At 44.0% G+C, this 60713-nt stretch overlaps 3 protein-coding genes across 3 annotated transcripts; all 3 read left to right on the top strand.

Annotated features, from left to right (window-relative positions):
- Window positions 1-4371: 4371 nt before the first annotated feature.
- LOC119406400 (zinc finger protein 37-like) lies at window positions 4372-8708 on the top strand. The gene is made up of 3 exons (XM_037673143.2): window positions 4372-5613; window positions 7041-7054; window positions 8276-8708. The coding sequence occupies exons 1-3, from the start codon at window positions 5363-5365 to the stop codon at window positions 8662-8664; spliced, it is 654 nt and encodes a 217-aa protein (XP_037529071.1). The 5' UTR covers window positions 4372-5362; the 3' UTR covers window positions 8665-8708.
- Window positions 8709-17751: 9043 nt separating this feature from the next.
- On the top strand, window positions 17752-24868 carry LOC119371924 (uncharacterized). Its single transcript, XM_037642379.2, has 4 exons — window positions 17752-18296; window positions 18390-18569; window positions 18859-18976; window positions 23389-24868. Exons 1-4 carry the CDS (start codon window positions 18103-18105, stop codon window positions 23584-23586), a joined length of 690 nt encoding a protein of 229 aa, XP_037498307.1. The 5' UTR covers window positions 17752-18102; the 3' UTR covers window positions 23587-24868.
- Window positions 24869-35957: 11089 nt separating this feature from the next.
- On the top strand, window positions 35958-39700 carry LOC119406399 (adult enhancer factor 1-like). Its single transcript, XM_037673142.1, has 3 exons — window positions 35958-36208; window positions 37669-37682; window positions 39588-39700. The coding sequence occupies exons 1-3, from the start codon at window positions 35958-35960 to the stop codon at window positions 39698-39700; spliced, it is 378 nt and encodes a 125-aa protein (XP_037529070.1).
- The last annotated feature ends 21013 nt before the right edge of the window (window positions 39701-60713 follow it).

Raw genomic sequence — 60713 nt, 5'->3', positions numbered from 1 at the left:
TGGCATGGATTAAAATTGCTGACATGGTGCTGAATTGCACATTCGTCCATGAGGCAAACATATAGGAATAATGCCAGTGAAAAAAGTCTGTTGGTAACCTCTGCATGGACAGAACTGACATTTTGCAGCTCACCATCAATGTGCTGGTGTTGTACAGTATGCCACAAATGAATTTCTTGTAGCCCACCCACAGATTCATACTGCTTACTGTTCTGGACTTTGGCAAAGAGCATATGCATAGAAATTTTAAAGAGCGAAGTAATCCATGATTCTTTAAGCATTACATTTTGCTAATATATTGCGATACTAAAAACTGTGAAACTTTATAAGTGTAGGAAATGCAGAATACGTGGCTATAAATCTTCTTGTTGGATGTATTATCTCTTTTTCCTTGATGGTCAATACTTGTACTTATTGGGAAGGTGGGATTCACTGTACAGCACGGTAAACACATGATGAACAAACAGAATAGGACAATGCACAACTACTGTTACTATGGGACCTCCTATTGTTACATTTTCCTCCCTTCTAGCCCTACCTTTGTTTCCTTTTATTTTGTCTGAGTTGTGCTAAACACCCCGAAACATCATGGCATACCAACCCACCTAATCTGCTACTCTTGTAAACAGAAATAGGAGAGTTGAATTGGTCTGTCGACACCACTGCCTATTTGTCCTGTGCATTCTGCACTGTAGAGTGAGTAATTGACTTTCTGGTCCATCTGGATTGGTTGTAGCTAGTTTTGTTGACTCAACTTGCTGTGTCAAGATATGTTGCAATGTTGTTCATGTTACTACTGTATATGTAGATACGTGCGTTGAAGGGTGCATTTGCTGCATCATTACACTGACTCTGCTTGATGATCATGTCCAGCACGAAATTCTTCTGTCAGTGGTTTGTATGTGATGTCCATGTGCATTTCATAATGCTTTCGAGAATGTTTGCCTACAGATGTTGGTAAGCATATGATGCCATAGTGTCAATAGTGATGTTAGCCAACTCATCGCAAAGCCCATGCAGGTAAACTTTGAACCAGGTACTATGTTCTCCACCGTGTACATAGGTCTGGTAATATTTCTGCAGAAATGCTTGTCACTGCACAAGCTAATAACTGTAGCATTCATTCACTGTGTTCAAGACATGTTATAGAGCCGTTCAAGGGAAAATTGCTTGCTGGTATGCAACTATAATGTTCTATGTATGCCTTAAAAGTAACGCATGTACTGTTGTGTTATGTATGTATGGGTGTGTGGGCAGGAATCTGTGTAGATTTAAAAAAAAGAAAATTGCTGGGAGACATAAGCATTCGGGAGAGTTGTAGGTGTGCCGACGTAAGAAACACAGACTGCCTTTGAATGTTCCACGGGATGTTGTAGCTCTCACGTTTAAACCCCATTGTCTCTCTTGCAGGCACCAGTGGATGGCAGCACATGTATAACGCACCTGCCAGACAGATGGAGCAACATTTCTTGCTCTCTGGAAGCAGCAGAAGTGACCCGTGCACCCGTAATCCCGTGCACGCCAGTGACGCGTACACTTGCGCCTACTGCAACAAGTCCTACACGACACGTAGTAGCCTGAACATCCATCTCCGCATTCACACGGGCGAGAGACCATTTAAGTGCCACTTGTGCCCTCGTTCCTTTACGCAAAAGGTGACCCTTGTGCATCACGTGCGAACCCACACAGGGGAAAGGCCATTCCAGTGCCGCTATTGTCCGATGGCTTTCGTGCGCAAGTTGCAGCGGAGGTACCACGAGCTCCGCAAGCACATGAAAGGGACAACCAATGCTTCTTGAAGGGCTTGTCACATTTTCTAATGATGAGTCTTGCTGTACACGCGTTTACTTGTCTTCGCTTGCTGTGATGTCGGGCGTTGCAGAAGAGACAGGCAGTGTTTGCATACAGTTAAAGAAGTATACTGAAACAATGCACTGCGAGTGGCACCCCAAAGGTATAGAGAGAATGGGAACCACTAGTTGTATAGGAAGGTTGCGTGAAGCTTTATGGCAGCCAGTTTTGACTATTGTGTTGAGGTGATAATCTTCACCTTAAAACAGGCCGAACACACGAAGACAAAAAAGGAAAGAAAATGACGACACAAATGCTGACTATCAACTGAAGTTTTTTTTCTTCAACACAGTAACATATATCCATGAAACAGATGATTACATGATGCAACAGATGCTGTATCTAGGCTAGAAACTAGTGATGGTATGTGCAACTTCAGCAAGAACATCGCAAGTCCACATCCTAAGTGCCACCTAAATGTTAATCTCTTTTTCTAGCAGATTGAGTGAGGTCTGGCTGATCCAGCCCCTTACCCCCCTTTTTGATGTGAAACGCTTCGACAATGTTCTTGCTGAAGTTGTGCATACCGTCACTAGTTTGCAGCCTAGGTACACGTGTTGCATCATGGGATGATCTTCTTTATGGATATATGTTGTTGTTGGATAAAAATTTCAGTTAATAGCGCTCGTGTCATCAGTTTCTTTTTCGTCTTCATGTGTGTGCACTGTTTTATGATGAAGTTCTACCAACTCGCCCAAATTGTTACTTTGCTCAACGTGATAAACACTGCTTCAACCCAATTTTTTATGCCTGCAGGTTATCTTTTGCTGTAATGCTGAAGCCACAGGGCTGAGCTCAGTGAAATATGAATGTGTCACAGTAGATGGAGCTGACTGCGCATTTTAGCGACGATTACATTTTTTCACACTGCATCAAGGTTTTGTGTAATAGAAGCACTCCTGTTACAGTCATGTGTCCGCTGTTGTCACCAATGCTTTCTTCAACTCTTTGTGAAAGACTCGCATGGTAATTTGTATTCTGAGAGCTGCGTGCAAGTGTATGCAGTATATGGGTAGCTCCTCCCTAGAAATGACTCGCAATTGACAGATTACATCTGACAATTCAGCACTTCACTTGTCTGTGCCAGAGCACTGGTGATGAGATGCTGTTGAAAATCAGCATCGATGTTCATGTGTACTGATGATCTGCTGTGCTCTATGGTAGTTCATCCTGCAAACAAAATTCACATGTCTAATGTTACTAACAACTTTCTAGTGAATAAAGACCACATTTGTATAATTGGACAGTGGCCTCTGCGATTAGCTCCAGCAACGCGCTGTTGTCAGGCTGTTCCATTCACACGGGGAGAGTGTAATGAGAGAAAGCGGTGTTTCAGCCAGAAGAGCATTGCTGATTGGATGTAGACCTAGACTAAGAATGCCATCTTGCGACATGTTCAAGAGTTAACAAAAAAAAATAACACCACAGCCGAGCTAGAGGTCTTCTCTAGCCCAGCCGCGATTTCTCACGGAAGGAGCGTAAGCGGGGAATGCGATGCTATGGCCAGACGAGACAGGCGAGTGTCGCAGAGCTATTTTTAATATGGACAGATGCTATGAGCGAGGCTTGGGCTAACGTCGCCACCTCTTTCTGTGTTAAGGCATTGACAAAACTACACTTCTCTTCTTTGAAATGCGCCAAATGGGACGGCCATAGAAATGGCTCATTGCCGGAACTAATCACGGAGGCCACGATTGGACAGGGGCATCTCAGCTGCTTTTGAGATTAGCCACACAGCACTAGTAAAGTCTGATGCTGACAAGTGAACATTAATATGAAGGAAAAGCGTATGCATTCAAAAGTACTTATTATCAGTGTTTGTCCATTGAAATTCCAAATGCATCTTAGTGTACTTGCTCTGACAAAGTTGTTACGCCAGCATCATCAGTACGGAATGTTCACGCTTACATATCTACCTCGATTACTTGACTACTGATTAGCCACTCATTCCAAATTTGACTTCCTTTTAGGTTGCAGAACAGGTGTACATTGTACCGCTCTCACACACCTGCAATGTAAGATGGACAGGCTTCGGAGATTAGTTGTGGAAGAATAGAAAAAGTGGGCAAGTTGGGAAATACCATCTACATTTTTGCACTAGCAGCATGCAAGGGAGTAATGGCAAAAGAAATGGGATTAGGCAAGCTCTGGAAATGCCCTCGTTTGTGGATCCTTCATTTCCCATGAAACACCACCTCCAGCATACACATGAAATGGTAAAAGGATAAAACATCAATGAGCACGCGTGTTTCAGTGAAGCTTCAGTTGTTTTATCAAGTGACCAGTTACTTTTAGTGATCGTTCCCGAGTGTGTGACATTTTCCGCATGCATACTTTTTTGGATGTTTGTTGGGTCTGTTCCCTCTGGATCATATCTGCACTTGTGAGCCAGTGATTGCACCTTTCTGCTTGTGTCGCCTTTGTTCACTGCTATGTAATGGTCATGAAGAGGACGCCGCATTCCATACTTGCAGCCTTGTGGCAGCAACATTACGTTTTGTTTGCACTGTTGTCATGCGAGTCGGTTATAGTAGTGCGAATCGGTTGTACCAACTCGCCTGACTATATAACTATGGTTCCTTGTACGTGTGCTCCACGTGTCTAGCTTTCGACATCTACTGCTGTCTGGAGAAACTCAGGCTCCATCTTTTGCAGTTGCCCTCACTGCAGCATGCACACACAAAGAGTTGATCACGCTGAATGCTTTCCCATCAATGGAAAAAAAAATAGAGTCCTGGTCCGTATTGTTATGAGCACAACGTGTTACTGCTGTTGTTACCAACACGTAGATTGTGTGTGGCATGATGTAGTTCTGCACAATCTTCTGTTTAGTATGTGCAAGTTCTCTTCCTTTCTTCTTTCATAATCTTATTTCATTATCGTCACCTTGTTATTCCTTTGCAGCTGCACCCAGGGTTCTCCCCAGATATTTTTTAGGGGTGAACATATTGAACGGGGGGGGATATTAAGTTTAACAATTTTAAGTTTTCGAACAGCGTATTGTTTTCCACACACATCCACACTCTATTTCCGGTCGCACATTTTGGAGGCAATGCGTAGGCACTGCCTCCAAGATTCATACTTAGGAAACGGAAGCGGGGACGCTTGTGTGCTTGTGCTTGAGCGCTCACACTAGAGTTGTCAATCTCCGAAACCTTTCCAGATTTCGTTTTACATAACCAGGTGGCGGGAGGCACGGCTCGGAGGCATTTAATGCACACATTCGCTATTTATTGGTTTCTCAGTGCATTTCAAATGGGTCAATTAAAGCGGTGGGCGGTGAAGCGGTGCGGTGGGCAGCATTTCCATCGCCGCCCACCGTGGGGTGAACCCTGGCTGCACCACATACTGGCTGACCTCTCCGTCTCCCAACTCGTTTGCCTCTTTCTTCTTTTATCAAGAATATGTGATTTTAATCTGTGCAGACTCTGTCACTGCGCACCGCGGTCCTGGCCGACCACGATGCCTTCGAGACGTGCAGACCATCAAAGATCGTCTGTTGCAGTGCAACATGTGCGCCTACGTGACGTCAAACCGAACCCACATGAAGGATCACCTGAGAATACACACGGGCGAGCGTCCGCACAAGTGTAACATCTGCGGCAAAGCCTTCATGCAGAAGGGACACCTAGTCACGCACCTCCGCATCCACACCGGCGAGAGACCTTTCCAGTGCCACCTCTGCCCCACCACCTTCAGACAAAAGATAAGCCTCATGGCTCATTTGCCGACGCACACAAGAAGTGGTGGCAGGAGCACAAAGTGAGATGCACATGGCATTTTTTCAATAATGAGTGCAGGGGGCTTAATAGAGCCACCCTCATAATCAGGGCTGTTATGTCGACGGGCTCGCACACCTGCCAGTACTCAGACAGACTTGACTGACTCTTATCAAGTGTGAGTGCTAGTGGACGTGAGTGGGCGGTATCAGTGGCAAATCATGAGATAACGGCGGTGAAGCTTAAGTGTAATCCCAGGTTGATTCAGCAAATGGCACTTGGAATACCATAATCATAGGCTGTTTAAGTTGGCACTGCCATTATTCTGAAAACTTCGAGGCGAACTGTTTTCTCGCATTTTCACTTCGCTGCCTATGGCTTCCGCCTTGCCGTATGGCACACGGAAAGTCGGGGACTAGATTTCGGATTGGCCATGGTGATCTGAGTTCAACGGAATGCCTCTTCTGAAGCAAACCTTTCTTTTGATTCTGTTGTTCACTTTGCCATCGCTGGCTGCTGTTTTGTTCACTCATGCTCAATATGAGCACGGTGCACATGGTCGATGTAAAGCTTTATGTAGAAGGGACCTCAAGCCTGTGCAGTGATACTGTCAAATGTTACACTGGTTTAACAAACAACCGGTAATTGAAGGAGTGTTTAGTTCAGTGTTTGTCAGTGCCACTGCGTAGCATTGGTGCCACTTTGACAATGGGTGCTGTGCTCCAGCTCATATCAAGGGCGACTGTAAAGTTGGCTGGTTGTGGATATTCTGTTAACCAATGTGGCACGGTTTGCAGCATATGCAGCAAAAGGCACGGTTTCGAATACAAAAGTGTCAAGCAGAAGAGAAAGGTTCTTGATGTGCAGCAAAACATGGTTTGGAACTCGAGTGCTTGCTGGTTCGTAAACATTAGACGGAGCAACATTAAGTAAAGCTGGTGAGTGCTCAGGAGTGCCCTGAATATTTTTTGCAGAAACATAAAATGGAGGAACTGCACACAAAGGAGAATTTTGAAGCCATGTGGCATTGATAGATACACATTGATATATAGCTGTAACAGAGTATTGGAACATGGAAATGGTTTCTAACAAGTATGTTGAGAAAGTGTTCATGCAAGAAAAATTTAGTGTAGTGTGTAATGTATGAGATAAATTGTGGTTCGTGTCGGGTGTCTGGCTGTGCTGGATAGCCAGAAGTTTTTGCTGAGTAAGGTGGTTTCCTGTGAAAAGGTGCAACTTTGTCGTCTGATCTATACTCGCCAAAACGTGCTGAACAAAAACTCAGCATTCTTTGCATTATAAGGGATCCACATAATACTCATTTAAATTATTCCAATAACATTTGTTAACTTTAATATCAAAGTCCAACATATATTCATGTTTAGAACCATGAGAGTTGCTTAGTCACTGCTTTATAGTAGTTCGTCCAGTTGAAGCATTATTTCTTTTCTTCTGCTGCTGTGTTTGCAGACACATATCAGCAAGTGAGCTGATTTTTTATCATCATTTATTGTATGTCTATCGGTCTCTCACTCTCCTTTTTTTAAAAGTGAGAAGTGCAGCAAAATCCCCTGTTTAATGTCATATAATACATCATTTTGGCATTTTCTTTGTATGCTGTGGGTTTGTTTTCACAGTAGCCCGCATGTAAAGTATATGGCCAAATAAAAACTTTTATATTGTTAAAAGGGTGGAGTGTGTACATGTGCATGTGTTTGTCATGCTACACTACCTGCCACTTCTGTGCTGCATGCCTAAATTATCAGGAATAGATAATTGGTTTTCAAGGCTGCTGTACATATGTTTCATAAACCTTGAACATTTGAGTGAACACTGTAGTATAACTTAAGCCATGCAGTTGCGTTCAGATACAGTTTCAGATGGCACTTGCAACTGTGCCGTAACTATAATAGGGAATGCAACCAGTGTGTCAATTTCTTTCCGTTTGTATAGCAATGCATACTAGTGGTTTGCAAGGCTTTGCTTATAAACTCCATTTCCACTGTTGCAGTGACTTTTAGAAGCCAATAAATATAGTGTTTCCACCATCAAAAGATAACAGCTAGCTATTCGATGTGAAAGGAAAAGGACAGTTTATTGACTGATGCTATGAGGTAGCATGCTCAAACTGGAAAGCAGATATGAAAGCTAATAACAATGCTACAGCTGAATTAGGTTGCTTGGGTTTCTTGGTGAAACATTACCTCCAGACAAAGAGAAACTTTCTTTAGTGCACAATATGTTGAAAGTTGTTAGAATGTGCTCAGTCCTGTCGCCTTCACTTCCTTTAATATTTTGCACACTACAAATAGTTATATGTGAGAGCACATCTCAGCATAACCTCCTCCTTTTCTCTTTCCTCCACAATTTGTGAAAAATGCCTGCAGCGTTTACTCACATGCTACCAGTACTGGTTAGCATTGGCTAATGATGGCGTATCTCAACCTGTGCTGCATAATGATGGCTTAACTATTGATAATGTTGGATAGTGACACCATATGTTGGGCAAATGATGGGAAGTGGTGCCCAATGTCAACTTTATATCTGCTGTTGTATCAGAAACACAGTCTTCATTCTATTTCAATCCGGCGATGCTTTCACAGCAAGCCAAATTGGTCCTTCCTGCATTTTCTTCCTTGTCTGATGCGGTGCTACGTCTCCACAGAGTGTAGCTTTTGCGTTAAATTGGTTCATCCGTTTTGCAGAACCCACCAGGTGGCAGCACGGTGCCAATCAGCGCCCAAACAACTCATCCATCGTACAAGTGGGACAACATTTTTTGGTTGTGGAAAACAGTGGAAGTGCCCCTGAAAGTGTGAACACTGAGCTTCACACCTGTGGCTACTGCAACAAGTGCTTTGCTACGCGTGGCAACCTGAACACTCACCTCCGCATACACACTGGCGAGAGGCCATTTCAGTGCCACTTCTGCCCCCGATCCTTCACGCAGAAGGCCAACCTCGTACATCACGTGCGAACGCACACAGGGGAGAAACCATATCAGTGTCGCTTTTGTCCCATGGCCTTCGCGCGCAAGTTGCCATGCAAGTACCACGAGCTCCGCAAACACTTGAAAGTGGCTGCTACTCGTTGAGGGGCCTGCCACATGTCCGTGACATTTTCTGGCATTGAGCATTGCAATCTTTGCTCAGCAGCTGTCCACCTCTGTCGTCAATTGCTACATCTTTGTCGGATGTATCAGAAGAAGAGGCCAGTTCTTACACATATTTAAAGGGGTGCTGAAGAGGGGCGCTAAATCTGTTTACACTAATGTGTTCATTAACTTCATTAATATTATGGTGACAATTTTAGAGCTAAAAACGAGAGTTTAAGATGAAACTTGAGTTTCTTTAATTTCATACCTAAACTTCATCACTGATAAATCACTGTGACATCAGGGATTTCGGTGTATCTTTTGGCCCCGTGAAAGCACTTGAAGCATCTGTAAGTGTAGGTTTTATCTTTTAGAATACAGTGTATCTCCGCTGACAAAAATTTTGACTAGTGCAGAGGCCATCAATATCCAGTGTCACGGCGAGCTGCTGCGAGCACCTTTTAGGTTGTGAAACCATCTATCATTTTAGCATGTTTTCATTCCGGCTTACAAAGGTTCATCTCTTGGTATGAGTGGCTCTCCTGATATTGGAAAAGTGTGATGTGCTAGTACAGGTAATTAAAGGGGCCCTGCAACACCTTTCTTTGTTATATTGGAATAGTCCCATTATTGACGTATGACTCTTCACGAGCCATATGCCGCAAAAATTTTTCGAATCCGTCAAGTCTAAGTGGTGTTACCAAATTATAGAGATCACGTTCCGCAGCTTTCTCTCTCAACTCAACGCAGCGAGCGCGCGGAAAGCTGCGCGCGGCGTGAGGGGAGGAGGGGGGGCGGAGGTGCGAGGAGGCGACGTCAGCGCCGGCGGCATTTTTTTCATTTTTTTCTCTCTGGCGTCTCGGCGCAACCACGTGGTCTGTGCCGCCACTTCCGGTCGGCTTGCGTCGTTCTCGTCGTGCGGAGTCGATCGCGCTGTGTATCGCGCGTGCTTGAAAACTGCGCGTCGGTTTGGTAATGTTGGGTGTGCACCTCGAACGCCGTAGTGTTTTCATCGCTCTGCCAACCATGGAAGCAAACCTGCGCGCTCGTTTGGAACGAATGACAGCTGAGATTGGTTTCGGCCCATACTCCGATACACCGCCTCGTAAGACGGCACTGGCAGACGACCCCGAAGCGCCGCCATTACCGGACGCCAGCATTGTTATCGGAGACACGCTGCGCCCGTGCCTCGGTCGGTCGTGAGAACGTGCCGACGATGCAGTTCTCAGCTGACGAGGCAACACTCGAACGGCTGCCACTCTCAACGGCAACCGGCGATGGTCAAAAGCACAGAAATGTTCACGTTTTCGGCACTGCGCTTGGCGAAGAAAACGGAACCACGCAACTACGAGCAGACGAGCTGTCGGTGAGACCGGAAGTGCTAATATTAATGTTTGTTCGGTGTTTTTAACGCGATAACATAATATAAACATACATATTATCTACTTATTGAACTCAAAATTAACAACGAAAGTAATAATGAGGGTGTTATCGTGATTATAACATCAGCCAATGGTGGAACTGCCGACAATCGCGTCATATTTTGCGGACTAATACATCATTTGTCGAGAGAAGAGGGAGCGATTTTCAGCTGACTTTGAGAATTTATTGTAAATTCCAGGCCGTGCGCATCGCTATAATATTTGGCTCGCGTGTTCTCGGGAGCCTCGACTACCGATCGGCAGCGCTTTTTGAGCATGCTCGAAAAGTGTTGCAGGGCCCCTTTAAAGGAGACAAAACTCGACTCCTGCACATTACAAAGGTCAGCAAAACACATCTGCACTGCTAGTCGCATGGGGGAGCTTGCATAAAAATACTTGGCAGGAAGTATGGACAGCCAATAGTCTGGTATAAAACCTTTCCTTAAACCTATCTGCTTATCTCTGACTTTCCTTGGAGTTGTGCCACACAGTTTTCGGGAATATACAATGCGATGGCGCAACTGACACTGCAACCTGACTATAGGTTTTAACATTGGATGAAGGCTTTGCAGAATGAAAGAACCCCTATCACTATCACTGCAGTTAGCTTATTTGATCTTGCTGCTAACGATTTTTTCTTCAATTTGCTGTGTGAGCAAATGCGTACAAACCTCTCCCTGGAAATGTAACGAACAATTTAAATCCGAGAAACCTACAAGACAGAACTACTCAAATGGTGTTAAAAAGCTGTCTCAATGTTTATGTAAATAATTTCTCCACTGTGCTGTGTGATGATCTTTAATAGTTTGCCTTTCCGGTTACTCAATGGAATCTTTGGAATATTTGTGGTTGGTGCCATTCTGCCACAGATCAAATGTAGGTCATAAGAATTTCTTGTGAAAGTGTCACAGGATAGAAGTCACAGGACTTTCACATGACAGTAGTATTCTGCGCTCGCTTGAAAGGTTGTAGATGTGTCGGCAGAGTTCTCCAGGCTCAAAAATTCACATTAAAGAGGGATGGCTATCTTTTGATATACATCACATTGGCATGTTTACACTATATGATGAACTTTACGGATGCATGTATATTCCTTCATGTTATCAAGCTAGCTCCTCGCAACAAAGCAATAACACGTGACTCTGTAGATCAAGAGTATTGCAGTCGGTGTGTTTAAGGAATAAGTTAAGTCATCAAAACACTCGTGCCATATGTTGCAAGCCAAAGGTGCAAGTTGTGGTGTGCCGGTCTGAACATATTCCCTGCAAGGTTCAAGGTGCACTGCACTAAGGTGGCTTATTGTGGCACCTGGCCTTTAACCTAAAAGAATAATTGACAGGGGTGCAGGGTGTGCCACAGTACTTTACAATATTTGAGGGCCTAGGTGGAGCACACTGTTAGTGTACACTGAGTGCTAGTCGTAATGAGCGATACCGCAAAGGATACCACGTATGCCATGCCAATCACCCAGTGAGCACGTTTTTACCAAGACTAATGAGTTTGGCAACATTAAAGATTCTACTGCTGGGCCTATTTGTTGTTGTTGTGCTTTCTTCAGAGAATAATTTTCCCTCCCATGAGCTTAGATCTAAGTGTGCATCCATGGCTATCAGTTGCAGCGCTAGCGCTATTTTCTTTTTGCACACCTTTTTTTTTTTATATCAACCCAATATCCGACTAATGTTCGGCAAGACAACATTCTAAATTCACACTTTTATGCAAGATATATTCCTCAGGCATCTGGTTGCAGTTCATGGCACACTCAGAAGTGTGGTAGGTGTGGCTGCCTATTTTCATTTTGTCGAAAAAAATTTGCAGTTGCTTAGCTCGGCTATGCCAGGATGTACGTAGCGTTAGCAAAGGTTCAGCTGATTATTCTTAGCTTTCCAGGTTGTCTAGGATTATTAGCCTTCTTCATTTCATTCTTCGTACGCTGAACCGCTAATTGCCAGGCAACTACTTCGGGATCCGATGAGATAAGCTTCTCGGCTCTTCTGCGCCGTTGAGCAGCCTTTGCGCTCTCCTTCTCCATGGCGTTACCCACATACAAACGCCAGTCAGAGGCGCTATCAATCGGCTCCAGCGCAGTGTCAGACTGCGACTGCACAGCGAAGGCGAATAGCTGCTGGCACGCTGACGCCAATGTGTCTGCCTTATGTCTGCCATGGCTACGACGCCACTCCTCCCGAAGCGGCGAGTCGAACGACTTGTCAAACGTGACAGTGCTTTCAGCAAAGTGATCATATGCAACAGTACACTGCAAAATGAAGTTAAATGAAGACAAATTTATTATGCAGGACGTTCAATTCATCCAAACCTCGATATATCTTGCTCTTTCCTAGCCCCTAGTTGATACAAATAGCAAAAACAAGTGGTTAACAATTGTGTACATAGCTTGTCGAAGGGCTAAGGAACGAGATTGAGTCAACTTGGGCTACTGAGTATACATTTCCGAATAGACTTGCTGCTGACTGTGGAGTTTCAGCTGGGGTGCTGCGCCTACAATATATACTGTAATTGAGGTATCATGTGGCATTATGGTCGGCAGTGACCAGTGGCGGATCCAGAGGGGAGGGGGGGGCGGTAGGGGCGATCACCCCTCCCCAAAGCCTTTGTCAGCCTCCCCCCCCCTTCCTGCAGTGCCTGTCGCCCACCTCCTTTATCAAGTTGCTTTGGCTACCATTACACAAAAGGGGAAAGGAGAATCTTGTCCCCGCCCTCTACCTCTCTCCTCATCCCTACCCTACCACTCTTTCAGGTTCGTTTGAGCCACCAAACCACTCCCCCTGGCTACGCCACTGATGGCGATGCCATTTCACAAACTTATGCAGTGCTATCATGTCAGTCAAATGCAATGTGGCATTGTTTGCATTGTTCACGAGGGTGACCCAAAAAGGCATCGTGTGTAGCTAACTATGGGCTAACTATGTAGTTGGCTAGCTAACTATGTAGCTAACTATGGGCTGCATCCAAATTCCAGGCCCCTCAGATAAAAGGGAAAAACAGTGCGAGACATGACGTGAAGTTGGATGAGACAATGTCTTTTTACTACCTTTTTCCCTCCTTGTCAGTGTGAATGAACGGTTAATCTCGATGGAGTTTAATTTCATAGATCCTTCAACTTCCAATGAGGGTGGAGAAAGCAATATCTCAGGTGACGCCGCACATTAGCCTCCAATGCTGTTTCAGGTTGTGCGGAACAGAAATCAAGTCCCGTGCGTCGAAGCCACTGACACAAGGTTAAGCACTAATTCTGTGGTACCACTGAGTATTCTCCTGAAGTAATTGGATATGGTTGCTTTAAAGATGACACAAAAACAGTGACTGCTCTTAGCTTTCACTGCCTCCTGAAAATTCCAAAATAAACTTCGTTTGGACAGGCTTAACAATTTCATGGAAAGCAAAATTTACTAGCTTTTGCATAGCATTTTGCCAAAGGCTAGATGGAGCACCCAAGTGTGAACTATTACTTGGGAGTAGTTCTGAGTGATGGTCCCTCAGTGTATTAGTCCGCAAAATATGACGCGATTGTCGGCAGTTCCACCATTGGCTGATGTTATAATCACGATAACACCCTCATTATTACTTTCGTTGTTAATTTTGAGTTCAATAAGTAGATAATATGTATGTTTATATTATGTTATCGCGTTAAAAACACCGAACAAACATTAATATTAGCCCTTCCGGTCTCACCGACAGCTCGTCTGCTCGTAGTTGCGTGGTTCCGTTTTCTTCGCCATGCGCAGTGCCGAAAACGTGAATATTTCTGTGCTTTTGACCATCGCCGGTTGCCGTTGAGAGTGGCAGCCGTTCGAGTGTTGCCTCGTCAGCTGAGAACTGCATCGTCGGCACGTTCTCACGACCGACCGAGGCACGGGCGCAGCGTGTCTCCGATAACATTGCTGGCGTCCGGTAATGGCGGCGCTTCGGGGTCGTCTGCCAGTGCCGTCTTACGAGGCGGTGTATCGGAGTATGGGCCGAAACCGATCTCAGCTGTCATTCGTTCCAAACGAGCACGCAGGTTTGCTTCCATGGTTGGCAGAGCGATGAAAACACTACGGCGTTCGAGGTGCACACCCAACATTACCAAACCGACGCGCAGTTTTCAAGCACGCGCGATACACAGTGCGATCGACGAGAACGACGCAAGCCGACCGGAAGTGGCGGCACAGACCACGTGGTTGCGCCCAGACGTCAGAGAGAAAAAAATGAAGAAAAAAACTCCGCCAGCGCTCTTGGGCGGAGCCTCGCTCCTCTGCGCTCCCTCTGTCGACTCTCTGCCTATAGCTTTCCGCGCGCTCGCGGCGTTGAGTTGAGGGAGAAAGCTGCGGAACGTGATCTCTATAATTTGGTAACACCACTTAGACTTGACGGATTCGAAAAATTTTTGCGGCATATGACTCGTGAAGAGTCATGCGTCAATAATGAGACTATTCCAATATAACTAAGAAAGGTGTTGCAGGGCCCCTTTAAGATGAAAGCAGTCTTTCATATTAAGAAACCCAAGCTCTTTCGTATGGCTTTTGCACTGATTTTGTACCCATATCTGATTCCATCTGCCAAGTTGGGTTCCCTTCTAAAGCTGCATAGTCCAATAGTACAATGCCGCACCACAAAAGATAAATGCAACTATTTCAGGTTGCAGGTTCATTCACTTTGTTTTTCCGATACGATTTAACATCAGCAGCTGCTATTTAGTCCCCACTGCATACTGTTTTGTATTTTACATTAATTTCATTCCTATAGTAAAACATAGATATGTTGAGGAAGAACCTTCTTTATCTAAAAAATTCTTGGACATTCTAGGTAACTAAGATGGCGCTTGTCTACAGTATATTTTTTCAAGCATATAAATTATTTGTAAAAAATTTCAAGTGAAAAAATTGTTCAGTTTTTTTTTAATGGCTGGGTAGTTGAGCATGACCTATTAATATTTAGTGTGTTTTAATATTCAAAAACAACATTGTAGATGACACCCTTGTGGAGGGCTCTCAACTTGATTTACCTTGAAATTTTTTTAATGTGCTTCAAATGCAAAAACATAGGTATTAATTATTGCGTCTGCCTCTACTGGAATGTGGTTGTGGCAGCTAAAAGTCGAACCTATGACCATGTGTTTAGTAGCACAATTGCCACTGGACACCTGGCATGTTAGAAATTTGGGACGTAAGCCATGTGTGCATAATTAATACCCAATTCTGCATGCAACTCATCGTCTGTACTTAAGTCTGTGTACTTAACAGTCTTGTCCTTTTTTTCCCTCCCAGGTTTTACAGGCCCACAGAAGTAAGTCTACATGAGCGGACCAAATGCAACATTTATGGAGAGAATTTTAGCCTTCGGTTGTGTAGATTAACAGGAAGTTTACGTTTCCATGTAATTTGCAAGGTGCAAGTGTGATGCCGGAGAAAATGTTCTGCTGAGTACCTTTCGCGCAGGGAACAGCTGCGATTCTCAGAGTTGCTGTTTTTGAGCCGTCCACAGAACTGTCAGTAATTTATAGTGCACTCGAGGTGTGTGGTGTGTATGGAGTGCATGGAGTTGTTGGCACGTTTACCAAGGCTTGTGCAAACCTTGCATAAATTCATACCACAGAGGATACAGAACTTTGACGAAGAGCACCCACGCTGAAATGTTAAACAGCAAAGTAGTTAGTAATACTTGAGGACTACCGCAATATTAAGAGCTATGAAAATCTATTAGTGCCAGAAATGCATCATAATTAACTGTGCAGCATACTTAATGTATGCTACACAGAGGCCAGGGTGGTATGAGTGTGCGTGACACAAGCAAAGCTAACGCAACATGCTGTCGTGTTGTATTGCCTTCATACCGTGCCTGCCTTGAGTTTGCGTATGTTGTGTGGTTCTGTATGCATTATAGAAATCAGATTGGTGAAAACGTTTAGCAGAAATCTTTGCTCGAAGTATGTGAAAGACCTGTAGGCTGACATTACTGTCTAGTTGTTACCTTAAAGGGACACTAAATAGCAAAACAATTTTTCTCATTTTAGTAAAGTACTCTTTCACGATACCAAGAACACCACGCTTGCTGCGAGAAGACGCTTAGTAAGTGAGAGAACAAGCAAAAACAAAATGTGGGTGGCAACGCCACCTTGAGGTTTCCGCACCATTCGCCGTGACGTCACATGTTTTGACGGCGCCTACTAGGGACTATGTAGTTCCTAATCGGTAAAAATGAAGTACATTGTCCTCTGAGGGGGCCACAGACTTAACATACCAAGTTTGGGGTAATTTTGTTGAGCTAATGGCGCCAAAGTACGATAAATACACTTTGAAATTCGTGACGTCACGCGGGGAGATTTCAGCGCGAAATTTAAAAGTAAAACCTTGACCTTGATTTTCTCCTCTTTTAATAAAGCTATGATGGTGAAATTAACGACATTAGAGTTCTCAGAGCATAATTTATCGATCTAAACCGATTCATTCTTTCTCTTTAGTGTCCCTTTAACATGGAACTGGATGCGTTCAACATATCCGTGCTGTCCCCTTTTTGTCATAAAAGCCAATGCCTACCACATAGTATAGACCTGTCCAGACTAGCAAGTGGAATTATCTCATCTCGTACTGTAAGCTGGCCTCTGCTACAGCTATTCTTTTAGTCTCTGTCTTGTTTGCGCGATTCAACCCTCAAGATCATGAACCAACAAGCCCAACTGACAGCCCTTCTGTATTACCATCCATAAATGCCTTATTAGGTGCTGCAATCATAATGTATGTGGCGCTGTGTATTATTGTGAGGGCCTCTGGACTGCTGAAAACAAAAATCTGTCTGTCTGTAGGTCACTTGGCATGTCTCTGCATCTTGCTCCTTGATTTTGTTTCTTCTTACACTGGAAAGGCACGCACTCCGCATTAGCATCTGCTCATAATCAACCTCTTCTGCTAAGTTTCTGTTCTTGCTTTGAGTCTCTCAACTGTAATGTCTGTGCAGATGTTAAGTGTATGGAGTTCCTGTATTGTTTACCAAACGATGTGTGCAATGCTCTAAAACCGTATGCTCTAAACTTTGCGCCCCCCCCCCCCCCTTCTTGGGCGACTGGAGGGGGGGGGGGCTCCCTGCATCCCACCCCACCCCGTGCCCACGCGTATGCCTCGCACTGAATTGCACGCGCGCGTCTGCGGGCGCCATTCTCGTCCCAACGTTGTCATGTTCGTTGAGCGGCCATGGCAGTGGTGCGCCTGAGACGCCGACCGATAGCGACGAAGCTGCCAGTCATTTCGCCGACGCCAACACGAGCTTACGAGGAGAGACGCCTGTCACAAGCCAGCAAACACTTAGTGAACACTTTGCCCAAAACTCGGAAAGGAAAATGTAATGCTTGACGATAGGGTCCGATCGTTTTCAGGGCTTGGAAATGGCTGGGTTGCTGATTTTCGAAACACCCGCGCTATTCGTCCTAGGTGTCCTAGGTTCGGCGACTTAGATCTTGATTATGCCATACGCTAGGTTCAACGTTCTTACCTGATTTTTAATTTGTTTCTCCTACTCTGTTCTCATATGCGCGCCGGAAAACGCCTTCAGGAACTTGAGCGTACAGATTATTTTTCATGCATGTTTTCTGACACGTAGAGAAGCTCCATCGCGATTGGCAGTAGCAGGGACGAGAATTTTGACAGTAGTTTTCGTTTTACCTGTAGTTTTACAGATGTAGAACGCTTGAAGACGTGTTTTCTCTGTCATTAGAACAGCGTCACTACGAGGAACATCGTCCATCGTTATTCGTGTCCCATATCTTCATGTGATTATGTGAATCTTGTGCTGCCCGTCGACGGTGATGTGCATCAGATGAACCAGGCAAACGGCGAGAACCTGCACATAATCCTCCTCCGTGAAAGCTAATATTCGTCCATGTGAAGCAGCTTCAGAGTAGATCCTAGAGGACTCGTGCTCTCAAGCTCAGGTGGTGTTGACCAGCCGCGAGCTGAACAAGTGGCGCCACCTGCGACGCGGGGCGTAACAAGCCGGTCGCTTATGTGCGCGAGCGTGCGAAAGCATGGCACCTAGAAAGAACGATGCAGAATCGCGTTCAAAAAGGAGTGGAACCGTGTACTGTTGCGTTTACGGCTGCAACAACAGTCACAGAAACACCGCCGGAAAGATCCCAAAGATAACATTTTATAGATTTCCATGGAGGCCTTACGAGAAGGAGCGACGGGAGCGCTGGATCCTGGCAGTGCGACGGGCGAAGTAAACAAAACAACACGCTCATGTTCTTTTTTTTTTTTTTTTGCAAACATATGAAATTTGCTCATCGCAGTCATGAACTTTGCTTTCTTTTAGCCCCTATGGACGCCATTGGCTGCCTGTGAAGGATCAAACCCGTATATGCAGCACTCACTTCATCGGAAACGAGAGGAGTACGATAGCTAAACACCCTGCCTACATCCCAACGATTTTTCCTGCTTGCTATGGGAAAAACGATGGTGTGACACCATCAAGGAAGCCTGAAAGGTTTCAGCGGTGGGTAAGAACGTTCTGAGGCTTCATTTATAATTCTAATTATCGCTTAGATTTCTCTCCAGCTTGCTTCATTACCAATTGTCACCGTTGTCATGCTAAGCATCCACACAGTGGCACTAGTTCTATGAAAATGGGAGGAATGACCAAGGGGGAAAAAATGTGTGACAGCCACCTTTGGACGTACCCTTGCATGGCCTGTGCGGATAAGCTCACTTTGTGTGCATAGTTGAATGTGCCAGGGACGCTTACGCTGAAGTAACTCATTTCATAACATTTTTGACCATGCTAGAGTTGGGTCACCATCTGCGGGAGGGCCACCCATGAACATCGCAGCATCCGGTGAAGCTTTGCCCCAGGGGGAGTTGCGTCTTGGTAGCATTAAGAAGCACATCGCCTTTGCATCTGTGGTAAGTTCCCTGGTTTTTTTATATGGACATCAGGGGTACCTTAATTGCAGTTATTTTACGAATTATTTATGCAGCATGTAAAACTATAGAACTGCTACACAAGGCCTTGCTTGTGAGAGTTTCAACCATGATAAATGAATTCGTATGCAAAATATATGTCATAACACGTCACAGGTTCCTGTTAGACCTTCAACAATCACACTTATGAAATATAGTGACCTGTCGAGTCAGGTAGCAAGAATTATGTTAAAGGGGCACTGGCAGAAATTGCCAGGTAGTGCGAACAAAAACTATCATCATCACGAATTGGCACATGCTCTCTTAGTACTCTTCTTCCTCTCAGGCCTCTTATTCATCTTCTGCTCTGCTCCCAAAACATGTGCGCCGATTTCTCTGGCACAGGATGGAATAACTCTGATGGGTGAGAGAACGAGTGCAGAGAGAGAGAAAGAGAAAGGAACAAAGAAAGAGAAATTCATGGCGAAAAAATTTCTTGGCGAGGCGGGATTCGAACCCGCTTACCCACGATCCGAAGGCGAGCTTCCTAACCACTCGGCTATCCAGGCACGCTAGCAGAGTATAGCATAGCCTTGTATAGTATAGTATAGCAAAGTGGCGGGAAAGGGAAGTGGGGGTGGGGAGGAGGGGAGAGAGTAAAGAGTAGCATAGAATATGAAAGAGAGAAATAGAGAGGAAGGAATAGAAGAAAGGCAAAAAGAGAAAGACAGAAAGAGGGAGAATCAAAGAAGGAAGCATACCATAGGAAAAAATACAGAAAGTGAGAGAGAGAAAGAAATAAAGAGAGAGAGAAAGGGATAGAAAGATGAAGCACAAAATAGAAAAAGATAGAAAGAGCGAGAAAGACAAAAATATACGTAGAGAGAAAGAAATAGAAATAAACAGACAAAAAGACTAAAAAAAACAGATGAGAGAAAAATAATGAAACAGAGGAAGAAAGAAAGACAAACATATAAAAGTCACAGTTTCGCCGCAACGGCGAAGCAATGAATGCGATAGCAACAAATTGTAATCTAACGCGAAGAACGGAAAGCAGCTCGAAATTGCCAGTGCGTCGCTCGAGCCCAAAGGACGCACAAAAAGAACACACACAGGACGAGCGCGAACTATCATGCGTTACAGCTCGATACTTGAAGCGCATTGCTAAAACAAAGCAGGACACACGAAATGAACGAACTAAATGTCGCAGTTGTTACTTATTTCTGCTTGAACAGCGCACTCCTTTCGCAAACGCGGCCGCTGCAGCGAGCGAAAGGCCTTCGTTGCACTCCTCGCGCCATCTTGCTGACAATGAAGAAATGCTTATAAGCGCCTGCCGTCTCAGAGTCCGGCCAGCGGTAAAGGGTGTGTATATAACGCTCGCCGTTAGCTCCCTAGAGGATCGGCGTTTCGTGGCGTAGTGGCTAGCACCACGAGCTGCGGAGCGAGAGGTCCCTGGTTCGATTGTGTGCTTCGGAAGCATTTTTCTAAATTATTTTTCTTTGGGACTTTCATATATATATATATATATATATATATATATATATATATATATATACATACATACTTATACATATACGGTGCATGACGGGGACGGACAAAAACCAGCCGAAACTGTCCATATAATTGCTATCGCAATAATAAAGAGAAACGAAGAAGGCCACTCAGCTCCACACTTCCTTCAGGCTTGGCACCCTGAGTGCAAAGCTACCTTAATTTTTTTCCTGTTGAGATCTTGTAGATATATTCATGTTCACAAGAATTGATCCGGCAGAAGACTATTTCAGCTGCAAAATTTTGTGTCAGTGCCCGTTTAATGACATGAGTGAAAAACTGTCACATTTCCGATTGAATGCTGCTGCCCATGTGAGAAATTAGTGTGGGTAAAACTGTCTTGGGCCTTGAGTTCATGTCCCTATACCATTGTGCCATGTTGACCAGGCAAGTACGATTACTTCACATGCAGCAAGTGTGCAAATGTTAAGGAAGTACAAGGCTTGCTAGACCAGTACCCAGAAGTAATATACCTGACTGTACCAGAAGAGTGAGGTTTAAGCTCAGTATTTGTAAGAAATAACAAGTGTGCCTGTGTTTAAATTTCACATAGAAAGTCCAATCCATGAGAAGCTACAGAACGCAATGATACTTATGAGTGACATGAAAACAGTCGGCATGAAAACAGCCTCAAAAACTTAATTGCTTCAAGTTCTCTTCAAAGATGCACTAAACAGGGATGTCTATGCATGATGAAAACTGAAGGCATATGTTTCTGTTAAAAAGTTCCCTTTTCAATACATTGTAACCTTTTTATACGCCCCTATTTTAACACGAAAGTGTTTTATGCCGGGGTCCACCACGGCTCCACTGACGCATTTCCGTCAAGGATCTGACGTTCTAAAATATAAAGAGTAACATATGGCAAAGAAAAAACTAGAAGAAAAATTTCCGTCAGCGGGAGTCGAACTTACGACCCCTCGATCCCCAGCGCGCAGCGCGAAACGACTCCGCCACAGACGGCACGTTCTTCGACATGCGAACGGCGTGCTATTTATATACACCATTTGCCGGTGGCTGTAATCAGAGATCGCGGTACATCAGCGTGTTTTCGTTATCACCAGCGAGATGGCGCGAAGGGCTCGAACGGTGCGCGTCGCCCCACGCGTTGAGATAAGCGTGCCCCTCTACATGGTGCGGTTGCTCCTGCACGCGCGCTTATCTTGTATGTCTTGTGCTCTCACCGCAAGTTTGCGTTCAAGTTACAGAGAGAACGAAGGTCATTTCGCTCACTGCAGCGGCCGCTTTTGCGAAAGGAGCGCGCTGCTCACAAACAAATAAGTTACAACGGTGACAGTCCGGGCTCATCCTGTGTATATTTGTGCGTTCGTTTCGTGCGCCCTCCTTTGTATTCGACCGGCGCACTTTAACTGTCTAGCTGTCACAGTTGTTAGCTCGCGCTCATCCTCTGTATGTTCGTTCTGTGCGCCCTTTCTGCTTGAGCAGCGCGTTGCAAGTTTTGAGCTGCTTGCCGTTCTTCACGTGACATTACAACTTGTTGCTATAGCATTCATTCCTTCGCCCTCGGGGCGAAACAATCCACAACAAACGCTCAACTACGTCTGTGAAGACACGTTTTACTTTCGTGTTATACCGATTCCTATGACAGAGGGATCAGCCATGTTTTTGTATGATTTCCCAGTGTAAACGTTCACAGCTGGGAAGACAGAAGCTGTCCGGCGCTTTAGTCACTGTGGTTTGTACTTCTTTCCAAAATAGTATGTTCTTGAATTTATTTTTTCAATAACATGAATGAGGTTCTGTATTCCTAGACAGGCTGCTACATGTAGAACGTTTATGCTCACTGCATGAAAAGCAGATTCAGGTAAATGTCATACTGTACAACAAATTTTCTTTTTTAAATGGGCCCTGCAACACTTTTCCAAGTAATCATCGAATGGATTCATTAAAGGAGCTTATTGCCTCATGAATCGACTGCTGCAAAAATTTTTAGAATAAGTCAAGTATGAGCGGAGTTACAGGAATTCGTCGCACGCTTTAAATGCTTTCTGTCTCCTTTTGTACTAGCGAGCATGCTGAAAGCTCTGCAGGAGGGGTATGACAAGGGGGCAGGAAGCTACATCCGGTCGTCAGTGCACGTCATGACCTTGAGCACTTTCTTCTTTTTCTTTGAATGCGTGTCTTACTTTCAGCGTGATCGCGAAGCACGCAGCATGGGGATGTCGTGGCATTCCGTGGTGGCCGCGGTAACTATGCAGCCCACAATGCTCAAATCAGCCAATGGCCACGGCCGTTTATCATGTGGTCATTTGGGTTTATGACATCATTTGTCGAGAAAAGGGCAAACAAAGTTCAGAGCCAACTTTGAGAAGTAATTGTAAATTACATGCTGTTTGCTTCGCTATAATATTTGCACTCACGTGCTCTCAGGAGCCTCGACTACTGATCAGCAGCATTTTCTGACGCTGCTGAAAAAGTGTTCCAGGGCCCTTCCCTTTAAAAGCTTCCACTTGGCACGAATTTGTAGGTATCAGAACAACTTGTTGCCTTGCGTTCAGGTTCTTCTCTGTATTGCTCATACCATTGTACAGACTGGTTCAGCGCTTACAGCTTCACACAGTTGGAGCACAATCACACACAGTTGCAGTCCATCGCAGTTGGAGCACACTTGAAGTCACTAAATACTTTCAGGGCATGAAATGACATTCATGCAGCCATTATAGTGTCTGCACTTGTACTTACGTGGTGAGTGTGACTGTTTACAGTAGGGAGAATGATTTCAGCTTTGTGTCTGCACAGGTGTCTTAACTGGCTTGTTTTCTCTCCTTATGTTTAATCTCAAAACTTCATACCACAGTCCTTTGTTAGTAATGTAATAAACACTTGCTTAATATTTTCAGTTGACGCAAACAGAAGACCAAGGCAGTGGTTGTTGCAGCGTGTTCCTTTCTGTGTCATCGGGGGGCTCAGCAAGTACACAAGTGTGCCATTCAAACAACGTAGATGCAGCTGTACAGGCAGTGCCAACCAACTACGACGACAAGCACCAGATCAGAAGAGTGCAGTTGTGTGTCCCTCGGGTACAGCTGTCTCAATGAGTGCAGGAGCGCCTTCAGGGAACTTTGCGGATGTTTGTACTGATTGCTGATGTTTGTGCTTTCATCCATCAGTGTTCGGTGGGTCGATGTACCAGTTTCGCAGAAGCTGGCGATTTCCTTGGTAGAACTAAAGCTTGGAATATCATTCTCAATTACCCGAGTGCTTTTTGGTTTACACCACTCAGCAGTAAGTTACGTATTTTCAGTTGTATTGAACAACTTGCTGGATGCGATGAAAGAGTGCATACCTGAGCCGTCTCTGTTGTTCAGGTGTGAATGCCAGCCAATGTTAAATTGCACCATTCTTGCTGCCTACTTTCTTGTGGAGTGAACAAAAATTTGGAGCTGAAGAGCCACCTACTGTGCAACAAGAAAGGGCGCTGTTTTCACACTGCAAAGTTGGCTATACTTTGAAGTTCTTGCTCGGAATTCTGCCGAATGGATGTTGTGATATTTGTATCAGATGCCTGTAGCGCCTACACTATCATTACATTAGAGTCTGGATTTCTCAGCAGGATAGAGCCGGGTGCTATTGTGCTAGCAAAGCACCCACTGAAAGACAGAAGGAGGTTGTTGTATTACTGCCGTTTTCAAGAGGCAATGCTCAGTTTGCACATAGCAAATTGCAAAAGACATGCTATATCTTACTTAGAGTAATCCAACATGTCAAGATGCTTAATATCTTGAATACTAGAGTTCCTGTTGACCTGATTCCTCACATAAGCAATATTATGTGAATGTTGTTGAAAGCACAGGCATTGTTTACTGGAGGTGAGTGAAATACACAGATGAAGATGTATCTCACCTATTTTGCACTTGCAGGCTATGTAATTTAGCAACAACATCCTTAATGTCAACGGGACATTCACTGTTATTGGTCTGTGGACAAACTCTGGATCTCGGGCTATGAAAGCACTTCCGAACTTTCTTAGGGACACCTGCAAAGTACTTTATTTTGTTAGGTGTTGTGGTGCATTGTGTATATGTTCTGTATGCCTCACACATTTTGTATATTTTCATTCGTCGTCACGCCAGCCCGATGTGGCATGCTATACTTGGGGAAACTTTTCTTGGCAGCGCTGTGGAAGCTACAGGACCGAGACGCATGCCTGCTAGCCCTTTAAGAAGTAGCACCTAATTTTAATGAGAAATTTTTAGGGATGTGCAAATATTTGAGTTTCGAATTCGAATCGAATAATACTTCAATGAATAATTCGATTCGACTTTCGAACGGCTAGTATTAGAAGTTTCAAATAATGTGTCATGACGAATATCTAAAACGCTACAATGTGACTCGCGCATGCGCGTGAAGCTACCTGGAATGCAGTGTTCTTTACAATAAAACAGTTGTTAGTTTGGCACCAATCCTGTCATTTCTTGTCCTTGTTCCTTTGTGCCTCCAATTTTTGTCAGTCAATACAAAGGCCAATGGTGCAACTCGGTTAGCTTTGCATCTTAGCTGCTAAGGTCATTACAGTGGGCACTTCGTTAAAACTTTCACCGATATATCCTGATTAAACAGCGAGCCCATGTTTATTTTAAGGGATATTACGTCATTTCCGCACGTAAAAAAAGACACAGGAGAAGACTGTCAAGCCTTTCACAACTTCGCTTCCGAAACGAAGGCACGGGCTTCTTGCACAGTTCGGTCGCGTATGCCGCAAGCGCTCTAAGACTTCTCGACATTCGCCCGCGAAACCCTTGGTGATTGGCTGCACATGTGAAAATTTGTTCACGCTTCAAAAATGCTTCCATGAGCCCACGATCACCAGAAAGGATGATCCTTTGAAATACTGGAAAGAGCATGGAGCTGCACTTTATCCAGGTATCGCCAAAATTGCTTTGCGATAACTTCCCACCCCTGCTACTGAGGTGCCCAGTGAGCGCATGTTTTGAGCTGCAGGAAACACCGCAACATCACGGCGAGAGAGCTTGAAGCCAGGTCATGTGCAAGAGCTTGTGTTTCTGCATGACAATTTGTAGTCTATCGGTAGCAGACACTCACCGCGTTATCTGCTGGAGGACATGAGCAGATTTCATTTCTTTGTTTTTTCTTTCCATTTTGAATAAAGTAGTGTGTATTCAATATTCGATTCAATATTTGATATGTTGGCCACTATTCGGCACTATTCGATTCGAATTCGGTTCGAGATGAAATTTCACTGGTCACACACCCCTAGAAATTTTTCATTTGCCTTGCTCAAATAGATACTGCTTTATTATGAAACTGAAGCAGTAACGAGAAGTCGTAGGTAAAATAAAATTATTGTTCACTTTACAAAAATGTCTTCCTTTTCTTTCCATTTCTTGAACAACACCACGTTTTCTGCACGCCTTTTTTCCAAAGTAAACATAGCGTCCTTGGCGTGTGTTGGTCCATGTACGGCCGCATCCATAAAAAATGCACTTGTAACGTGACACTTAAATGTACACTGAGCAATCGAAATGTCTCTCTCCCATTCACATTTTATGTGTATATGTTTTTCTGAATGCATTAATGCTGTGAGCAAGCAAAAGCGAAACTGAAATTAAAATCATCTGCAAGCTGCCGCACCACTAGTGAAGTAACACAAATGCGGGAAAGCCCTGCCTCTGCAGCCTTCGCTCCACTGCCAAGATGAGCTGTCCCCGAGAATAGGTATGCCACCAGGCAAACTTCTTGAGCACTCATGAATCTTGCTGTTAGCTTTGCAGAAAGCTTAACCATTGGATTTCGGAAGTCTTAAGGGGGGATGCTAGGCTGAAGAATCAGCTTTTGAACTGCTCCAACAATTTTGATGAAAATTTAAGGGATGGCTTATCGCGTTGATATTAGAACACTATAAATTTCAGCACCCTAGCACGAATACAAAAAGAACTTAGAGCTGTTGTGATGATAAGTCAGGTTTGCCAACTTAGGATAACTATTATTCCGAAAATATACTGATTCTTTATAGTTATACGCCTTTTACATGGTTTGTAGTGCAGGATAAGGCCAGTCACGTATTTTTTATGTGATTTCTGTAAAAATATCATCGCTGTAAAAACAAAGTTCATTTTTTTTGCTTGTCACTGCATGTCAGGCATCTTACAATTTTTTGTGTTAGAAAGTACTTAGAGATCATAAAAGTACCTTATCTTGTTCCTGACAAAATTTCAGTCTAGAAACCACCTTGTAAGCAACTATTGGCGAAGCAGTTAGGAGGTGATCGTTTTTTTAACAGGCTCGTTCCCTCCAAAAGTGCAGACTGAGAAAAATGAGTTCAAAGATTTCGCAACACGCTATTTATTTGCATGGTGCAAAAATTAATCAAAGTGGCCTCCTGCATAGGTAGGGGCTTCCTCTCCAACAAGACACTGTTCCGTGACACTTGCATCGATTCGTATTCTCTTTTTCACAGCTTTCGAGCTGTGTATGTTGGTCATAACATGGACCGCCCGCTGATAACAATGAACTCGCAGGACAAAGAACAGATAAACAAATAAGATGAGTAGCACACAAACAAAGCTGGAGTAACTCAGAATCAACACGAAACAAACGGCAGATAGTCATGCGATATGTTTCCGCCAATTCATGCTTTGGTTTCAGTTTGCCAGTGGTTCTGCTGTCACTGCCAAATGTGCCTTTTTAATTCATTATTTTGTCCTGTGGTGTGCTCTCGACAGAAGGTCTTCTATGACTAAAAGGCATGAAAGACAAACATTCTAACATTACGTTAGAATGTTTGTCTGTAGAATTTACGTTCGGCTTCTTGCCAACTTTGCAGCCGCGTCTTGAAAAGGGTGTTTCAAAGTCACTTTCGACAGCAAATGCGTACCACCGTCTTGTGCGAAGAATTCATTTTGTTCTTTTCTGTTGCACATATTGCAACCAAACTTGGCGAGCATGTTCTTTAATGAACCATCAAACCAAAACTACTCAAGTTAGAAGGATGGACTTCTGGGCATGTTGGAATTAGAAAATGCATATATTTTTTTTTGAAAATCAGTTTGTTGGCCCTGCATTCCCACTTAACCTTTATTGTGTTGCGAGTGCCAGTATTACAACATGTCAGTGCTACTTGTTTAGGCTGCAGGATTTATTGCCTTTTTCTTCTTTTGCCAAACGAAAGCTAATGTTAGCATTTGCAGTTGAATTAGCGCCCTCTACCTCAACGCCACATGCGTATTAATTTTACCATCATATGCAAAAATTGCATTGTCTATGAAAGCCTCATTTTTTATCGCTTTTTCTTTTGAACAAGTTTTCAAAGCCCATTTGTATTCTACATGAAGATTTGATGATGTCTGAAATGTATTTGGAAATTTTTGGGCATTTCCTTAGGAAAGCATTTGGAAGTTAAGTGTGACTAACTGATGTTATGGTTTTCAAGGTAACATGATGGCTGTCGTGGATGCCTTTACAGAGGGGTCAGTGTCTTGCTTACCTGGCATTTTTATGTGGAAAACGAATGAGACCAGTTCGTATGTGTCTCTTCTAGAATGTGTTTGCGGCAACTGGGGCCATATTCAGAGATGATCGCTTTTGGATGATACCATCACTTTCCCCAAGACTCAACCCGTAAAGAGCAGCAAGAGCTCCTTTCTTGCTTTGTTTGACCTTTGTTCGCATGTGTCCTAAGGTGTCATTAGCTCATGCAGCAGGTTAAGTCTGGTGACTTCCTAAAGTGATTAGGTATTAATAATAGAATAGGTATTACTTTGAATAGCACAAAAGGTTAACAACTACAGACAAGATTTTTTGTTGCTCGTGTTTTGAAATGTTCTGAATCCTTAACAAATAGCCTGATGACAGTGCTTGCCAAGCAGAATAGCCACTGTTTATGGAATAGAAATTTGAGAGGCTAACAGCATTATAATACCCAACCTCACATACGCCACCGATTTTTAAAGGGGTACTGGCACAAAAATTTTGTATCTTATTCTTGTTCTGTAGCAACAAGTACCTAATTATGCACTTATCATGGCTGGAAACATTGTTTGCTCGAGCGTGTGATGGTGAATTATTTGGAGGTCTTCTTATAGCACCCTCTTGGAGTTTCAGCTTCAGGGAGTACAGACAAAGGCAGGTAGGGAAGTTTCATTGTAAACATAGGTGGACAAATGACCACATAAAACCATGATTTGTGTGCCACGTTGACAAATGCAGCAGAGCGAACATGCAAGGAGCATGGTATCCAGCACAGTGTGTGACACAGGCAGTTGTTCACCTTAAATCCAAGCTTATGACGCTGTCATAAGGTGCTCTATTTTGGTACGGCATAAATTGATTTTAAATATCTTCCAGGCTATATTTGTTGTTGATATTTTGTAGATGATGTGTACGTGTTTACAGAAATCTGTCTCACAAGTCATCTCGCCTTCAAAATTCTGTGTCAAGTACTACCATTCGCTATTCTCCTAAAATTATGTGCCTCATGCTCTTGCTTTTGCAGATGTCGCAACTATTTCAGAGTCCAGCAGAAGAAGAACGACTCATAAAAGGAGCAAATCCAACAGACATAACTTTTGTATCTTGCTTTCATGCTGAACAAGTTTGCTGACTCTTCTAGCTGCTTTGCAGTTCCTCCATGGCATGGGTTGAAATTTCTGACATGGTGCTGAAATTTGTGCACTGGTCCATAAAGAAAACATATAGGAATAATGCCAGTGAAAAAAGTCTGTTGGTAACCTCTGTATGGAGAGAATTGACATTTTGCAACTCACCATCAATGTGTTGGTGTTTTATAGAGTGCCACAAATGAATTTCTTGTCTTCCATCCACATATTTATACTGCTTACTGTTCTGGACTTTGGCAAAGAGCATGTGCATAGAAATGTTAAACAGCGAAATAGTCCATGACTCTTTAAGCATTACACCTTGCCAATATATCGCGATACTAAAAACTTTAAAGCTTTATTAGTGTTGGAAATGCAGAATGTGTGGCTATAAATCTTCTTGTTGGATGCATTATCTCTTTTTCCTTGACGGTCTAACTTGCACTTATTGGGAAGGTGGAATTCACTGTACAGCACGGTAAACACATGATGAACAAACAGAATAGGGACAATGCACAATACTGTTACTATGGGACCTCCTATTGTTACATTTTCCTCCCTTCTAGCCCTACCTTTGTTTCCTTTTATTTTGTTTGAGTTGTGCTAAACACGCCAAACATCATGGCATACCAACCCACCTAATTTGCTACTCTTGTAAACAGAAAGAGTAGAGTTGAAACGGTCTGTCGACACCACTGCCTATTTGTCCTGTGCCTTCTGCACTGTACAGTGAGTAATTTACTTTCTGGTTCATCTGGATTGGTTGCAGCTAGTTTTGTTGACTCAACTTGCTGTGTCAAGATATGTTGCAGTGTTGTTCATGTTACTACTGTATATGTAGATACGTGCGTTGAAGGGTGCATTTTCTGCTTCATTAGAGTGACTCTGCTTGATGATCATGTCCAGCACGAAATTCTTCTGTCAGTGGTTTGTATGTGATGTCCATGTGCATTTCATAATGCTTTCGAGAATGTTTGCCTACAGATGTTGGTAAGCATATGATGCCATAGTGTCAATAGTGATGTTAGCCAACTCATCGCAAAGCCCATGCAGGTAAACTTTGAACCAGGTTTCCACCGTGTACATAGGTCTGGTAATATTTCTGCAGAAATGCTTGTCACTACACAAGCTAATAACTGTAGCATTCATTCACTGTGTTCAAGACGTGTTATAGAGCCGTTCAAGGGAAAATTGGTTGCTGGTATGCAACTATAACGTTCTGTGTATGTCTTCAAAGTAACGCATGTACTGTTGTGTTATGTATGTATGGGTGTGGGCAGGAATCTGTAGATTTAAAAAAAAGAAAATTGCTGGGAGACATAAGCCTGACCGCTGAAAAAAAAAAAAAAAATGCTTGCTCCAATTTCACCCTTTAGCAACTGCTTTGAAGGCGTGTCTCTTGCAAAGAATTGATTCCTATTTTGATATTTCACTGTCATATTCACACGGTATTTAGGTGTACAGATAACAGTGAAGGAAAAGCTCCATTTACCGATGTGATGTGCACAATTTCAAAACTGTGCTGGTGTTGCTGTTCTTATCATAGAAGAAATTGCTCCATCTTCAAGTATATTGACGTGTTGAGAATTACAGTATTTGTCATGGAGGCGACTGCTTAAATACAACCTTGTCGAGTGCTTAAATACAAGGAAGTAAAATACACAGCATTTATTCTTCCAGGCATTCTTCCAGTCAGCTATCCAGGCACGCTATCAGAGCACAGCATAGCCTTATATAGTATAGTATAGCAAGGGGGTGGGAAAGGGAAGTGAAGGTGAGGAGAGTGGAAAGGAGGAAGGGAGAACGAGTACACAGAAAGATATAGAAAGAAAGGTGACAAGGAGAGAAAAAGACGCAAGGCGGGAGAATGATTACAGAGAGAAAGAGAGAGAGAAAGACATACACTCAAACATCGATAGAACGAACACGGATATAACAAATTATCGGCTATAAGGAAGTAAAAGAAGAATAGTCTCGTCATATACACAGTGTCACAAATATATGTTTATAAGGAATTTTTGGTATAACGAACTTATTTTCGAGTCAGATGCGACTTTGTTGTAATGACGTTTGAGTGTAGAAAGAAAAAGAGAAAGCAAGGGGAGAAAAAGATAGAAAGACAGAGAAAGAATTAGACAGCGAGAAAGAGATAGACACAGATACAAAAAAAAAAGCAAAGGGCAAGCATAGCCATGTATAGTATAGTATAGCAAGTGGTGGGAAAGAGAGAGAGGTGAGAGGGTAAAAGCCTAGCCAAGCCAGGACCAGCTAGGTGCCCACCAGCTCTGCTGCGACCCAGCCTTGCGTGACTTAGTGCAAGCTGGGCAAATTAAAAAAAAAAAAAAACATTTGATAAAGCATTTTGCAATTGAGATTAAACCAGACATCATAAACTTTAAGGAACATTCGGGAGAGTTGTAGGTGTGCCGACATAAGAAACACAGACTCTGCTTTTGAATGTTCCATGGGACGTTGTAGCTCTCACGTTTAAACTCCATTGTCTCTCTTGCAGGCACCAGTGGATGGCAGCACATGTATAACGTGCCTGCCAGACAGATGGAGCAACATTTCTTGCTCACGGGAGGCAGCGGAAGTAACCCGTGTACCCGTAATCCCGTGCACGTCGGTGACGCATACACTTGCACCTACTGCAACAAGTCCTACACGACACGTAGTAGCCTGAACATCCACCTCCGCATTCACACCGGCGAGAGACCATTTCAGTGCCACATGTGCCCTCGCTCCTTTACGCAAAAGGTGACCCTCGTGCATCACGTGCGAACCCACACGGGTGAAAGACCGTTCCAGTGTCGCTATTGCCCCATGGCCTTCGTACGAAAGTTGCAGCGGAGGTACCACGAGCTTCGCAAGCACATGAAAGGGACAACCAATGCTTCTTGAAGGGCTTGTTACATATTCTAATGATGAGTCTTGCTGTACACGTGTTTACTCGTCTTCGCTTGCCGTGATGTCTGGTGTTGCAGAAGAGACAGGCAGTGTTTGCGTACAATTTGAAAAGTACACTGAAACAAAGCACTCTGAGTGGCACCCCAAAGGTGTAGCGAGAATGGGAATCACAAGTTGTATAGGAGGTTTGCGTGAAGCTTTATCACAGCCAGTTTGGACTCGTGTGGTGAGGTGTCGCGCATGTTTCTTGGAACAAGAGTTTTTAGCAGCTTCTTATTCGATCACTTTTCTGCACATTCCACTCAGTTTGTTCGGTGCGCTGAACACGACCGAGACCCCGACTTGAGCTGCAACCTTTTTTAGTCGATAGGATACACCATGAATGTACGGGATGACAGCCATATTCTTCCACTGAATAACGTCACGGTTGTTCACAGATTTTCACATGTGAATTTCTTTTAGAATTGCTTCATACAGACTGAACACCATAGATGTGAGAAAACCTGCCTCCGCGATTAGCTCCAGCAACGCGCTGTTGTCAGGCTGTTCCATTCACACGGGGGCAACCGTAATCAGAGAAAGCGGTGTGTCAGCCAGAAGAGCGTTGCTGATTGGATGTAGAACTAGACTAAGGATGCCATCCTGTGGCATGTTAAAGAGTTAACAAAAAAATAACACCACGGCCGAGCTAGAGGTCCTCTCTAGCCCAGCCGTTATTACTCACAGGGCGAGCGTAAGCAGGGAATGCAATGTTATGGCCAGGACAAGACAGGCGAGCGTCACAGAGCTATTTTTAATATGGACAGACACTATTAAAGTCTGATGCTGCACCAGTGAGCATCAATATGAAGGAAAAGCGTATGCATTCAAAAGTACTTATTATCAGTGTTTGTCCATTGAAATTCCAAATTCATCTTAGTGTACTTGCTCTGACAAAGTTGTTACGCGACCATCATCAGTATGGAATGTTCACGCTTACATATCTACCTCGATTGCTGACTACTGATTAGCCATTCATTCCAAATTTGACTTCCTTTTAGGTTGCAGAACAGGCGTATATTGTACCGCTCTCACACACCTGCAATGTAAGATAGGCAGCCTTCGGAGACTAGTTGTGGAAGAATAGAAAGAGTGGGCAAGTTGGGAAATACCATCTACATTTTGGCAGTAGCAGCATGCAAGGTATTTACAGTGGAACCTCGTTAATGCGTACCTGCCGGGAACGCCGCATAACTACGCACTAAACGGTAGTACGCATTAACCACCACGTAAAAATTTGCATCTCCTCGCGTACGCCATCGCCGCCAGCAAAGAAATATATACAGTGCCACAGCAAATATTGCCTAAACTACTCACTGCAAAGCCTTTTCTTTGTTTTTGCCAAAGTGGAGAAAAGATTCTGGCACTCTCGCACGACCGTCCGGTAGTGCCAAAGCGCGCGGTGGCGACGCGAATTTCGGAACTATTACAGGGTCCGGTATACGCAGTGACCGACATAGTGACGGAACGGACAGTGTCGGCTATATGTGTGTGCGTCTGTACCGCGATCTGCTACTAAACGAAAACTGACACAGTTTCAGTGAAACGCGGTACGGCTGCGTGGAGCCGATCGTTTCCTGGCTAGTTGCGTGCAGCGCGTGGCCTTCTCGGCTCACGCCGTCACTGCCGGGCCGCTTGCTAGCTGCACTGCACGCGCGCATTTGTCATGGGAGTGTTCTTCGTACCCACTTCGCTCCAGACCGTGCACAGATGCGGCGAGTCGCTCGTTCACTTAACGCGGCGATGACGAACTTCCTGCAAGCGATGCGCACTCTGCGACGCTCTAGCGGTGCTGGCAGCGGACGGAAGCGCGTTTGGGTGGTCGCCCAATAAAAGCGTGCAGTATGGTTACAACAACGCTACGTTTGCTGTACGGTACGCGTGCGTTTAGCGTGATAGCGTCAATACAAAGAGGTTTTCGTCGCCCGGGACCAGCAACGCTCAGCTCCGCAACAGCGAACTGCTTTCGTTTCTACAAAGCGGCGCGCGCTTGAACACGGCGCCGCACAACGAGGCGGCAGCGATCGGCGGCCCAGCGCGTTCAGGTTGTCGCCTATTAAAAGCGTGCAGTAGGCTTAAAGTAGTGCTGCGCCGCACGCGTGCCCGAGCAGATATCTGAAGATACTTATTGTGATGAGGTTGTCGGCGATAAGTCATGCTAGCGCGTTTGTCGGTGGCCGCCGCCTCACCTTCGTTCTTTCCCGGTGCTTACTCGCAAAAGCGTCGTCGCAATCGCGCGGAAGTCGGAATCAGCGATCTACCGATCTACGCACTTCTCGAAGACGGAAAACCTTTGGCGGCACAATGGGGGGTCGGCAAGTTCAGCGGCGCAGTAAAATTTTATGGCACAAAAAGTTATCGCGGTACGCAGGGTACGCACTAACCGGTAGGCGTAGGACGAAGCGCTACGGCTTAAGCGGTCAGCGAATGCATTAGGCTCTATGAGACTCGGTCGGGGATTCACCGCAACTACGTATTAACCGTTAGTACGTTTAAAGCGGGTACGTATTAACGAGGTTTGACTGTAATGGCAAAGGAAATGGCATTGGGCAAGCACTGGAAATGCCCTCGTTTGTGAATCCTTCATTTGCCATGAAACACCACCTCCAGCATGCACATGGTAAAAGGATAAAACATCAATGAGCACGCGTGTGTCAGTGAAGCTTCAGTTGTTTTATCAATTAAGTGACCAGTTACTTTTAGTGATCGTTCCCGAGTGTGTGACATTTTCCGCATGCATACTTTTTTGAATGTTTGTCGGGTCTGTTCCCTCTGGATAATATCTGCACTTGTGAGCCAGTGATTGCACATTTCCGTTTGTGTCGCCTTTGTTCACTGCTATGTAATGGTCATGAAGAGAGCACCTCATTCCATACTTGCAGCCTTGTGGTAGCAACACTACGTTTTGTTTGCACTGTTGTCATGCGTGTCGGTTGTACCAACTTGCCTGACTATATCACTATGGTTCCTTGTACGTGTGCTCCACGTGTCTAGCTTTTGACATCTGTTGCTGTCGGGAGAAACTCATGCTCCATCTTTTGCGGTTGCCCTCACTACAGCATGCAGACACAAAGAGTTGATCATGCTGAATGCTTTCCCATCAATGGAAAAAAATAGTCCGTATTGTTATGAGCATAACGTGTTACTGCTGTTTTACGAACAACGTGTTACTGCTGTTGCTACATCACGTGTTACCAACACGTGATGCACAATCTTCTGTTTAGTATGTGCAAGTTCTCTCCCTTTCTTCTTTCATAATCTTATTTCATTATTGTCACCTTGTTATTCCTTTGCTGAGCCTCCAGCTGCACCCAGGGTTCTCCCCAGATATTTCTTAAGGGTGCACATATTGAAAAGGGGGACGGGGGGGGAATATTAGGTTTAACAATTTTAAGTTTTCAAACAGAGTATTGTTTTCCACACACGTCCACATTCTATTTCTGGTCGCACATTTCGGAGGCAGTGTGTAGCAACTGCCTCCAAGATTCATACTTAGGAAATGGAAGCGGGGACGCTTGTGCTTGAGCGCTCGCACTGAAGTTGGCAATCTCCAAAAACTTCTCAGATTCCTTTTTACATAACCAGGTGGCGGGAGGCACGGCTCAAGGGCGTTGCGCACACACATCCTCTATTTATTGGTTCCTTAGCGCATTTCAAACGGGTCAATTGAAGCGGTGGGCGGTGAAGCGGTGGGCAGCATTTCTACCACCGCCCACCGTGGGGTGAACCCTGGCTGCACCACATGCTGGCTGACCTCTCCGTCTCCCATCTCATTTGCCTCTTTTTTCTTTTATCAAGAATATGGGATTTTAATCTGTGCAGACTCTGTCACTGCGCTCCGCGGTCCTGGCCGACCACGATCCCTTCGAGACGTGCAGACCACCAAAGATCGTCTGTGGCAGTGCGCCATGTGTGCCTACGCGACGTCAAACCGAACCAACATGAAGAATCACCTGAGAATACACACGGGCGAGCGTCCGCACAAGTGCAACATCTGCGGCAAAGCCTTCATGCAGAAGGGCAACCTAGTCACGCACCTCCGCGTCCACACCGGCGAGAGACCTTTCCAGTGCCACCTCTGCCCCAGCACCTTCAGACAAAAGATAACCCTCATGGCTCATGTGCAGACGCACACAAAAAGTGGTGGCAGGAGCACAAAGTGAGACGCACATGGCATTTTTTCAATAATGAGTGCAGGGGGCTTAATAGAGCCACCCTCATAATCAGGGCTGTTATGTCGGCGGGCTCGCACACGTGCCAGTATTCAGGCAGACTTGACTGACTCTTATCAAGTGTGAGTGCTAGTGGACGTGAGTGGGTGGTAGTGGCAAATCATGAGATAACGGCGGTGAAACTTAAGTGTAATCCCAGGTTTATTCAGCAAATGGCACTTGGAATACCATAATCATAGGCTGTTTAAGTTGGCACTGCCATTATTCCGAAAACTTCGAGGCGAACTGTTTTCTCGCATTTTCACTCCGCTGCCTATGGCTTCCGCCTTGTCGTATGGCACACAGAGAGTCGGGGCCTAGATTTCGGATTGGCCATGGTGATCTCATTTGAAGGGAATGCCTCTTCTGAAGCAAACCTTTCTTTTGATTCTGTTGTTCACTTTGCCGTCGCTGGCTGCTGTTTTGTTCACTCGTGCTCAATATGAGCACGGTGCGCATGGTCGATGTAAAGCTTTATGTAGAAGGGACCTCAAGCCTGTGCAGTGATACTGTCAAATGTTACGCTGGTTTAACAAACAACCGGTAATTGAAGGAGTGTTTAGTTCAGTGTTTCTTGTCGGTGCCACTGTGTAGCATTGGTGCCACTTTGACAATGGGTGCTGTGCTCTAGCTCATATTGAGGGCAACTGTAAAGTTGGCTGGTTGTGGATATGCTGTTAACCAATGTGGCACGGTTTGCAACATATGCAGTAAAAGGCACGATTTCGAATACAAAAGTGTCAAGTGGAAGAGAAAGGTTCTTGATGTGCAGTGAAACATGGTTTGGAACTGAAGTGCTTGCTGGTTCGTAAACATTAGGCGGAGCAACATTAAGTAAAGCTGGTGAGTGCGCAGGAGTGCCCTGAATATTTTTTGCAGAAACATAAAATGGAGGAACTAGACACAAAGGAGAATTTTGAAGCCATGTGGCATGGATACATACACATAGATATATAGCTGTAACACAGTATAGGAACATGGAAATGGTTTCAACAAGTATGTTGAGAAAGTGTTCATGCAAGACAAATTTAGTGTAGTGTGTAATGTATGAGATAAATTGTGGTTCGTGTCGGGTGTCTGGCTGTGCTGGATAGCCAGAAGTTTATGCTGAGTAAGGTGTTTTCCTGTGAAAATGTGCAACTTTGTTGTGTCATCTATACTCGCCAACACGTGCTGAGCAATAACAGCATTCTTTGCCATCACCAAAGAAATGTTCCATTTGATTGATTCCGTAGGTTAAGGGATCCACATAATACTCATTTAAATTATTCCAATAACATTTGTTAACTTTAATATCAAAGTCCAACATATATTCATGTTTAGAACCATGAGAGTTGCTTAGTCACTGCTTTATAGTAGTTTGTCCAGTTGAAGCATTATTTCTTTTCTTCTGCTGCTGTGTTTGCAGACAGATATCAGCAAGTGAGCTGATTTTTTATCATCATTTATTGTATGTCTATCAGTCTCTCACTCTCCTTTTTTTAAAAGTGAGAAGTGCAGCAAAATCCCCTGTTTGATGTCATATAATACATCATTTGGCATTTTCTTTGTATGCTGTGGGTTTGTTTTCACAGTAGTCCCCATGTAAAGTATATGGCCAAATAAAAACTTTTATATTGTTTAAAGGGTGGAGTGCGTACATGTGCATGTGTTTGTGCTGCTACACTACCTGCCACTTCTGTGCTGCATGCCTAAATTATCAGGAATAGATAATTGGTTTTCAAGGCTGCTGTACATCTTTCATAAACATTGAACATTTGAGTGAACACTGTAGTATAACTTAAGCCATACAGTTGCGTTCAGATACAGTTTCAGATGGCACTTGCAACTGTGCCGTAACTATAATAGTGAATGCAACCAGTGTGTCAATTTCTTTCCGTTTGTATAGCAATGCATACTAGTGATTTGCAAAGCTTTGCTTATAAACTCCATTTCCACTGTTGCAGTGACTTTTAGAAGCCAATAAATATAGTGTTTCCACCATCAAAAGATAACAGCTAGCTATTCGATGTGAAAGGAAAAGGACAGTTTATTGACTGATGCTATGAGGTAACATGCTCTAACTGGAAAGCAAATATGAAAGCTAATAACAAACCTACAGCAGAATTCGGCCGCTTAGGCGTCTTGGTGAAACATTACCTTCAGACAAAGAGAAAATTTCTTTAGTGTGCAATATGTTGAAAGTTGTGAGAATGTGCTCACTCCTGTCGCCTTCACTTCCTTTAATATTTTGCACACCACAAAGAGTTAAGAAAGAGAAAATAGACAACCACCCATTTGTAGCACGAAGCCACAAGGAAATCCATACGGATTTCTCAGAAATAAAGCCTCTTAGTCGCCGAAAACTTCGTCCTGGTCCGGGGTAGGACGACTTTTTCGGCGACTAAGAGGCCTTATTTCTGAGAAATCCGTATGGATTTCCTTGTGGCTTCGTGCTACAAATGGGTGGTTGTCTATTTTCTCTTTCTTAACCCTTCCGCCACCTTGTGGGATTCCGCAGAACTGATTTTCACTACAAAGAGTTATATGTGAGAGCACATCTCAGCATAACCTCCTCCTTCTCTCTTCCCTCCACGATTTGTGAAAAATGCCGGCAGTGTTCACTCACGTGCTACCAATACTGGTTAGCATTGGCTAATGATGGCTTATCTCGACCTGTAATAATAATAATAATATCTGGGGTTGAACGTCCCAAAACCCATAATGGTGTAATAGTCGCGCAAAAAAGACGAGGACAAGAAAGTGAACACCACGCTTGTGGTGTTCACTTTCTTGTCCTCGTCTTTTTTTGCGCTACTATTACACCATTATGAATCAGTACCAACTAGCTCGCCTTTCCGTTTTGCTTCCCAAAACCACGATATGATTATGAGACGCCGTAGTGGAGGGCTCCGGAAATTTCGACCACCTGGGGTTCTTTAACGTGCACCTAAATCTAAGTACACGGGCCTCAAACATTTTGGCCTCCATCAAAAATGCAGCCGCCATGGCCGGGATTCGATCCCGCGACCTTCGGGTCAGAAGTCGAGTGCCATAACCACTAGACCACTGTGGCGGGGCTATCTCGACCTGTGCTGCACAATGATGGCTTAACTATTGATAATGTTGGATAGTGATGCCATATGTTGCGCAAATGATGGGAAGTGGTGGCCAATGTCAACTGGATATATGCTGTTGTATCAGAAACAGTCTTCATTCTGTTTCAATCCGGCGATGCTTTCACAGCAAGCCGAGTTGGTCCTTCGTGCATTTTCTTCCTTGTCTAATGCGGTGCTACGTCTCCACAGAGTATAGCTTTTGCGTTAAATTGGTTCATCCGTTTTGCAGGACCCACCAGGTGGCAGCACGGTGCCAATCAGCGGCTAAACAACTCCTCTATGTACAAGTGGGACAACATTTTTCGCTTGCCAAAAACAGTGGAAGCGCCCCTGAAAGTGTGAACACTGAGCTTCACACCTGTGGCTACTGCAACAAGTGCTTTGCTACGCGTGGCAACCTGAACACTCACCTCCGCATACACACTGGCGAGAGGCCATTTCAGTGCCACTTCTGCCCCCGATCCTTCACGCAGAAGGCCAACCTCGTACATCACGTGCGTACGCACACAGGGGAGAAACCATATCAGTGTCGCTTTTGTCCCATGGCCTTCGCGCGCAAGTTGCCGTGCAAGTACCATGAGCTCCGCAAACACTTAAAAGTGGCTGCTACTCATTGAGGGGCCTGCCAATGTCCGTGACATTTTCTGGCATTGAGCATTGCAATCTTTGCTCAGCAGCTGTCCACCTCGGTCATCAATTGCTACATCTTTGTAGCATGTATCAGAAGAAGAAGCCAGTGCTTACACATATTTAAAGGGGTGCTGAAGAGGTGCGCTAAATCTGTTTACATTAATGTATCCACTGACTTCATCAATATTATGGTGACAGTTACAGAGCTAAAAGCGAAAGTTTAAGACGAAACTTTAGTTTCTTGAATTTCATACCTAAACTTTAGCACTGATAAATCACTGCGACATCAGGGACATTGGTGTATCTTTTGGCCCCATGAAAGCCCTTGTAGCATCTGTAAGTATAGCTTTCAGATTTTAGAACACAGTGCACTCTATCTCCACTGACAAAACTTTTGACTAGAACAGAGGCCATCAATATCCACAGTGTCATGGTGAGTTGGTGCGAGCACCTTTTAGGTTGTGAAATCCATCTATCGTTTTAGCATGTTTTCATTCTGTCTTACAAAGGTTCATCTCTTGATATGAGTGGCTTTCCTTTAAAAAAGTGTGATTTGCTAGTACAGGTAAACCTATCGTTTTCTTTTTCTTTATTGCCTTTAAGGCAACAAAACTTGACTCCTGCACATTCTAAAGGTCAGCAAAACACATGTGCACTGCTAGGTCGCATGGGGAGCTTACAGAATTCTTGGCAGGAAGTGTGGACAACCAATTGTCTGGTATAAAACCTTTCCTTAAGCCTATCTGCTTATCTCTGACTTTTCTTGGAGTTGTGCCACGTTGCGCCACACAGTTTTCGGGAATATACAATGTGATGGCGCAATTGATACTGCACCCTGACTATAGGTTTTAACACTGGATGAAGGCTTTGCGAAATGAATGAACCCCGATCATTATCACTGGAGTTGGCTTGCCTGGTCTTGCTGCTAACGACTTTTTGTTCAATTCGCTGTGTGAGTGAATGCGTACAGACCTCTCCCTGGAAATGAAACGGACAATTTAAATCCGAGAAACCTACATGACAGAACTACTCAAATGGTGTTAAAAAGCTGTCTCAATGTATATGTAAATAATTTCTCCACTGTGCTGTGTGATGATCTTTAATGGTTTGCCTTTCGAGTTACTGAATGGAGTCTTTGGAATATTTGTGCTTGGTGCCATTCTGCCAGAGAACAAATGTAGGTCATAATAATTTCTAGTGAAACTGTCACAGGATAGAAGTCACAGGACTTTCACATCAAAGTACACTGAAACCTCATAACAAAGTTGCATCTGATACGAAAATAAGTTCGTTATATCCGAAAATTCGTTATAAATGTATATTTGTAACACTCTATAGTATATGACAAGACTATTGTTCATTTACTTCGTTATAACCGATAATTCGTTATACCCGTGTTCGTTATCGAGGTTTGAGTGTATTCTGCACTAGCTTGAAAGGTTGTAGATGTGTCGGCAGAGTTCTCCAAGCTTAAAAAATCACATTAAAGAGGGATGGCCATCTTTTGATATACATCACATTGGCATATGCTTACACAGTATGATGTACCTTACCACTGTATACGAGCATGTACATATTTCCATTTCCTTTTACCAGTTATATTATTACTTCATAACGCACTAAATTCATGGGAACTGCATGTAACCTTTGGGGCACAAAATATTTTGTACCGAAACCATAGTTTCCTTTTTAAAGTAAAGATGTCTTCGCTTTATTGAAGCTTGTTGTTGCGGAAGTACCAAAATATCTATAAAACTTTAGGGTAGTAATATAGAATAAATGAACTGTACAGAAAAGAGTGCATTGCTAATAACTTTGTTACTTCTAATCTCAATATGTCAAACAGTAAGGAGATATTTACATAGACTACAAGTCTATGTAAGTTAGTGACTACATGTTTACAATTATACAAATAAAGAGTAAAACTACTTCTGCCATTCTGTCACAAATCTTATTTTCCAGATTCAGTTTATAGTCTAGTGGTTATGGCACTCGACTGCTGATTCGAAGGTTGTGGGATCGAATCCCAGCGGTGGCAGCTGCATTTTTGATGGAGGCAAAAATGTCTGAGGCCCATGTACTTAGATTTAGGTGCACATTAAAGAACCCCAGGTGGTCGAAATTTACGGAGCCCTCCACTACGGCGTCTCTCATAATCATATCGTGATTTTGGGACGTTAAACCCCAGATATTAATATTATTACAAATTGTTTCTACCTTTCACCTTTTATCTTAACACGTTGCTGAATCCAGGATGTGTAAGCTTATTTTTGAGTGACTAACTTTTGGACAAATTAGTTTGCAGTACGATGGCATACCAGAAGCGCAAGAGACGCCACCTGGTATTGTTATTACAGCCTCAGCAGTTACGTCACTGTAGCTAGGAAATTTACTTCTCTCAATGAATGCTGCACAAATTAAAACCTCAACTTAGTCATTAGAACTGCGCTACTGGTATTGCTAAGTAGCGTTAATATTAATGTGACCACTAGCACCAAATGCAAACGCATCAAAGACATCACACATTGCAGCTTTACGGATGCATGCATATTCCTTCATGTTATCAAGCTAGCTGTTCGCAACAAAGCAATAACATGTGACTCTGTAGATCAAGAGTATTGCAGTCGGTGTATTTAAGGAATAAGTTCAGTCATCAAGCCACTCGTGCCATACGTGCAAGCCAAAGGTGCAAGTTGTGGTGCGCCGAGCTGAACACATTCCCTGCAAGGTTCAAGGTGCACTGCACTAAGGTGGCTTATTGTGGCACCTGGCCTTTTACCTAAAGGAATAATTGACAGTACTTTACAATATTTGAGGGCCTAGGTGGAGCACACTGTTAGTGTACACTGAGTGCTAGTCGTAATGAGCGATACCGCAAAGGATACCACGTATGACATGCCGATCCTCCAGTGAGCACGTTTTTACCAAGACTAACGAGTTTGACAACATTAAAATGCTACTGCTGGGCCTATTTGTTGTTGTTGTGCTTTCTTCAGACTAATTTTCCCTCCCATGAGCTCACTAGATCTAAGTGTGTGTCCGTAGGGGATATCAGTTGCAGCGCTAGCGCTTTTTTTCTTTTTGCACAACACACCGCTCAGGTGCTTGCCTAGCATGTCATTGCCAATGCCATCTCATGATCCTGCACTGGTGGAGAGCTTTCTCGTAGTACCTTTCACCAGATGATCACTCTGAGTGTACGTGTTGCCTAGGTGAGCAATTTGAACCCGGCTGTGGCTGTGCCCTCCTCCATGCAATTTGCCATTTCTAAAAAATCTGGAACAAAACTAATTTGTGTTGTAAAAGCCCAATTTAGTCAAAACAAATTCAGATTTTAAGGATATGGCTCGAACACGGGCTCTGGTTTAAATCGTGATTACAGCTGTAGTACGATAATTCAACCACACCTAAACATGAACGCTCCATTTAAACTCATCAAATGTTTGAATATAATGACAGGTCGATTCAACATGTATGGGTGCTGCATCGTACAATTGGGCAGAGACACCACTCTCGTCATCTCCTCTCCAATTTATATCTTTATTGCCCTCTCCCCATTACCCTATGTTTGCAGGCGCAGAAATAGCGTCTCTTTCTCTCCTCTTCCTCGCGGAGGAGGGCAGAGCCGCAACCACGGCCGCAACTCCGTTCAAATTGCCCGCCTAAGCAAAGCCGCGCATGCGCAGGGAGATCGTTTTGGTTTCCGTTTGTTGTTGCAGCTCCTTGTACCCGCGCAGATGTTGCAGCTTTCTGGCCGCGCAATTGTGTTGCAGCTTTTTGTTCCGTACAAGTGCTCTTCTGCTCACTATTTTTGCAACGCGCACAAAGGGATAAGAAAAAAATTGGCGGTCCCCGCGGAAAAGAATTCTGCGTTGAATTTGCGATTAGTGGTGTGATGCTGCTGATGACGGACGAAAATTTGTGCCAGTTCAGCAGTGCTGTATTGTGGCAGCTGTGGCGAATGGTTGCCTACGCACGAATGGTTGCGTACACGGCGAGTGACAAAGCGTTGAACAAGCTGTGTTGACCGAAAAACTACTCCCGAATCTCCTCCAAAACAGTGTGCCCCTTGCCAGAACAAGCCGGCCGGCGCAGAGGTGATGAACTCTTAAATCGGAAAGGTCCTGAACGGGGTCGCACAAGTGTCAGTGCGCTTTTTTTCCGGCGCGTACACGCCGCATCACGCTTCTTGAAGAACCTCACTAAATCAGTCTGGCTACTCAAAACAGCAGGCCGCGAGAAAAATGAAATATTGCGCAAGTACCAACTGCCCTTCACCTTGAAGACGTCAAAATGGCAACGTTGCCCAAAGTCGAAACCCAGAGGTGTCCGTGGATCGGTGGCTCGCCGGCGATGGCTCCAGGACGCGTTTGAGAGGCGTCCGCGAAACGCAACACACCAATCGTAACACTATCGAAATAAGGCTCCAGAGCCGACTGCTCCGGGTACACGAAACACAACCGTCGGGTCCTCAGGTAAGGGTCGAAGAAGCAACAACTCTCAGGATACATATATGACGAGTTAGGTTTTGCACCAACAAAATAAGGCACATGTGGAACTGTGTGGACATGCAAGACTGCAGCCAGCTACAAAATGCATTCACCATGGTGAGTCACAGCAATGCAACTCCTGGTGTTGCTGTACAGGCAGTCATCCCACTTGGCCAGTAGTGGAAATTGACTGCAGAATGATCTCCTTGGCGGGGGTTGTGGGAGCGCCTTATGCGATCCACTAAAGACGCCTCGAAGCAGACCTTAGGGCCTGGCAGCCAGATGCAGAGGGCCTTGTGACAACTTCATGCGACAGCTTCAGGTTGAAGCTGTAATTAACAGCAGAACCCCTGGCGTACCTGGCGGACGACCCCAACGAATTGCAGCCTTTAATGCTTGGAAAACGAGTCGCCGCCATGCCAGAGCCTGTTACTGCAGCAGGGATACCGACTTATGCTGAGCTGTGCTCAGTGCTGGACGCATATCAGCATTGAGCTTTGGCAGAGATGTAAGAGTTCATATTTATTACAACTTCGATCAGCACACTACCGCCCAGACCAAGCTTCATCACCAATTCGTGTAGGTCGACATTGTGATAGTGCACCAAGGTAACGCTTCTCCGATCTTCTGGAAGCTTGAGTAAGTGACGTTGCAGCATCCAGGACAAGACGGAGTATTCAGAGCCTGCTCTGTGCGCTTTGCATCTGGCCATGTGGTGAACCGCCCGGTACGAAAGTTTTATATGTTAGAAGCAACAAAATGACTTCTATCATGTTCATCCCCACCTCTGGAGGATATCGAAAACAAAGCAGTGGGGCACGGCTTTGGGGGAGGTGTGAGAGATGAAAAGGAAATTAGAGAAAGCTAGCCCTTGGTAGTAAAGTCGCGCTCTACAGCTATGACCACAGGTCCTTGTTTGTTACACCCACCTACACGGAGCGGCTTGTCTGGTCTACTGTCAGAAAGCACCTGCCAATGTTTGTAGCATCACCTTTTGTATAGTGGCACAAGTGCTTACAACAGTTATCTCATTGCATACTCCAGAGGCGGCAGCCCCATACAAAGCAAAAAAAAAAAAAAAAAAAAGAGCGGTAGAAAAGATATTATTGGCCAGTGTTATTCTTGCGCGCGGTTCGAATGATGTTCGCATTCCACAGGATTAATTCCCTGGCTTTGCAGAAAGTAATGAAGAGGAAAATTATGTTCCTCTGTTTGACGAAGACAAAAGCTCTCAGATGGGTGCTCTGATGACAGCATTCACGAACATAACACATTGAACAGCAGCTTTCAATGTGTGCATCTACATGCCCAAAGAACCTCAAGCTCCAACCTGGGGAATGCGTTGAGCGGTACCACGCACTGTCAGCGTACCTCTGAAGGACTGGAATAGAACACAGAGGAAAAACAAACATCTTGCTGTGTGAGTGTGTTTTAACGTGGTGCCTAAAATTACCTAAAATGTTTCGAACCGGACAGGTGGTAATGCGGGTTGAAATTTAGGACTGCGCAGAGTTAAGTACATACATTATCATTGAAAATCCAAAAAAATCTTTTTGAATATTTCTTTTGAGAAAGCCCCTGGAGTTAGGTACGAAGTATTTGATGTTCCAAAGTAACACTGGGGCTGAGGCATCCTTGTCGACAGCATCAGATGATAAAAGATCACTGAGTGCAAGAAAAGACGCGACACACAAGGAAGATACACAAGGGACGAGCGCTACTTTCAGCTGTTTATTGCGTATCTTCCTTGTGTGTTGCATCTTTTCTTGTGCTCAGTAACGTTTTTTTATCAGTATGCACCAACTAGGCCCCCAAGAAGTTCCTTTAGAGCGTCAGTTAATAGCATGCATCCACTTTTCCAATGTGGCCACAGCAGCTAGGCATCGTCCTGACGTTTAGCAGCTCAATTGCTACTGACTTACTGATGGATTGGGGATATGGGATGTAGCCACAGTGTGCAATATTAATGTGCAATACTGTAAATGTCAACCATCTTGACTGGAGGTCTCTCACTCTGGAATCTCTCTACAGTATGCTTCCCTCTTTTGCAGATGTCGCAGCCATTCCACAGGCAAGGAGAAGGAACACTATGTCAAAGGAACACTTCCAACAGTTAGAAATATCTTATGTCTTGGTTGCATACCAGTCGTTAGTTAACAGTGCATCTTAAATGTGTGTTTTGTGGCACTGCCAAGTCGTGCCAACAGGATACAGAAATTGCATGAAGAGCCGTCACAGTAAAGTGCTAAACAGCAAAGCAATCAACCACACTTAAAGTATTACTTATACACTTGCCACTACCACAATATTTAATGCTCTGAAATTTTGTTAGTGTAATATAGGCAGCTTATAACCTCGCAATGCTTTCTGTTGTACTCCCTCTCTCTGCTTACTCTACACTAGACATATAGGTTTGTTTTAAAGCAATTCACCACACAGCGTGAAAGAAACAGTACAACAAACAAGAGGATGGTCAACGTATAGCATTGTGACATCACAGAAATGGAGGGTGGGAGTGAGGGGTGTCTGCGTGTTTGGGAAGCTTAGGATGAGTGAGTCTCTTGTCCACTCTGACTGTTCATCTCATGTATTCAGGGGTGTACAGTGAATTGTTTACTTTCTAGCAAATGATTATGTGGGCAAATCATTCTGTCGACTTCTGGAGAAGTGTTGTCCACATTCCCATTGTTTGCAAGGTATATTCACTAGATGGATGCAATTTCTACCACACTGCACAGGCTCGGCTTGATGTGGGCGAGTGTGCTGCATTAAATCCTACTGCCAGCAGTTTGTTGAGTGAAAGTATACTGCATATTGCTGATAAATGTCACAATTGTTAAATAATGCAAATTAGTTTGACAGGGCTGCAGCCACATGGTGGCAAACCAAGCATGCCAAGCAAACCAAGCAAATCTTAATCTGCTGTAGCCTAAAACGCCTTGTACAAAATAACATTGGACAACAGCTACCCGCCCAGGCCCTACTTTATGGGCAGGAGGTGCCTTCTCCGGCAAAAAAAAAGTATTTGGCTCACAGTGTTAATCTATATTTAGTTTCTTTTTATTGCACCTTTAGTTTCTGTATGTGCTTTGGAAGCTGTGTTTTACTCAAGAATGTGGTGAAGAGGAGCTGGTCACATTTCATGGTTCCACACTTTGAACAGACCAGTATAGCTAACTCATCGGGAAGCTCTGGAAAAGGTGGACACATTTGGTGGTCGCATGTGCACAGTGTGTCCCAGCTAACTTAGCCCAAGTTAATTATTAAATGAACGAACAATGTAGTACAAATATAGGCCATGCAGTGTTTTCTTAGTCACTGCCCTGTGCAAGCAGATTCTTGGTGACCATCAACTGAATCATTAGTCCAAAATTAATTACCAATATTACCAATCACAGGTGTAAATGCCTAATCCCTAATGCAAAACTGTGTGGTACATTTGCTACTTGCATGTAGCAGCAACCAGGACCTAAGCTGCCATCTTGTCACTTTTTTGTGGTCGCCATGGAAGCCACTGGGTAGCACTGCTGTCACACTTTCAATTTCTCATTCAAATTACGCACTACAGCTGTGAAACGTGAAGAATGTAACTAGAATTTGCATTAGGCAGTATTGTAATCGTCGGTGAATTTTTCACTGTGTAATCAATAGAAACAGATAATTTTACCAGTGTGAGCAAGACAGTCACCAGCAGACCACCACTTGTCGCTTAGTTGTATCTCCTACCATTTTTAAAACTGGCTTGGACCAAGTTAGCTGGGACACAGAATGTGTATGTAATGTCTAGACAAAGGTGCTAATCACTATTCAACCCAACAACAAGCAGCACGGATTTACTGTCCTCGCTGTTTATTGCAGAGCGCTTCCTAGAGAAAACTAACAATTGCTTCAATTCAGTGGTATCATTCAGTCGGTTTTTCCAAAGCTGTGCCAATTTCACTTGCTTGCTCCTGTTTACGTTTGATGTGTGTCCTCACTACTGCTCATCAAATATGCATCTTGCATAGCAGTTCTTTGTGTGATATTATACTCATATCCATACAAATCTGAAGCATATGAATAGCAGTGACAGGACAAGTCCTTGTCATGTCCATAGAAAACGAGAAACAGCACGAACCACAGGACAAAGACAGACTACATGCCCAGTCTGTCTCTGTCCTGTTGTCCTCTGTACCAACCTAGCCCAGATAAGCACTCTAGTGCAGTTCATTCCTTATCATGTGTACCGATGTGACCGATCGCCACGGCCGCCTTGTCTACATATGCTTAGATGCCGACCAGAGTAGATTCTTCCCAAATTTTTGTGTGATATGGGGTTAGAATTTTACGCAGTACATCTTACACTACATATGTTCATTTGTCCTGCAGGCACCGTAAGATGGCAGCATGGTCCTGACCGGCACATAGGCTACTTGCCTGCCAGAGAGGCAGAACACGTCCCGCCCATCGACACCAGCGGGAGCATGTGTCCTCCCCGAAAACGTGGACACTGAGCTGCACAGGTGTAGCTACTGCAACAGGATTCTTTGCGGCGCGTAGCTACCTGACAGCACACCTTCGTATACACACCGGCGAGAGGCCATATCGGTGGCACCTATGCTCCCGCGGTTTCACGCAGAGAACGAACCTCGTTCATCACTTGCGAACACATACAGGGGAGAGACCATTCCAGTGTCGCTTCTGCCACAGGGCCTTCGCGCGCAAGTTGCCATGCAAATACCACGAGATCCGCAGGCATTTGAAAGGGGATGCCGCTCTGTGAAGTTTTGGCGACATTTGTTGGTGATGAGCACTGTGGGAGAACTTTGAAGGACCAGCGACCTTATCTGTCCTCAACTGCTATGGCACTACCAGGCATCAATTCATTTGCTGCGGCTGTCATGTCAGCATTACTGTACCCTCCAGTTTTTTCCATGTAAAAAACATGTGCTCATATGGTAAAATGATAGCTGATAGATGGCATGTACATTAAAGAAAAAGTAAAGCTGGGAACTGTGGTGAGTATGATATCTGCGAGATGTTCATATGAGTGGCAATAGTGTGTGCACCTCAAGGAAGACGGATGTAAATATTGTGACAAACATTAAGTTCTGATTTCGGAGTGAGTTTTTAAGACTTACAGCATTACCCCTGCATAAATATTCATAAAGTTTATGTTCTCTATAACAAAACAAGTAAAGGTAATTTGTGCACTTAATAAGAAGTGGCTTGTGCCATTCTAAAGCTCATTACAAAATGATGATCGGCAATAACTTTTAAATACGTAAGTGGAGCAGTGACACCACTCACATTGTGCATTAAGCTAGGATTGCTTTCACATCAAGCTTCTGAAAGAAAAGAGACTTTGTGCACAAGTCAGAATTAATGTCTGCCTTCTAAGCAATACACCACGGTGGCATGTTTCCACAATATCATGCGTGCTTTTTCTCTGTTTTGTATGCATGTGTGTAAGCATGCTTGATGAGAGGCCAGTCTTGTGAGCATGTAGATTTTTCCATTTTGATGTGATTTACATTGAATTCTCCCAGTTTTTAGTGCTTCAGAATGCACTAAATTGATGTGAACTGGCAATGTCATATTTCGGGCACTAAATATATTGCTCTGAAACTCGAAAATCATTATGTAAATAAAGGATATTTTTACTTTATTGAAGCTTGTTGTCCTTGAACATTGTCCGATGTTCCTGGCAGAACATCAATCTGATGTGATCGCACACACAAAAAAAAAAAAAACGATAGCCAATAAATACAAGATCAAGCACAGATTTAGTGGGCTGCGGAACACAAATGCAGTTCTGTATTATGTGGTTGAGACCATCACTAAAACATGTATATAGTGCAGGAGTCGAGCCATGCTTTCTTTCGCTGGGCAACATTGTATCCGACTCCACATCAGAACATTAAGGTCTCGTGAGAATAACATGCTTGTGTGCAATCCTTAAGCTTATCAACAACCTATAACAACTTCAGCCGCTTCAGAGCGAAGTCGACACCACACAGTTTCCATATCGAGCGATTGTTGAATTCGTATGCTGTACACAATATTGCCACTGATTATGAATTGTAATGCCGTCAGAGTAGAAGTCATACTTTTTTTATATCAACCCAATATCCGACTAATGTTCAGTAAGACAACATTCTAAATCGACACTTTTATGGTTGCAGTTCATGGCACACTCAAAAGTGTGGTACGTGTTGCCGCCTATTTTCATTTTGTCGAAAAACAGCTGCAACCATTTCGCCATTCCTTCTGTTATCGGATGCACCGCGCCCCATTCTTCTCACGTCACTGGAAAAGTTTTCCAGTGGGCCTAGACAGGTGACGAACGTTGAATTTACTCGCGTCTGTTATTGTGGACCTAATGAAGTTGTTTTACACACTCAGTAAAAACGTTTGCCCCCTCTACAGCAGTTCAGCTACGTTTTAAGAAAGCTTGAAAGGCGTAAGATGACTCTTTGCCTATCAGGATAAGGGATTTATATTCTGTGTTCGACGCTTCTAGTGGCACATTTAGCTTGCAGGGGCGGCGCCAGTGGGGGGTTTGGGGGGGCTCCGGCCCCCCCAAAATTTCCGCCTGCCCCCCCTTTGCCCCCCCAAGAACAAGCATAGTCAAAATACAATGCATATGTCCCCAGCCTCTCTGCCCCCCCCCTGAAGGAACCCACTTGTCATGGGTGCCCCCCCAGTAAAAAAATCCTGGCGCCGCCCCTGTTAGCTTGCCCCGAGATACCTTGGCAGCCAGTGGCTGTCGTTTACTGTCGCCCGTTATGACAAGATAGCTCTTCTGGCTCTGATGGTTAAGGTATTCAGTTACTTTTTCATGCCTGGTTCTGTTACTTTCAAGATCATCTCCGCTGTGCAAAGGTAAAGCAGTTTGATATCAAAACAACATGGATGCGGAACGGGGGGCACGCGGACCTCGCAGAATTTCTGGACAATGATCCGTAACAGAGAAATACAAACGTTGTTCACTGACCTAAGGGATAAACAAGAGTGGATCTTCTCACTTGCCTGTCATCCCAGTGCCACTGCACGCTCGGCAAAAACCGTAGAGTTAACACAACCAACGTACGGTGAAAACGCGTGTCTAAAAAAACCGCCCAAGCTGCTTCCGCCAATCCACGCTTCAGAAACAAAGGAAGCTGATCAAAGCGAACTGCGAGTACAATGCAAAATAAGTTTTAGTTATTCCCGCGCGCTGCAACTCGCAAGTACAAGTGAGCATCACACGACACCGAGTTCGAGGCAAGCCCTCCGATATCCGTTCTCTAGAGCCTAAATGCGTTAAAATAGGGTATATACGTATGCCACAGCGATAAAGTACCTACATACACGATCAAGTTACTTAGCTATGCATCTTACGATCAGTGCTACAAAACTCGGTTCATCAGGGGCGAATGGCTCCGGGGATTTTCGCTTTTTCAGTTGCATTCTCCCTTAATCTCTCGCTTCCTGTGCATTGGAGTGTTTTATTACGCATCCTCAAATGGTCTCTTGATGGTCGTCTTCCGTTTGTATGTACTGCAAATGGGGATACGTGCGTGTCCACTTTCGCGGGGTACAACCAAAGGCAAAACCGTGGCCTCCGAGATAGCTACGGCAACCGCGGAGGACACGGGCGAAACAAACCTGAAGGGGGTCACGACCAACATTCTGCGATTTACTTGTGTGACGCACGTGGTGTTAGCTAGTTAGAACCAGAACTCTGAGCCTTCAAAACGTACATACGTCCGCAATGCTGTGTTGTGACGAACAACTCGTCGCGGTGTGCGTATCACGCGTCTCCAGTCTGCCTCTAGCTGCTCACTTCGTGTTACACGACAAGCACCTCTGCTGACCTTCATAGTCAAGGTTACCACGGTTTTGCATCAGGGCTACGCAGAACAACAGCAGAGCCACACATTCATGCCACCGGCTGTGGAGAACGCGGACACTACGCTACCCAACACGCTCGCAACGGCCCGTATCCAGCGCTCTCGCCTTTCTTCTTTGTACGACAACTATGGAAATCGGTAAAACTGAACGTTGTTATTCAGTCTTTACGTCCGTGGCAATTCACAACGCAACAGTGCGTCTTTTGCGGAGTTTCTTCGTAGCGTGCTGGACCGCTCGCACTGCTGATGTCGATGGTCGTGGTCGTAGTGTTTGTCGCGTCAGTGGAATTTTCAGTTTCATGATAAGTTGACCTTGCATCACCGTGCCTCGTATTCAAGCCCGAAGCGTCGCAGCAGCAGTGCTTATAAAATATGTCCGAACGCGGTCGCATCAACGGAGCCCTACACAGCAACTTTAATATGCCATACTACACGTCTTTTGTTTTATGTCTCTGGCCGCTTCCCATGAGCCCGCACGCGAATGAAGTGCACTTCATTCAAACACAGTGCACTAGAAGGTTAAAGTGCCATGTTAATCAGCACGGAAAACGAAGACACGAGAAAACACGCGCACACAGGACTAGTGCTGTGTGTGCACTCGTAAACCGAATTTCTCGTTCGTTGGGCTGTTTTCTGTCCTTTCAGCACTGGTACTGCATGTGCGTGCTTACTCGCGTCTTCTTCATTCGTGCTGATATACACCCTCGTTGCAGATATCGCACTTAAAGCTAGTTTCAAAGCATATATATTTCAAACAATTTCAAAGTACCCGCGTTCTACGTCACTTTTTCTCGACACGTGTTTGCCTCAGATGTGGTTCAGATTTGTGATTAGGCCACGTGTTTTGCCTCTGCTTTGCCTCTTCACTGCACCGACTGCACTCCGGAAAACGTCGCAATTTGGGCAACACATATGCAAATGCTTTTCGCGCTTATCGTTTTCTGACATAACCGCGGAAGCTCCATCGTGATTACTAGCAGCAAAGCACAAATAAAGTTGGCAAAGTCCATTCGAACGAGTTTGGTTTGACAAAGAGAGTTTTTGACAGAGCTCCGGTCTCTCTTCGGTCTGCACTGAACGTTTGCAACAGCCACCTAAGCTAGCCTACAACAGGAACACCATCAGCAAATCGTTGTTGTGAGCCCGATGTTTACGTCAAAAAGATAACGCATTTCGCGCATTTCGCGCTGGTCGCTCAAGACTGGAAGCAGTGCTCCACCGCACGGACTCCCCTCTTTGACTCAGCCGAAAGACGACGGCCAACGCCAGTGAAGTTCTTTCCTGAACGTTTCTGATAAGCGACAAACGTCTCTTTACAGCGATCACTTTTATTTGGCTCTCTCCGCCGTTTTTCGCGGTGTTTGGAGGTAGATAGCGCATGCGCTCCGGAGTGCGTTTGTCGCGCGACTTTTTACCGCGCGGGTTAGTATCCTTACTGTAACATATATGCACAGTTGTTCCGGATATATATTCTATGCAAGGCACCTGCTGCGACGCTTTAGACTTAGGCGCGAGGTCCTCAACAATCGCCCTTGTATGTCGGTTTAGTTTTAACGTTGCTTAAGAATTATGGATTTGCACCAGCTAGTTCATGCACTCACCCTTCTAAGTCTCCATACGGTTCTTGCAAAATATACAAAGCAACTTTAATGACATATTATGCATACTACACTTTAACTCCACTTTTGACATTTGTGAAGTAGTTTCTTGTGAGTAGTTTTTTTTTGTGAAGTAGTTTTGTTGTCCCTTGTGTACCTCGTGTGTACCTGTGTCTGCCTTGTGTAGCTTGGGTTGTGTACCTTGTGTATCTTCCTTGTGTGCTGCGTTTTTCTTGCGCTCAGTAATTTTTTTATCAGTATGCACCAACTAGGCCCACAAAAAAGTTCTACTAAGTAAGTTTCTGAAGAACTCTTAGATCGATAGCTGTTTTAGGTCTTCCCCCACATTGTGGTTGTTTCTGATCGTTTGGGGAAGTTTGTTACGTGATTTTGCATACCAAAATTACTATTATGAGGTGGGCCACTGTGGGGGAACCTAAATTGATTTTGACCACCCATGGGGTTCCTTAACGTGCACCTAAATGCAAGTGCACAAGCACTTTTGCATTATTCTGCCATCGAAATGTGGCTATTGTGGCTGGGATTCAAACGCGCACCCTCATGCATAACATTTCAGCACCATAGCTGCTAAGGTACTGTAGATGGCTGTTTAACCCTTTCAGACGCCACCTATGAAGAACTGTCTCTAAATGTGTCAAATCGATACAATGTTATTTCAAGGAACTCATTGTCTTTTGCAACAAAAATAATGTATAATATGCTAATTTATGTGCGTTATACTAACTAATCCTAATTAAGTTGTGATTAAATATCTATTTATCTTGAAGTCCTTGATGCTCTCTTTTGTCATAAATAGAATGAAATCTCAGGCTAGAAATATAGTGCAATCTCATTTTTGGTCATGTCCGTTTTGAGCAAAGAAAAATTATACTTTTCACATGGCTCGCAGGATGCGGCACGTCGAACGACTCGTCGAATGTGATAGTGCCTTCATCAAAGTGATCATATGCAACAGTACACTGCAAAATGAAGTTAAATGAAGACAAATTTATTATGCAGGAGGTTCAACTCATCCAAAGCTCGATATATCTTGCGCTTTCCTAGCCCCTAGTTGACACAAATAGCAAAAGCAAGTGTTGTACACAATTGCGTACATAGCGTGCCAAAGGGTTAAAGGGACACTAAAGAAAAACAATGAATTGTTTTAGATTGATAAAGCGTGCTTGGATAACTCTTGTGTAGTTTATTTCACCACCATAGGTTTATTATTAGAGGAGAAAACCAAGTTCAAAGTTTCATTTTTAAATTTCGCGCCGAACTTTGTAATTCGTGACGTAAAAGGTTTCAAAGAACATTTAACGTATTTTGGCGCCACTGGCTCGACGAAATTTCCACAAACTCATTATGTCAAGTCTCTGGCCCCCTCAGAAAACAAAGTACTTCGATTTAACCGATTAGGAACTACGTAGGCCCAAGCAGGTGCCATCAAAAATATGTGACGTCACGTCAAATGGTGCGGGAATTCCAAGGTGGCGTCGCCACCTGTATTTCCTTTTTGCGCGTTTTCTCGCTTATTAAGCGTCTTCTCGCAGAAAGCGTGGTGTTTTTGGTATCGTGGAAGACTACTTTACTAATGCGAGAAAAATCGTTTTGCTCTTTAGTGTCCCTTTAAGGAACGAGAGTGAGTCAACTTGGGCTACTGAGTATACATTTCCAAACAGACTTGCTGCTGACTGGAGTTTCAGCTGGGGTGCTGCGCCTACAATATATACTGCAATCGAGGTATCATGTGGCATTATGGTCGGCAGTGACGTTGCCACTTCAGATGCATTGCACGATATGCTTGTTATGTTTTCCGCACTTCACATATGGCAACAGGTCACGCTAGAAGCTTATAGTTAACACTGATGGTGTCTTTATGGCACAATTTACTTGAGAGCTTGACTAAAAGGAGTGCTTCATGCACTGCAGAAAATGCTATTCATCCTTGCAAAGTGGTTTTGGGGCATTGTCATCATCTGATGAAGTGTTTGGAATGATTTTCGCACACTTTCGTTAGCAATGTTTTATTTAAAGAACAGCAGGAAGGATGCTATCGAAAATGTTTTCGTGAGCCCAGTGCATAAGCAAGCTGCACCATGGTGTGGCAGGAAGCAAATAGTTTTATTCGTGGCCACCAGGGGTATAGCCACAAATTTTTTTCAGTGGGGTTCTGACAACCCTTTTTGTATGTTCATTTGTGCGTTTGTATGTTATATATACACACACAAAATGTTAAACTTTCAGGTGCGTTTGAGCCACCAAACCACTCCCCCTGGCTACGCCACTGATGGCCATGCCATTTCACAAACTTATGCAGTGCTGTCATGTCAATCAAATGCAATGTGGCATTGTTTGCATTTTTCACGAGGGTGACCCAAAAAGGCATCGTGTGTAGTTAACTATGGGCTGCCTATGTAGCTAACTATGGGCTGCATCCAAATTCCAGGCCCCTCAGATAAAAGGGAAAAACAGTGCGAGACATGACGTGAAGTTGGATGAGACAATGTCTTTTTACTAGCTTTTTCCCTCCTTGTCGGTGTGAATGAATGGTTAATCTCGATGGAGTCTAATTTCATAGATCCTTCAACTTCCAATGAGGGTGGAGAAAGCAATATCTCAGGTGACGCCGCACATTAGCCTCCAATGCTGCTTCAGGTTGTGCATAACAGAAATCAAGTCCCGTGCGTCGAAGCCACTGACACAAGACTAAGCACTAATTCTGGGGTACCACTGAGTATTCTCCTGAAGTAATTGGATATGGTTGCTTTAAAGACGATACAAAAACAGTGACTGCTCTTAGCTTTCACTGCCTCCTGCAAAATCCAAAATAAACTTCGTTTGGACAGGCTTAACAATTTTATGGAAAGCAAAATTTACTAGCTTTTGCATAGCATTTTGCCAAAGGCTGGATCCTTGGAGCACCCAAGTGTTAACTATTACTTGGGAGTAGTTCTGAGTGATGGTCCCTTAAGATGAAAGCAGTCTTTCATCTTAAGAAACCCAAGCTCTTTCGTATCGCTTTTGCATTGATTTTGTACCCATATCTGATTCCATCTGCCAAGTTGGGTTCCCTTCTAAAGCTGCATAGTCCAATAGTACAATGCCGCACCACAAAAGATAAATGCAACTATTTGAGGTTGCAGGTTCATTCACTTTGTTTTTCCGATACGATTTAACATCAGCAGCTGCTATTTAGTCCCCACTGCATACTGTTTTGTATTTTACATTAATTTCCATGCCTATAGTAAAACATAGATATGTTGAGGAAGAACCTTCTTTATCTAAAAATTCTTGGACATTCTAGGTAACTAAGATGGCGCTTGTCTACAGTGTATTTTTTCAAGCATATAAATTATTTGTAAAAAATTTCAAGTGAAAAAATTGTTCAGCTTTTTTAATGGCTGGGTAGTTGAGCATGACCTATTAATCTTTAATGTGTTTTAATGTTCAAAAACAACATTGTAGATGACACCCTTGCGGAGTGCTCTCAACTCGATTTCCGTTAAAATTTTTTTAATGTGCTTCAAATGCAAAAACATAGGTATTAATTATTGCATCTGTCTCTACTGGAATGTGGTTGCGACAGCTACGAATTGAACCTATGACCATGTGTTTAGTAGCACAATTGCCACTGGACACCTGGCATGTTAGAAATTTGGGACGTAAGCGAAGTGTGCATTATTAATACCCAATACTGCATGCAACTCATCTTCATTGCAGTGTTCTTGCGCTAAAGTCTCTTTACTTAACAGTCTTGTCCTTTTTTTTCCCCCGCAGGTTTTACAGGCCCACAGAAGCAAGACTACATGAAAGGACCAAATGCAACATTTATGGAGAGAACTTTAGCCTTCGGTTGTGTAGATTAACAGGAAGTTTACGTTTCCATGTAATTTGCAAGGTGCAAGTGTGATGCCGGATAAAATGTTCTGCTGAGTACTTTTCGTGCAGGGAACAGCTGCGATTCTCAGAGTTGCTGTTTTTGAGCCGTCCACAGAACTGTCAGTAACTTATAGTGCACTCGAGGTGTGTGGTGTGTATGGAGTACATGGAGTTGTTGGCACGTTTACCAAGGCTTGTGCAAACCTTGCATAAATTCATACCACAGAAGATATAGAACTTTGATGAAGAGCACCCACGCTGAAATGTTAAACAGCAAGTTAATAAAACTCGAGGACCACCGCAATATTAGGAGCTATGAAAATCTATTATTGTCAAAAATGCATCATAATTAACTGTGTAGCACACTTAATGTTAAGTGCCTTCTTTCCTTTTCCTTGAATGTAGATGCTTGGACATTTTACTAAGGCATAAGTGTTGTCAAAAAATTTGAATGAACAAGCAGAAAGGAAAATGCACAACTTTGAGATGTGCAACAAAGAGGCCAGGGTGGTATGAGCGTGTGTGACACAAGTAAAGCTGATGCAAAATGCTGTCGTGTTGTATTGCCTTCATTCCATGCCTGCCTTAAGTTTGCACCTGTTGTGTGGTACTGTATGCATTATAGCAATCAGATTGGCGAAAACTAGGGGTGTGCGAATATTCGAAATTTCGAATATTTTTCGAATAGTGTTTGCTATTCGATTCGATTAGCACTGGAATTTTACTATTCGAACTTCCCAAAAACAAATGCAGTCAGCGTCCGATTGAAAGTTACCCCTTCAGATTTTCAATATGCTTCACCTCATTACACTCTTGTATAGCGGCAAAGCTGCCTTTCAAGCTCCGTTACGGTTGAATTTTGCCAAGAGACAGTCAACGTCTGATTGGAAGTGGTCCCTAGATTTTCAATATGCTGCACCTCATCACACCGCGGTATTGCGGCAAAGCTGCTTTTCAAGCTCCGTTACGGTCGAACTTTGCCAAGAGACGTCAGATTGGAAGTGGTCCTTAGATTTTCAATATGCTTCACCTCATCACTTTCTGGTATTGCGGCAAAGCTGCCTTTCAAGCTCCGTTACGGTCGAACTTTGCCATAGATTTTCAATATGCTTCACCTCATCACACCTCGGTATTGCGGCAAAGCTACCTTTCAAGCTTTGCTATGGTCGCAAATGTATTAACTCAAGAAAACGCTGGTTCCAACATGGAGATTAAAGGTGTGGCAGAGGTGGGGGCTAAATTAATGCTGTTTTGGACCTGAAATTTGGGCAGGAACTCAGAAAAATTGGAAGCCGAAGCTTTTTAGCATACAAAATTTCAGGTGTTTTTATATATCGATGTCTACGAGACAGATTTGGAACTCCGAACTTGAAGGGAGCACACACTTGTCCACCACATCAGTTGGGCTTCCACAGAAGTTGAAAGAGGAGGAGAGGCTGAGGAAATGTCATCTTTGCCTATCACGTGTAAAGTGTTGTCCGCAACAGTTTGGTTGCGCCAAATCATGTACATAAATAGAATTTGGCCTCTACATTGCCTCATTCTTGATAAGACAACTATGAAACAGCAACTTGCCAGTGCTTCATCAACCTAGCAAAAAGAAACACTTTCATGTTGCTATCTCGTAAGAATATGCCTAGAAATCCTCTCTAACTATTTTTCTGCAATTTTGCTTTGAGGTATTCGAAAAATATTCTAGAAATATTCGAGAAATTTTCGAAAAATATTCAATTCGATTCGCACTCACACTTCAATATTCGAATTCGCTTCGCACCCAAAATTTTGCTATTCGCACAGCTCAAGCGAAAACGTTTAGCAGAAATCTTTGCTCAAAGTACATGAAAGACCTGTAGGCTGACGTTACCGTCTAGCTGTTACCTTAACATGGAACTGGGCATGTTCAACATATCTATGCTGTCCCCTTTTTGTCATAAAAGCCAATGCCTACCACATTGTGTGGACCTGTCCAGACTAGCAAGTGGAATTCTCTCGTCTCGTACTGTAAGCTGGCCTCTGCTACGGTGTCACGGCCAGCTATGATCTTTGTTAAATGACGACATATACCACAAATCGTTCAATTCATATGCTGGCCTTACAACACACTTGTAACACACAACAAGGACTACGCCATAAGGCAAGTACTCAGTCCTGGCAGACGCTGGCCGACAGGAGCGTTGTGTGTGACAAAGTTTTTGCTCATAGTGGTACATTGTACAATTCGATGCAACAGATTATCATCTCTATGATTTTGTGTGCCATCTGGTAAACCATGCAAGTGCTTGCATGTATTTTATGCAAGCTGCCTGTTTCATGTTGTGCATTCAACGAAATTACAACAGCGTTCCTATGAGAAATATTTGCTTGACTTTGTTTACCTGTGCTCTTATCTCTCTTTCACAATGTCATGGTGAAGTTTTGTACATGTTGCATAACAGTAGTACTGTATGCTGTATTACCATCCATAAATGCCTTATCAGGTGCTGCAGTCATATTGTACGTGGCGCTGTGTATTACTCCCAGGGCCTCTGGACTGCTGAATACAAAAATCTGTCTGTTTATAGGTCACTTGGCTTGTCTCTTCATCTTGCTCCTTGATTTTTTTCCCTTACACTGGAAAGGCACGCACTCCAAATTAGCATCTGCTCATGATCAACCTCTTCTGCTGAGCCAGTTCTTGCTTTGAGTCTCTCAACAGTAATGTCCAGTGCAGATGTTAAGTGTATGGAGTTCCTGTATTGTTTACCAAATAATGTGTGCAATGCTCTAAAACTGTGTCATAGTAGAAAACAGCCCAATACAATGTAGACAATAAAGACCTGCGCTGTTTTCCACTATGATTATGTATCAACAAGCTCAAGTTCATACGCTTTTAAATGTGTAC

Source organism: Rhipicephalus sanguineus, chromosome 10 (assembly GCF_013339695.2).
Source record: "Rhipicephalus sanguineus isolate Rsan-2018 chromosome 10, BIME_Rsan_1.4, whole genome shotgun sequence".
Taxonomy (NCBI): domain Eukaryota; kingdom Metazoa; phylum Arthropoda; class Arachnida; order Ixodida; family Ixodidae; genus Rhipicephalus; species Rhipicephalus sanguineus.
Note: the sequence above shows the minus strand (reverse complement) of the source record. Positions and strands in the feature narration are given on the sequence as shown.

Excerpts from the sequence above, each read along its gene's own strand:
- LOC119371924 (XM_037642379.2), top strand. The coding sequence starts at position 18,103 with ATGGCACCTAGAAAGAACGATGCAGAATCGCGTTCAAAAAGGAGTGGA. Across the intron at positions 18,297-18,389 it reads CTGGCAGTGCGACGGGCGAA|CCCCTATGGACGCCATTGGC; the intron begins GTAAACAAAACA and ends GCTTTCTTTTAG. Across the intron at positions 18,570-18,858 it reads AAGCCTGAAAGGTTTCAGCG|AGTTGGGTCACCATCTGCGG; the intron begins GTGGGTAAGAAC and ends TGACCATGCTAG.
- LOC119406400 (XM_037673143.2), top strand. The coding sequence starts at position 5,363 with ATGTGCGCCTACGTGACGTCAAACCGAACCCACATGAAGGATCACCTG.
- LOC119406399 (XM_037673142.1), top strand. The coding sequence starts at position 35,958 with ATGTGTGCCTACGCGACGTCAAACCGAACCAACATGAAGAATCACCTG.